The sequence below is a fragment of the Rutidosis leptorrhynchoides genome, chromosome 9 (genome assembly GCF_046630445.1).
Source record: "Rutidosis leptorrhynchoides isolate AG116_Rl617_1_P2 chromosome 9, CSIRO_AGI_Rlap_v1, whole genome shotgun sequence".
NCBI classification, from domain to species: Eukaryota; Viridiplantae; Streptophyta; class Magnoliopsida; order Asterales; family Asteraceae; genus Rutidosis; species Rutidosis leptorrhynchoides.
The window spans coordinates 81,488,690-81,560,778 of record NC_092341.1 but is presented as its reverse complement, the minus strand read 5'-3'; the positions used below and the strand labels follow the sequence as shown (position 1 = coordinate 81,560,778).

The window sequence follows — 72,089 nt, the reverse complement described above, 5'->3', positions numbered from 1 at the left end:
TATGTGGTCTCATCCCCCTAACCATAGCTGATAAATAGTAACCCACACAATAAGGTATACTTATAGCGCTTTGTGGGTCTCGAATACACATATGGTAAAACAAATCCTGTTCATTTACCTTTTCCTTGTTCTTACCTCTTTGTGTAATCGAATTAGCTAAAAACCTATGAATCACTCTTAATTCAGCTCTATCTATATCCAAATAAGAGTAATTTCCCCCTTTGAATCGGTGATGGCTTGTCATTTGACTCCATACACCGTGTGTATCAAAATTTTCATCTATCTTTCTACCATTTAGTATCAACCCTCTACAATCGGCAGATGCTAACTCCTCAGGCGTATATATTACGTAAAGCCTGAGCCATGTCTAGTAAAGACATGTGGTGCATCGAACCTCCTAACAAAAATCTAATAAAAGATCGGTCGGTTAAACTAGCTACCCGATCATTTAATTCTATACTACATAACAATTCTTCACACCATACTTTATATACAGGTCTACGCATGGTGAATAAACGTACCCAGTCATTAAAAGTAGAATTACCATACCTCTGTACAAGTAATTCCCTAATTGGCCCGACCAATTCTACAGCTTCTAAGGGTCCCCATTCTATGACCCTAGGTACCTCAACAACTTTGGAATGAAGAGTATGCAAACCCCTTTGATATTTTGGATAATCAATCCAAAGTCTGTCAAATCTCAGGTTCGGGTGCAACTCTTCCAAGTGCATATCAGAAAATGTCATGACTGGATGAGGTATATCCTGCTTGTAGTAGTTATCCACCTCCTGTTGTTCCGCATTCTCAGCAGGAGCATTGCGGGCTTGGGATGAAGATTCACCCCTTTCAGTCTGCAAAACACATCAAACACAATTTTTGTGCATCCAAATATGCATTAGTGTCAGTAAAATCATCAATCAAAATAATTACAATGACATGATCAATTTATATCAAACTTAAGCTCATTTTCATATTTTCATCAAATCTACACTTTTTCAAATAAGCATATACGAAAATGTTCGCCAAGTTCATAAGCATTCAACTCAAATAACATGTCAAAATAATCATTACTAGCAATTAAACAAGTTTCAAATGGCATTATCTCTCAAAAATCAAGTTCATGAATTTTAGACTTGAAAAAGTCCACTTTAATTCTCAAAATCATGTTTAGGCTCAAAGTTTGGATCATTTAACTACCTAAACATGTTACACTACTTAATTTAGCAACAATTCATGACAAAAATCGGCCATAACCTGTTTATATCAAAAAGCCCCAAATTTGCTCAAGAACACAAACCCTAGATTACTCAAAATTTGAAGTTTAAGGCTTCTAATCATGTTAAATAGCATCAATCTAGGTTATACAAGCATAATACATAAACAATTTAAGCATAATTACACTAAAAAGCATCAAAATCAAATTGGAGAAAAAATTTGCTCAAGAACACAAATTTCGGATTAAATGGTGTTTAGGTGTAGAAATTTACCGTTTTTCTTGAGTAATTCCTTGATAGCATCCTTCTCAACATGATTTTAGTAAAAGATTTGATGATTAACGGTTAAAAATTGTGATTTTGGGGTGTATTTTTCGGGTTTTTTGCGCAGGTTTTCGCAGTTTTTTTTTTTTGTGGTGTGTTGGGACTGATCAGTTCCAGCTCTTATTTTTTTCTGTAATCCGATATCTCCGCGAGTCGCGGAGATTAAACCTCCAAACTCCGCGAGTCGCGGAGTTTGGTAATTTTTTTTTTTTTTATATAATCTTTAACTTATAAAACAATTAAGTAATTAATTTTTAAAATTTTGTTTCCCTTGTTATTTAGGACGAGGTCGTTTCGGATCGATGTCCTAGTCTGTCCTTCGACAAAATTTTAAAATTTGTCTTTTTGTAGCGATTGTTTTAAAAGCTAAGATTTTTTGGTTTTTTTATTGTTTTTGGCATACTTTAATTCAATAAGATTAAAAATAATGATAATAAAAGTTCTCGTCCCTCCGTTGGGTAAAGCAATTTCGGTTCAAAGACCTAGTCTTCAACTTACGACGAATTTTAAAAATCATATTTTTAACTAAATGAGATAAAGTAAATTTTTGTTTTTAAATTCACACAATTTAAATATAAAAATTCAAAATTAATATTAAAATTCACACCAAACTTAATATTTAAAATGCATAAAATTAAAAATTCATATTTTAATAATTAAAAAATAAATTCACACCAAACTTAATTTAAAAATTCATATTATAAATTCACACCAAACTTATATTAATTTTTCAAATATTTACAATTTTAAATATATTGTTTTTACAAAGTTTACAATATTAATTTAAGATTTAAATATTAATTTTAAAAATATGGTAAAAATAAAATTAAAAATCTTTTTGGCTTTTTATCCTACTTTAATCAATCAAATATTATCAAAAATATACGCCCCTCTTTTCGGTAAAGTAATTTCGGTTCCAAGACCTAATTTAACTCATGACGAATTTTTGAAATATTTTGGGTTGATTGATTAAAGATATTTATACCTTAAGAATAAACGTTAAATTTCGTAGTGATGTAATAAATTTTTTGAATGATATCAATAATTTTGGTCGCCAAACCTAATTTTATTCAATACCAATTTAATACTTTATAGCGAACAAATTAGCGTTTATTATCAAAAGGTTAAAAATAAAAAAAAAAAATAAAAACTGTACAAACATACCTGTGAAATAGATTTCTTAGTTATATGATCTATCCCATTCATAAGATAGTCGGTTTAATTGGTTTTCCATGGCTACATAGGCGTAACCTCGAGCATTCAGTGTCTTTTCTTCTAAACATATGAACGGTCCGTCTCTGCATAAAGTAACAAATTCGGTATTTGAATAGGTTTGATTATTTGAACATTTACCTCCATGTGACCATTTTCCGCATTTGTGACATATTTCTAGGTGTCGTGCTCTTCTTTTCGCTGCGGATTTTGATTTTCCTTTACCAAATTGTAACTTATTATCTTCGCATCTGGATTCTTTTCTAACTCCGTCCATTCTTTCTCTGATTACTGATACTATTTCACTCGGAAGTGTGTCATTATTACGTTTAGTGATCAAAGCGTGTAGCATTAGACCATGGTTAAGTTCACAGGCAGTCTTCATTTTGTAAAAACCTAAAAAAATTAAAAATTCAGAATGGGGGGAGAAGACTAGTTCTTTAGGGTCTGCTAGGGAAAGACCATTCGGGTTCCATTTTCGAGAACTACACGAAAACAGACAATCCAACTCTAACAGAAATACATATTATCCTTTAAAGACTTGATTCTCCCCACACTTAGTTAGCTGTGGTGTCGAAATTGTGATTAACTTCGTTGTCGACTTCCATCGGACCATGTATGTAATGTTTAACTCTGTGACCATTAACTTTAAATTCAATCCCATTTGAATTTATTAATTCTATCATTCCGTATGGGAAAACTCTTTTGACTATGAATGGTCCAGACCATCTTGATTTCAATTTTCCAGGAAATAGCTTGAATCGTGAATTGAAAAGAAGAACTCTGTCTCCTTCTTTCAATTCTTTTGAACTTCTGATTCTTTTATCATGCCATTTCTTCGTTCTTTCTTTATAGATTAACGAATTTTCGTATGCTTCATGTCTTAATTCTTCTAATTCGTTTAGTTGACTTAATCGTAGACGTCCGGCTTCATGTAAATCAAGATTACATGTCTTCAAAGCCCAAAATGCTTTGTGTTCAATTTCTACTGGAAGATGACATGCTTTTCCATAAACAAGTCTAAAAGGTGTGGTTCCAATTGGAGTTTTGTAGGCTGTTCTAAAAGCCCAGAGTGCATCCTCCAATTTAATGGACCATTCCTTCGGATTTGATCCTACGGTTTTCTCTAGAATACGTTTTAAAGCTCGGTTGGTATTTTCAACTTGTCCACTTGTTTGTGGATGATATGCGGTGGAGATTTTTTGAGTTACTCCATATCTTTTAAGAACTTTCTCAAGTTGATTATTACAGAAATGGGTACCCCGATCACTTATTAAAGCTTTCGGTGTTCCAAACCTTGCAAAAAGACGTTTTAAAAAGTTGACTACAACTCGTGCATCGTTAGTTGGGAGAGCTTGTGCTTCCGCCCATTTAGATACATAATCAATGGCTACGAGTATATATAGATTATTATGAGATTTTGGAAATGGACCCATAAAGTCAATACCCCAAATGTCAAATACTTCACATACTTGGATAACATTTTGTGGCATTTCATCACGTTGACTTATTTTTCCGGCCCTTTGACAAGCATCACAGGATTTGCAAAGAAGGTGTGCGTCTTTGTAAATTGTAGGCCAATAGAATCCAGCATCATAAACTTTTCTTGCTGTTAGTTGAGGCCCATAATGCCCTCCTGTTGGTCCTGTGTGACAATGGTTTAATATTTTACTAGCTTCATCTCTAAATACACATCGGCGTATTATTCCATCTGGACAACTTTTAAACAGATGTGGATCTTCCCAAAAATAGTGTTTTATATCACTGAAGAATTTCTTTCGTCTTTGGTACGATAATCCTTTTTCAAGGAATCCACATACTAAGTAGTTTGCATAGTCTGCAAACCATGGAATTTCTTTATAATCTATCTTCAATAGACATTAATCAGGAAAGTTGTCTTGTATGGCCGATTCATTTAGAACTTCTAATTCGGGATTTTCAAGACGAGAAAGATGATCAGCGGCGAGATTTTCTACTCCTCTTTTATCTCGGATTTCAATATCAAACTCTTGTAAGGGTAAGATCCAACGGATTAATCTTGGTTTAGCATCTTGTTTTGAAAATAGGTATCTAAGAGCAGAATGGTCGGTATAGACCATCGATTTTGCTAGAACGAGATATGATCGAAATTTGTCAAAAGCAAAGACAATAGCAAGGAGTTCTTTTTCAGTAGTTGTATAGTTCGTTTGTGCTCCTTGTAACGTCTTACTAGCATAATATATAGGTTGAAATCGTTTTTCAATCCTTTGTCCTAAAACGGCTCCCATTGCAAAATCACTTGCATCGCACATTAGTTCAAATGGTAGATTCCAATTTGGTGTTATCATGATCGACGCATTAGTGAGTTTTTCTTTAAGAATATTAAAAGATTTGATACACTCATCTGAAAAGATGAATGGAGCATCCTTTTCTAGGAGTTTATTCATAGGAGTGGCAATTTTAGAAAAATCTTTTATGAAACGTCGGTAAAAACCGGCATGCCCTAGAAAACTCCTAACTCCTCTAACATTGGTGGGATGTAGAAGTTTAGCAATTACATCTACTTTAGCTCTATCCACTTCAATTCCTTCTTTTGAAATTTTATGTCCAAGAACGATGCCTTCTTTAACCATAAAATGGCATTTCTCCCAATTAAGAACTAGATTTGATTGTTCGCATCTAATAAGCATTCGTTCAAGATTAACTAGACATGATTCAAATGTATCACCGAAGACTGAAAAGTCATCCATGAAAACTTCCATGCATTCTTCTATCATGTCGTGAAAAATCGCCATCATACACCTTTGAAAGGTTGCAGGGGCGTTGCAAAGTCCAAATGGCATGCGTTTGTAAGCAAAAGTACCATAAGGGCACGTGAATGTGGTTTTCTCTTGGTCCTCGGGTGCTATTGGAATTTGAAAATATCCGAAAAATCCATCTAGAAAACAATAGTAACTATTTCCGGCTAATCTTTCCAACATTTGATCAATGAAAGGTAAGGGAAAGTGATCTTTTCTGGTGGCGTCATTTAATTTTCTATAATCAATACACACACGCCATCCTGTTACAGTCCTAGTAGGAATAAGCTCATTTTTCTCATTTGTAATGATAGTCATGCCACCCTTCTTAGGCACGCATTGAACTGGGCTTACCCATGGACTATCAGAGATTGGATAAATTAAACCTGCATCTAACAGTTTAATAATCTCTTTCTTAACTACATCTTGCATATTAGGATTTAGTCTTCGTTGGCGTTGCACATACGTTTTATGACCTTCTTCCATAAGGATTTTATGTGTGCAATACGAAGGACTTATTCCTTTAATATCATGAATCTTCCATGCAATGGCTGGTTTATGAGCTTTCAACACAGAAATGAGTTGTGATTTCTCATTTTCAGTAAGAGAAGACGATATTATTACAGGTAATTCAGATTCACCATGTAAATAAGCGTATTCCAAATGGTTTGGAAGTGGCTTTAACTCTAGTTTCGGAGGTTCTTCTATCGATGATTAATATCGATATCTGTCTTCTTCTTTTAGCATTTGAATTTCTTCTGTTGTTGGTTCATATCCATTAGCTATAAGTGTAGCTAACATTTCAGCTTCGTCAATTGGTTCATTACCTTCTCCTAAAGAACATTCTCCTGTTCCTTGTAATTCTGGGAATTCTTCTAATAATTCTGCATGTGCATCTATAGTTTGAATATAATAACATGTATCATCTGCAGATTGTGGTTGTTGCATTGCTCTATCAACTGAAAAGGTAACACTCTCATCCTCTATACTTAGGGTCAATTTCTTACCGAACACGTCTATCATTGCTTTAGCCGTGTTTAAGAATGGTCTTCCTAATATGAGAGGAACTTGAGAATCTTCTTCCATGTCCAGAACAACAAAATCTACTGGAAATACTAAAGTACCAACTTTAACTAGCATGTTCTCCATTATCCCTCTAGGATATTTTATTGATCTATCGGCTAGTTGTATGCTTATTCTGGTTGGTTTCAATTCTCCAAGGTCTAGTTTAGCGTATAGTGAATACGGCATTAAATTTATACTAGCACCTAAGTCTGCTAATGCTTCTATTGAACTAAGACTACCCAGAAAACATGGAATTGTGAAACTTCCTGGATCAGATAATTTTTCTGGTATCTTATTCAATAGCACTGCTGAACAATTAGCATTCATGGTAACGGCCGAGAGTTCTTCCATTTTCTTTCTATTTGAGATTAGATCTTTCAAGAATTTAGCATATCTAGGCATTCCTGAAATCACATCAATGAAAGGAAGATTTACATTTATCTGTTTAAACATATCCAAGAATTTGGATTGCTCGGCTTCAAGTTTCTCTTTCTTCATTTTACTCGGGTAAGGAAGTGGTGGTTGGTATGGTTTAACATAAGGTTTAGCCTTAGCTGTGTTATCTTCATTAACCTTTTCAACTACCGGTTCATTTTCCTTATCTTGATCAGGTTGTGGTTCTTGTGGAGTAGGAATAGCTTCATCAGAAGTTACAGGTATTTCAGGTGGTTTAAGTGTTGTACCACTTCTTGTGGTAATAGCTTTAGCTGTTTCATTCCGGGAGTTAGCATTTGTATCACTAGGTAGACTTCCCGGTTTTCTTTCACCTATTAACCTTGCTAGGTTACTTACTTCTTGTTCCAGATTTTGAATAGAAGCTTGTTGATTTCTAAATGCTTGAGCATTTTGTTCATTGGTTTGTTTCTGAGATGTAAAAAACTGCGTTTGAGTTTCAACTAGCTTCGTCATCATATCTTCTAAATTCGGCTTTTTATCATCGGTTTGTTGTGGTGGTTTGTTTTGAAAATTAGGTCTTTGCTGATTATAAGTATTATTGGATACTTGTTGATTGCTAGGACCTTGTTGGTTGTTGTATGGAATATTTCTGTTATAATTCTGGTTTTGATTGTAAATTGGTCTTGGCGGTTGATAATTATTCTGATAATTATTTCCAGGCCTTTGGTTTATGTATGAAATATTCTCTCTTTGTTCCATTGTTAATTCAATACTGAGACAATCTTTTGTCAAATGTGGTCCTCCACACTGCTCACAACTAATTCGTATTGAGTGAATATCTTTAGTCATCTTTTCCATTCGTCTCTCCACAGCATCTATCTTTGCGGAAATGGAATCTAAGTCATGGCTAGAATCGGCTCTAGCTGCTTTAGATGATCTAACGATATCTTTTTCTTGGTGCCACTCATGTGAGTGGGAAGCAGTGTTATCAATAATTTTGTAAGCATCAGTTTCGGTTTTCTTCATAATAGAACCACCAGCTGCTATATCTATGTCTTTCCTTGTAGTGATGTCGCATCCTTGGTAGAATATTTGTACTATTTGACAGGTGTCTAAACCATATTGCGGACATCCTCTTAACAACTTTCCATATCTTGTCCACGCCTCATATAGAGTTTCATTCGGCTTCTGTGTAAACGTAACAATTTCTGCTTGAAGTCTTACGGCTTTAGATGCCGGAAAGAATTGTTTAAGAAATTTTTCAACTAAAACGTCCCATGTATCGATCGCCCCTTCAGGTAACGATTCCAACCAATCTTTGGCTTCTCCCTTTAAAGTCCAGGGAAATAACATGAGATATATCTGTTCATCCTCCACTTCTCGGATTTTAAATAGTGTGCAGATCCTATTAAAGGTACGTAAATGTTCATTTGGATCTTCCTTCGGCGCACCACTAAATTGGCATTGATTAGTCACCATGTGTAGAATTTGTCCTTTGATTTCATAATCTGGCGCATTAATGTCTGGATGAGTAATTGCGTGACCTTGGCCAGTGCGTTTAGCTCTCATTCGGTCTTCCATACTTAAAGGTTCCAGATTCTCCATAATTGAATTTGTTGAATCGGAATCACTAGAGGATTCTGATTTAATGGTTCGTTCCTCAGCAATCTCTGTTTGAATGATTGGTGGTTCCGGAGGAAAGTTTAGTGGTTCAGGATCTACGAATCGTTCCTGAATATTCTCCGGATTCTCAATTGTGAGGTCGGGTTCAAAAAATGGATTATCGGAAATTTGAACTGGAGTACTTGGTCGACTGGATGACGATTCTAAAGAAAAATCAACGGTGGTAATATTTGCTAAATGTCTTGATCTAGTTACAGGTGGTGAACGTACAAAAGGTGGTGAACGTCTTGCTCGGTGCATTCACTGAATATCCTATTAGTTTTTAAAAGGAAAGAAAAATTATAATAAGTTATCCAATCAATAGACTTTTCTGATTTTGCCCACGTTTCGAATAGCCAAAAGATGCAGCAGAGGGGCAGGATTCGTTTGGTCTCAATATAATTGAGGACTGTTTGGCTCCAATAACCCGGTCCACGTACAAATCCAACTATTACTACGAACCAGAAAATTTTGATGTCTATCAATTTAACCACTTAAAATAAATTTTCGTAATTTTAAGAAATTTAGATAAGAAGTAGAATAAAAATCTATATCCTAAAAACTAGAATAGCGAGAAATAAGAAAGAAAAAGAGTTCGTCGGAAAAAGGTCGAAAAATAAAAGGTGACGGAAAAATAAAAGAAACTTATAAAACTTAAAAATACTTGACTAACCTAACCTTATTACTACAACTAACTTAAAATTATAATCGCAAATTGAGATTACTAATTGGAATGATAATTGATACATAGGTAAAAGTCGTCTAAAATATTAAAGCTTACAGGAAAAACTAAATCCCAAATGGAAATATCTTAAAAAGAAACTAAAATCTAAAAACTGCGTCGCAAAATTCTAAAGCACTTAAATCTTAGTCTAAAGAAAAAACACTTAAGAAATTCTACGGCAAAGCCTAAAAATCTAGAAGTAAAAATAACTATGGCAAAGACTATGAATTAAAACTAAATATGAGCGAAAAATACAAAAGTTACGCTAAAACGATTAAAAAGGGATAAAATATAAAAATATACTAAAAGTTGTAAAAAGTACAATTTTTATAAAAATATTATTTTTATATTATTTTATAAAAGTATTAATTTAAATATATAAATAAAACTAATTAAAACTTAATATAACTAAATGATTAAAATTAAATATTAATTTAATTAAAACCTAAATCTTAATTAATTAATAATAATAATTATTACTCCGTATTAATTGCAGTTAGGGTTTCTGGCAGGCGTGTCAGAAAAAGCTCCGCGAGTTGCGGTATTCAATGCAGCAAACCCCGCGAGTCGCGGGGTTCCAAAAATCAACTCAGGTACGTTTTTTTATTCGACTTTTTTTTTTTATGTTTTCTAATTTTCTATTTTTATATAAATAAAAGATATTTAAATAAAACTTATACTAAAATAAAAATAAAGAAACTTATAAAACTTTTAACAAACTCTTAAAAATATATAAATTTTTGTTTTTCTTTTTATATTTTCGAATATTTAAAACGTACTTTTATAAAAATGAATTTTAATAAAAGTAAAATAAAAATCTTTTTTTTTTAATGTAGCGTTGCGCTTTCGGCTTTTAAGAGGTCCCCGGCAGCGGCGCCAAAAATACTTGGTGTCAAAGCTAAGGGGTATAAAATACTATTAAATTTTACAAGGAAATACTATTAAATACGATACAATTTTACACAAGATATTTATTTATTTAGAGAATGGATATACTTAAACCTTGCTACAACACTTATAGGCAGTGTACCTAATCGTACAGTAGTGTAGTTTTTAGTAAGTCCGGTTCGTTCCACATGGAAATCTTTAAACAAAGCTTAACGCTATATTAGTTTACTTTTACAAAAATACAAATATATATATAAGTAATATTATTATTATAAAGGGGGGTTTTTACCGTTTAATGACCGGTTTGTCGATTTTAAAACTTTAGTCGCAGTTAAAACCAAATGTAAAATAATAAATAAATACAAGACTTAATTTAAAGCGTAAAGTAAATAACGATAATGAAATTGCGAATAATAAAAGTGCGATAAAATAAACTTGCGATAATTAAAAAATGCGATAATTAGAAGTGCAATTAAATATAAAATAAAGGAAATTAAATATGAAATAAAATAATTATGCTTATTTAAACTTCCGTAATCATGATGTTCGACGTGTTGATTTTAGTTTTATGCCCATGGGTTAATTGTCCTTTGTCCTGGATTATTTAATATGTCCATACAGATTTGTCCATAATAGTCCATCAGTCATAAATATAAAGAGCGAAAGCCTTCGTCAAATTATTCTTATTCCCGAAGTCAAATATTCCAACTAATTGGGGATTCGAATTGTAACAAGGTTTTAATACTTTGTTTAATGAATACACCAGGTTATCGACTGCGTGTAAACCAAGGTTTTACTACTTTGTTAACAATTACACCAATTACCCTTGAATGTAATTCACCCCTGTTTCAACAAGTCTATTAACTATTAATCCAGTTCCGTATCCGGTAAAATGAATAATTATTGGTATTTATAGATATCCTGCCCACCGTACCCAGTCAAGCGTATGTGGTTATATATAAATACGTCGAATTATAAGTTTGTATATTAAATTAACAAGGTATTGTTGAATTAATATAAAATCCATTAATAACCCATAGTCTAATTTCCACAAGTGTCGTTCTTTTATCCAAACCCCAATTATGGTACAAAGCCCAATTACCCAATTTTAGTAATTAGTCCAACATCATGATTACTTCGGATTAAATAAGCATAATAATAACTTAGCTACGAGACATTAATGTAAAAAGGTTGAACATAACTTACAATGATTAAAAATAGCGTAGCGTTACACGGACAGAATTTTGACTTACACCCTTACAACATTCGCTAACATACCCTTATTATTAGAATTAAAATTAAAATTAAAATTAAAATTAAAATTAAAATTAAAATTATAATATAAATATAAATATATACGTTTAGATAGATGGATGGATATATTGGTGATTTTTGCGATCAGAATTCGTTTGCTTTTATAGGGATTTTGAAAACTTGGGGCTCCGCGACTCGCGGCATTTTTGGCCTTCAAACTCCGCGAGTCGCGGAGTTTGCTTTTACAGCTCACACGAGTTTGGCTCTTTGTTTACCGACGGTTTTATAAATAAATATAATATATTAAATAATTATAAGAATTATTTAAATATTATATTATATTTATGTGCATAGTTGACTTGTAATTTTTAGTCCGTTGCGTCGAGCGTTGAGAGTTGACTCTGGTCCCGGTTCCGGATTTTCGAACGTCCTTGCGTACAATTTAATATTTTGTACTTTGCGTTTTGAATCTTGTACTCTTGTAATTTCGAGACGTTTCTTATCAATAATTGGAACCTCTTTGATTGTATTTTATACTTTTGAGCTTTTTGGTCGTTTGCGTCTTCAATTCGTCGAATCTGTCTTTTGTCTTCACCTTTTATTATTTAAACGAATATCACTTGTAAATAGAACAATTGCAACTAAAAGCTTGTCTTTCTTGAGGAATAATGCTATGAAATATATGTTCGTTTTTAGCATTATCAATTATTAATATTATCTTTATTAATCTCAAAAACTATCATTTTAAAGCAAATAAATACTTTGTACATAAAATATATTTATTATATATACTACACTTATATTAAAACTTCACATAACTATATATAAAAAACCTACTAAAATTATTTATATATAAACACTTACAAACAACATATTATCGATTTTTTTTAAATATAATATTAAACAAGTATGTATATCAATATATTAATATAACTATAAAATATTAACCATTTAAATGAACACACAAATTTAAAATATATGTTATTAATATAAAAGTAATGTAATTAATAAAATTATATATATATTCATTCGAATACGATTATATGTATTAATGAATATACAAATGATTTAGGTTCGTGAATCTGAGGCCAACCCTGCATTGTTCAGTTTATTTAATGTCGCCATATGTATTTTTACTACAAAATACATTAGGTGAGTTTCATTATTCCCGTTTTATATACATTTTTGGGCTGAGAATATATGCAAATGTTTTATTAACTGTTTTACAATATGTATATGCGTGAGTTTCATTATTCCCTTTTTATATACATTTTTGGGCTGAGAATACATGCAAATATTTTATTAACTGTTTTACAATATGTATATGCGTGAGTTTCATTATTCCCTTTTTATATATATTTTTGAGCTGAGAATACATGCAAATGTTTTATTAACTGTTTTACAATATTTATATGCGTGAGTTTCATTATTCCCTTTTTATATACATTTTTGGGCTGAGAATACATGCAAATATTTTATTAACTATTTTACAATATTTATATGCGTGAGTTTTATTATTCCCTTTTTATATACATTTTTGGGCTGAGAATACATGCAAATATTTTATTAACTGTTTTACAATATTTATATGCGTGAGTTTCATTATTCCCTTTTTATATATATTTTTGAGCTGAGAATACATGCAAATGTTTTATTAACTGTTTTACAATATTTATATGCGTGAGTTTCATTATTCCCTTTTTATATACATTTTTGGGCTGAGAATACATGCAAATATTTTATTAACTATTTTACAATATTTATATGCGTGAGTTTTATTATTCCCTTTTTATATACATTTTTGGGCTGAGAATACATGCAAATATTTTATTAACTGTTTTACAATATGTATATGCGTGAGTTTCATTATTCCCTTTTTATATATATTTTTGAGCTGAGAATACATGCAAATATTTTATTAACTGTTTTACAATATTTATATGCGTGAGTTTCATTATTCCCTTTTTATATACATTTTTGGGCTGAGAATACATGCAAATATTTTATTAACTATTTTACAATATTTATATGCGTGAGTTTTATTATTCCCTTTTTATATACATTTTTGGGCTGAGAATACATGCAAATATTTTATTAACTGTTTTACAATATTTATATGCGTGAGTTTCATTATTCCCTTTTTATATACATTTTTGGGCTGAGAATACATGCAAATGTTTTATTAACTGTTTTACAATATTTATATGCGTGAGTTTCATTTACCCTTTTTACTCTTTACGTTTTTGGGCTGAGAATACATGCAATGTTTTAATAACTGTTTTGCAATATTTATATGCGTAAGTTTCATTAATCCCTTTTTAAATGCTTTTGCAATATATATTTTTGGGACTGAGAATACATGCGTTGTTTTTATAAATGTTTTACGGAATAGACACAAGTAATCGAAACTACATTATATGGTTGAATTATCGAGATCGAATATGCCCCTTTTATTAAGTCTGGTAATCTAAGAATTAGGGAACAGACACCCTAATTGACGCGAATCCTAAAGATAGATCTATCGGGCCCAACAAGCCCCATCCAAAGTACCGGATGCTTTAGTGCTTCGAAATTTATATCATGTCCGAAGGAGGATCCCGAAATGATGGGGATATTCTTATATGCATATTTTGAATGTCAGTTACCAGGTGTTCAATCCATATGAATGATATTTTTGTCTCTATGCATGGGACGTATGTTTATGAGAATTGGAAATATGAAATCTTGTGGTCTATTAAAATTATGAAATGTTTATTTATGATAAACTAATGAAATCACCAACCTTTTTGGTTGACACTTTAAAGCATGTTTATTATCAGGTATGAAAGAAGTCTTCCGCTGTGCAATTGCTCATTTTAAAGATATTACTTGGAGTCATTCATGACATATTTCAAAAGACGTTGCATTCGAATCGTTGAGTTCATCAAGATTATTATTAAGTCAATTATAGTTAGATATATTATAAAATGGTATGCACGCCATCAACTGTCGATGTAATGAAAGATTGTCTTTTCAAAAACGAATGCAATGTTTGTAAAATATATCATAAAGAGGTCAAGCACCTCGCGATGTAATCAACTGTTATGAATTGTTTATAATCGATATGGACTTTGTACGGATGGATTAGTACGGGTCTTCACAGTTGGTATCAGAGCGGTGCTCTTAGCGAACCAGATCTTGCATTAGTGAGTCTAACTGATAGTCGTTAGGATGCATTAGTGAGTCTGGACTTCGACCGTGTCTGCATGTCAAAAGTTTTGCTTATCATTTTGTCGGAAATCATCTGCTTATCATCCTTAGGAAATTACCTGCTCATAATTCTTAGTCTAGACACGTTTTACTGCATTGACTGCATGAATAGTGTATAGACAAAATTCATATCTTAGCGTATCTGACAATTCATATCTTAGTGTATCTGTTACTGTAGACCTTGCCTAATATCTCTCGTAAATTTCTCCTTAATTTAAGGGATCCTGGTACTATATATATCTATGCAAATTATGCATTGAGAATACCATCTAACTATCAATTGCTATCACTAAACTCTTCATACCAAAAATCTTTCCTGAGATCGCGTAAGATGGCCTCTACGAATCGACCAAGTTCCTCTGACTCCGAAGACAGCGTGACAGGAGCACACCAACCAATCAACTATCGTGATTACTGGAGAAAATTGGGTGGGTTCATGACATACTCACCCTATGGAGAAAGGAAGAAGGTACTCCATATCATGAATCAAATCTACCACCTAACTTTGGAGTACTTGACCCGCTCACCGGCGAACCCGTTCGCAATACCGTTTATACCCTATTTGCAAGAATTTTTCGTCTTGAAACTACCATTAATGGAACTAGAGAAGATATCCGACCTCTACCTCACATTGATAAACAACCAGGGTTAGCAGAAGAAGTTAGAGAACTTCGAGCTCGAGTATTAACTTTAGAGAGCACGGTATACAATTTGCAATCATCAACAGTATCACCAACACCAGTAACATCACCAGCCTCAGCACCAATGGCACCATTACCACCAACAACCCAAGTTTCAACAATCCATGCCTCAACATCTCATTCTGCACCTCGAGTATAATTATCGTTCCACGAATCATTCTACATCATTTATCTTCGTTCGACATGACGATTATGTAAACTCTAATGTTTTAGAGATTATGTATCATAGTTCTAATCGTAAATCTGATGAGTTTAATATCACATTGACTCATTAAATCCATAATTACATCTGAAGAAAATATATATGTAAATATATTTTCATAAAGATTGTGATTAAAAATTCTTTCGTACAAACTGTTAATGGTAAAAATATTTTAACGGGTAGGTAATACCCGAGAAATATTTAAGATTTCACATTAATAAGTTACATTGTACATTCTTCGAATCTGATTCAACGGTCGATTACCATCCTACCTACATTTATCGCTATACGAATCCGTTCACCACAGAATAAACATTTTCATTCAAATTCAATTTCATGTTTGGATTTTTACTTACCAGAATCCAACAAGTGGCATAATGAAGAAATAATGGACACAATAAAAATTGATTAGAAACAGACTAATTAACAATATGGAATTTTGTTAAGAAACCACGCTAACTGTTCCTAGCTAACTAATTACATTCTATTTATCGCATTTTATTTATCGCAATTTAATTATCGCAATTTACATTCCCGCAACTTTATTTATTTTCATCTAATTTCTGTTATTTACTTTACGCACTTTATTTATCAATATTTAATTTCTGTTATTTATTTTACGCACTTTAAATATCGGGACACGTATACAAGGTTTTGACATATCATATCGACGCATTTATATATATTATTTGGAATCACCATAGACACTCTATATGCAGTAATGATCGAGTTCTCTATACAGGGTTGAGGTTGATTCTATAATAATATATATACTTTGAGTTGTGATCGAGTCTGAGACATGTACACGGGTCCCGATAATTAATTAATTCGAATATTATATATTAAGCTATATATGTATTATCGGACTGTTAATTGTGGACTATCAAATATGGACTGTCGACATTGGACAATTAAAATGAATTAAAATATTGATTATAACATATGAAACTGAACATTTCTTCAAGTTTGCCACTTGATCTCATCTTAAACTTCATTTGTATCTTGACGATTACAGTCTGCGTTCAAACCTTTCATGATTCTTGAAAACACCTCAATCGATAGGATGAATCAACCGCACTTCATCTACGGAAGGAAAGATTTATGCATATAGTTATGCACCTGAGAAACTCTCGGCAACTGAGTAAAAATTTAACACGTAGCAGCGTCAAATCCTTTGGCATATATTAGCAAAAATAACTTTGCGATCCCTTTTCAAAGTAGCCAATTTTGTCACAGCTCCAGCAAGTCAACTTCGACTTTTCATTCGAAGTAGCCTTACTATAATCATGATATATACAATTACCCTTTTGATAACGGAGAATTCTTTTATATTCCACTATATTACCAGAAGACGTACCAACAACCTCGTTGTTTTTGACTTAAATCTCTTTGACAAATCACTATATTTATTCATTGAAACCCTATCATATACTCATCCGCATCTTGTAACGAGAACTGCCATAACAGTTACCGAGAATCAGCAATCAGTACTTTGAAAACTCACAGCATATCTACATCAACAGTTATATGTATGACATTTATCTCTTAGAATTATGATCTTTTATTCTGAAATTCTGAAAAGCACTCAGTCACAAATCAATACTCTGAATGTTGAAAAAGTTGAATGAAGCAGCAGAAACCATAGACAACCGTAAAACGACCTTAATCATCGAAAGTTTGATGATAAAGAATAGTATGTTGGAAAAGCTCAGAAAAGTTGGAACTGGAAAACGGAATGAGCTAACCACGAAGAAGACCAAGGACAAATACAAGGACCATACCATGTATTCAAAGAATCCAGATAATTCTGGATCCGCTGAAATCTTTAGAGAATATCTTGCTCCGAAGTCATGTTAAAATCTTGCGGAAAATCTTTCTCCATCAACCATCGAACTTAGAAATTCTAAAATATCATCATCAATATCTTCGATATTTCTGAGGATATTTTCATAAATATTCTCGTCCGAAATTATATACCTCCTCGTGCTTCCTGTGTATCATTATGTTGGAAACATTCAATAGAAAATTTAGTACCTAAAAGCAGATTATGCGAAACTAGGAAGAAAGCCATGGACAAATAACAAAGAATAAGTTTGACTTAAAAGAATCCAAATGATTCAATGTCTGCTAAAGTCTTTAGTGAATATCTTGCTCCTTACTCTAAACCCTTGCAGACAATAGTTTCTATCATCCTCTGATCTTAGATATTTCGAGATATTATCGTATCTTTCATTATAAATATCCTCCATATTTCTGGAGATATTTTTATAACTATTCTTACCTAAAATCATTAATCTCTTCTTACTATCAGTGTTACATCATATAGAAACTGTTAGTTTCTATATTCTGTAAACTTTCGAGCTTAAAATATGAAAGTTATTGAAGTAATGTTGGGAACTGATGCATGAGTTAGTATAATATAATGACACTTGATCAACGTGATTATATTACAGTAATTCATGCTGAGTTTCTAATGGAATGTGATGATTCACAGTACCATCATCATGTGCCATTTACACGACTCTTACATTCTACCCAATCTCCAAACATATTAATAATATATCTTCTTGATAGTTCTATTTTTCCGGATATTCTGGTAATTTACCAAATTAAGATCGTGCCATTACGATTTCCTTCTTAGGACATTAACTATGTTCATTCCAAAATCGATACCTACGAATTCCGGACCATTATTCGCTTGACTCGCAGACGGGAAGAGAAAACGAAAGCATGAAGCTCCGAAATATAATGGAGAATATAAAGCCCAATAACAACCCCGAAACTACAAACCGTGTATACCAATGCGTATAACAATATAAAGACACGGGAGAATGAAAAACACTATAACCCCCAGGTAATGGTAGAAGAAAATAACTTCCTCCGATGGTAGATGAAAAAGAAGAATGACATATATGAAAGTTAAGAGTATATTAAGGATCAGAATGGGATGGAGCATATCGACGAATGCTTTAAGGTATGAATTAAGGAGGAAGAATAGAAGGTGTGAGTTTTAAGGAAACGACGGGGGTGGAATTATAGTAAAATATCCGACAGAACAATTAAAACAGATGATCACATTTAAAGCGGATCCTAATTCCCTTGATTACCGAAGAATCAAATCTTTTTACGAAGATTTTCTCCAGATCTCTTGAACTTGGAAATCAATCCTATCTACGTCAAAAGATATGACGAATCTATACCTACTCATTTCACTCTTTGGTGATAGCTTCACTCGTACTATTCACAATATCAAATGGTTTTATCCATATTACTCAATGATGATAAAACTATATTAATCAACTCATATTTGTCATAAAAATGTTCTTATTGTTATCCATGACAACCTCTATCAAATTTTGGGACGAAATTTCTTTAACGGGTAGGTACTGTAGTGACCCGGAAATTTCCGATCAAATTTAAACCTTAATCTTTATATGTTTCCGACACGATAAGCAAAAATCTGTAGTGTTAAGTCTTGAAAGTTTTGAAATCTATATTCATGTAATCAATTACCCTTCGACTCTATCCAACGATTCACGAACAATTGCGTGTAAGTAAAAGTATATATATATATATATATATATATATATATATATATATATATATATATATATATATATATATATATATATATATATATATAGGTATATGTGTATATGTAGATAAATATTTATAAACAAAAGCATATATAATGAATTGAAATAATAAAATATACTTAATCATTAGAACTGAATGTGTAAAATAATATACAAGGTAACAAAGTGATTAGTAAAGAAAAACTATATATAAGTGTATATGAACTCTATAAATAATTATTATGTTATGTATATGGGAATATACATAAAATGTTTAACTATTATATGTTATATATATCATTAAAATATATATAACTTATAATATGTGATGGTAATATATTAAATGCAAGTCGAAAATATAGTTGTTATATTATTAGTACTTTTGTTACTACTATTACTTTTAATATCAATATTAGTATTATTAACGTTAATATCATTATCATTGTTATAAGTGTAACTAAAAAGTTATGATTATCAAAAATAAAGATGATAAAAATAAATATTATTATAAAAATGAATGAAACTATAATTTTAATTATTCTTATTATTATTTTTTATCGATATTATTATTATTGTTATTAATATCATTAATATTATTATAGTTATTATTATTAGAAATAAATACAATTTATTATCATTAATAATATGATTATCATTTTTATGATTATTAGGATTATTACTAATATTATCATTATTATTAATTTATGTATATTAGTTCCATTATTATTAAAAATTAAGATTAAATATAAAAGTTGTATAATTAGTATTATGATTTAAGATACAGATATAGCTAAAAATCGATGTGCTGATATATGAATACAGAAATATCTAACTACATAAATATATGGATACATATACAGATATATATATATGTATATACATATATAAATACGACTGCTCATATATATATAAAAAAATAGATAAAATACGTATTTAAGGATAAAGGAATTTAATACAGTTTCAAGTCACCATCGATTCTGTTCTAATTTTTGTTTCTGTCTATTAAAGGGTATGACCTCGACCTCAATTTCTATAATGCAGACAAATGCTGTTAAATTGGAATCTGCTTTTTATATTTATTTATCTCCCATTCCATCTGATCAAGTATTGATCAATGTTCATTAATTTAGCTATAAAATCAAATGTTTACTACGTGTTCTGAAAAACCCATTCAACCTTCCACTATCATCATCAATTACATAATCCATTTTACAGCTTATATTTGATTTAAATTAATCAGAAGAGTCACGAGTCTGTTATGAACACTTTTTAATCAAAACTCGATTCTTTAAAGCATTTCGAAATCCTTTAATGCAGTTCTGTTATAAATAATTCATTTAATCTATCTGCAAGTTTTCAAGACCCAATTATTCCTATCGTGTTCCAATTCGGGAGTCAAACTTTTGAAAATAAAAAGTCAACCGAACATTCATCACAAAATTCGGAATCGTTTTGATATCTTCAGTCAAATTGATGATTGATAAAGTTTATAGGCACGATTTAGAAACTTTTTCATATAGAGATTATTACCTAAAACGTTTTTGAATTCTTAATCAATATTTTTTTTTTTGTAATTGACGAACAGCAGACTGCTGTGTTTATATGTTTTTTTTTCTGTTAAATAAATTTTGCAAATACAAATTAGTGATCTGTTATCTTTATTGTTACTAAAACAAACGAAATATAATTTGTTACCAAATTATGAATCACTGGTCGTTTGATTTGGGTGAAGGAGAAGAAAATGGGAACAGAAAATGTGGGATTAAATCAAAACGAATCTGTATATAATCAGAAAAACAAAGTAGACTGAATGGGTTATGAGTGTTGTTGGGTATCGAGAGGTCTCGGGTTCGAGACCCGGCAGGGACATTTCATTTTTAGCTATTACAAGGTAGTCATTTTATCTTCTTTAAAGTTATTATTATTAATATTATTATTAATATTTATGTTATTATTAGAAGTATAATTATTATTATTATGATCAATTTCATTATTATTATTATTGTTATTATTATTATTGTTATTGTTAATATTAGTATTACAATTATTGTTATGAGTATTATAATTGTTATTATTATTACTATTATCATAAAAAAAAAATATTATATCTATTATTATTATTACTATAAGTATTATTTATGATATTATTATAAATTTAAAAAAAAAACTTTAATATTATTATCATTATGATGAAAAGGTTTATTATTAGTATTTGATAAGTATTATTATTAATATTATCATCATAATTATTATTATTGTTACTACCACTAATATAAGTAGTAGTTACCAAATATTATTATCGTTAACATAACCCTAGTTACAATTATAATTATTATTATTAATGTTATTACTAATAATATTATTATCAAAATAAGTATTGATATTAAATAATATGATTATTAATATTATCTTTATTAATCTCAAAAACTATCATTTTAAAGCAAATAAATACTTTGTACATAAAATATATTTATTATATATACTACACTTATATTAAAACTTCACATAACTATATATAAAAAACCTACTAAAATTATTTATATATAAACACTTACAAACAACATATTATCGATTTTTTTTAAATATAATATTAAACAAGTACGTATATCAATATATTAATATAACTATAAAATATTAACCATTTGAATGAACACACAAATTTAAAATATATATTATTAATATAAAAGTAATGTAATTAATAAAGTTATATATATATATATATATATATATATATATATATATATATATATTCATTCGAATACGATTATATGTATTAATGAATATACAAATGATTTAGGTTCGTGAATCTGAGGCCAACCCTGCATTGTTCAGTTTGTTTAATGTCGCCATATGTATTTTAACTACAAAATACATTAGGTGAGTTTCATTATTCCCTTTTTATATACATTTTTAGGCTGAGAATACATGCAAATGTTTTATTAACTGTTTTACAATATTTATATGCGTGAGTTTCATTATTCCCTTTTTATATACATTTTTGGGCTGAGAATACATGCAAATATTTTATTAACTATTTTACAATATTTATATGCGTGAGTTTTATTATTCCCTTTTTATATACATTTTTGGGCTGAGAATACATGCAAATATTTTATTAACTGTTTTACAATATTTATATGCGTGAGTTTCATTATTCCCTTTTTATATACATTTTTGGGCTGAGAATACATGCAAATATTTTATTAACTGTTTTACAATATTTATATGCGTGAGTTTCATTTGCCCTTTTTACTCTTTACATTTTTGGGCTGAGAATACATGCAATGTTTTAATAACTGTTTTGCAATATTTATATGCGTAAGTTTCATTAATCCCTTTTTAAATGCTTTTTCAATATATATTTTTGGGACTGAGAATACATGCGTTGTTTTTATAAATGTTTTACTAAATAGACACAAGTAATCGAAACTACATTATATGGTTGAATTATCGAAATCGAATATGCCCCTTTTATTAAGTCTGGTAATCTAAGAATTAGGGAACAGACACCCTAATTGACGCGAATCCTAAAGATAGATCTATCGGGCCCAACAAGCCCCATCCAAAGTACCGGATGCTTTAGTGCTTCGAAATTTATATCATGTCCGAAGGAGGATCCCGGAATGATGGGGATATTCTTATATGCATATTGTGAATGTCGGTTACCAGGTGTTCAATCCATATGAATGATATTTTTGTCTCTATGCATGGGACGTATGTTTATGAGAATTGGAAATATGAAATCTTGTGGTCTATTAAAATTATGAAATGTTTATTTATGATAAACTAATGAACTCACCAACCTTTTTGGTTGACACTTTAAAGCATGTTTATTATCAGGTATGAAAGAAGTCTTTCGCTGTGCAATTGCTCATTTTAAAGATATTACTTGGAGTCATTCATGACATATTTCAAAAGACGTTGCATTCGAGTCGTTGAGTTCATCAAGATTATTATTAAGTCAATTATAGTTAGATATATTATAAAATGGTATGCACGCCGTCAACTGTCGATGTAATGAAAGATTGTCTTTTCAAAAACGAATGCAATGTTTGTAAAATATATCATAAAGAGGTCAAGCACCTCGCGATGTAATCAACTGTTGTGAATCATTTATAATCGATATGGACTTCGTCTGGATGGATTAGTACGGGTCTTCACATACTTTATATACCCATATGATATAAAAATATCATAATTAAAATAATCTGGATTCAAAAATCTCAAAGTCTAACCCGTTGGTTTGAAAACCGAAATGATTTGCCGGATAGAAATTCACGCCACGTAGAAACGTACAATTTTAAATACGAATACAAATATTCATATAACACATAATAAGGAATATATTATTATTACTAAAATAATAATATAAGTCATAGAAATGACGTGGCGCGAATATCAACTAACGGATGTTAAATACAGACGGTAAAAGATAACGGAAAAAGTAGGGTCGTGACATTATCTAACTAAAGTGGCGGCTAACAGGAACCTATTTTCGGGCGTATACATCGGTAAAGACAAAGTTCATTTTACTCATCTTCAATACGCTGATGATACCATGTTCTTCGTGGAAAGGAATAAAAGAAACGCAAAAAACTTAATGAAGATTCTCAAATGCTTCGAAGAAACATCGGGGCTAAAGGTTAATTTCAACAAAAGTAGCATTTTTGGGGTGGGTGTAACGCAAACTGAAACGGAAATTATGGCTTCATGGCTTGGATGTTCTGTTGGTTCGTTACTTATCACATATCTAGGACTACCAATAGGGGCTAATATGAACAAAATTAAAGAGTGGGATCCGGTATTCTCAAAATTTGGGAAACGACTCGCAGATTGGAAGGCGAAATCCATCTCCTTCGGAGGAAGACTAACTCTAATAAAATTGGTGCTAAATTCCTTACCTTTATATTTTTTTTCATTATTCAAGGCCCCTGTTTCTGTTATTAATAATCTTTAGGGCCTACGTCATAGGTTCTTTTGGGGAGCGCGGGTGACTCATCCAAAATCTCTTGGATAAAGTGGGAAACGGCCTTATTGCCTTTCGATATGGGGGGTTAAATATTGGTTCTCTGCTAAACAAAAATCGAGCATTACTTGGCAAATGGTGGTGGCGTTTTAAAGTTGAACAAAAGTCACTTTGGGTGGTAAAAAGTGTATATGGTGCTGATGGGGGTCTAAACGATAACTCTTTAATCAACGTAAAATGTTCAACTTCCACATGGGCAACTATAATTAAAAAGAAAAACATCTTGATTCGTTAAATATTCCATTTTCAACCTCCTTTACGAAAGTAGTTGCTGATGGTAAATTGACAAGTTTTTGGCATGAAAAATGGCTTGGTGACACCCCTTTAAATGATAAATTTAACCGTTTGTTTAGACTCGATACGAATCAAAACGCCTCCATTCATGACCGGGTACGGTGGAAAAATAGCAACCTTATCACTAATTGGTGTTGGTCCCGCGAAATCTCCGGGAGACTTCAAGGGGACCTCATCAATCTCACTAACGTTTTATCAAGTTTTGTACCGTGCAACAGGATCGAGGACGGATGGAGATGTGATCTTACAACTCACGGTGGATTCTCGGTAAAGGAATTAACGAGCATAATCGACCAGAATGCACTGCTTACTGAAAATGTTGCTTGTGAAACTTTGACCAACAAGCTGGTTCCATTAAAGATTGTTATATTCATATGGGGGGCTAGGAGAAATTGAATACCTGTCCGCACTGAACTTGACAAATGGGGTATTGACCTTGACTCCACTCGATGCCCGGTGTGTGACAACGACCTGGAATGTGTAGAACATATTCTTTTCAAGTGTTCTTTTGCCAAGGAAATATGGAGTATGGTTTTCAAATGGTGGAATTTCGATCCACCCTCTAATTTAACCCTCGAACTTATCCTTTCGGGTGCGATCCGTCCTTTCTGCTCTACAATCTTCTCATATACATGGCAAGCTACTATTTGGGTGACTTGCTATTACATATGGCAAAACATAAACAACACTGTGTTTTCCAAAAATACTAAGGGTGCGGCTGTTTTGACTACTGAGATACAACTGAAAAGTTACGATTGGATCTCGAACCGCACAAGTAAACTGAATATGGCTTGGTCTCGTTGGCTAAATGATCCACTCTCTTTAAACGGTCCAAGTGGAAGCAGGAGTAGTATCGGCTAAATCAACTCATGTTTAAGTCAACATATATCGAGTTTAGGACTACCAATATGTAGATTTATGTCCTTGTCATATCTGTTCATTTTTTCGAGCTGCTATCTGAATGCGTGTTAACCCCATGCCTTCGAATTTAAATGGGTGGTTAAAGAAAACTTTGTCGTTGTGAATTTCCAGCACTGTTTTCATTTAACTCCCCAACTTGTATTCGCAAGTGAGATTTGAGGGTGTGGTGATTCTCATGGTATTCGATGCCTATAAAAATATTGTATATCTCTTGTATGTACATTCTAAAATAATAATAATAAGATTTCTGCTTTAAAAAAAAAATAGTATCATAGCTACAAGTGGGCTAAAAATAAATATTTGGTAGAATTCAATGTCAATTCTAATATAAACGATTTTAATGTGTAGAATCTCTAGTACTTATGTCCATATGCATTTGACAACTTTTTTAAGGAATCAACATTCACATTTTGTGTTTATGTTATCAATAAAAGGTATTGTTGGTAATCACACCGTAAACTGCAGTCAAGTCATGGTCACGACCATCGGTAATTGTAAGAAGTTTTACCTTTTCCGGCAATATTTCGCATTGAATTTGTGTGCCTACTTATGGACCCACCCTTTTTTACTTGACTCGATTCACCAAACCTTTTTACTCCATACGCTACGAGTATGGTTTTCATACCCATCCCTCTCACTATTTGAATTTTCAACGTTACCCCTTTTAATTTATTAAGTGTTGCATATATAGTTTGTATATATTGTACGGACTATATGTTTAAAATCACTATGAGACAACTTAATAGTTATCACTTTATATATATATATATATATATATATATATATATATATATATATATATATATATATATATATATATATATATATATATATTTTGAAAGGCTAACCAAACTTTTATTAAAAGAGCACAAAGAAAACATTACAGGAAGAACAACTCGACAACAATACAAAATGACACGCAAGTTGCAAGGGCGCAACTATGCTAAACTAAGAATACAATCTAGCCAACGAAGCAATACAAAAACAAGCCAACAACGCGAAACATAAACAACCGAAACTGAATTTGACAAGCTTCACTAACTATTAAGGTAAAAAGAAGGATTTGTTAACCATATTATTAAAAGATAAAGGTAACATATATGTTCCAAGCTTTCTTGATCATAATGTGATTCTAACTTAAAATGTTTAAGTGCAGATTTGTAAATGTATTTGAGAAAAGGATACTGGATTAAAAGCTCAAGGACTGAACCTGTAGATTATGAAAGTTTATTTTGGAGCTTATTGCTGGATAAAGAGTTTGAAGGGCCAGATTGTATTTTGATGATTCTTCAAGGGCTTTGATGTTTATTTGGCCAAATACGCGTATATAAGGCAGCTAGGGTTTACTGTTTCAATTATTCTATTTTTTCATTCTCATATTCTGGAAAGCTGCTCTTATTTTCGATCTGTATACCCAAAATTAGGGTTTCTTATTCATCTGTTCATATTATTCATCTTTTTGGTGAATAATAGTTATTGTGTATTGCAAGTGAGAGATTGAGATTTAATAGTTCTGTATTTGGTTATTGATTCGATTTATTGAAGAAGCATTTCTTTGTTTTCTGTGTTCTTGAGTATACAATCTTTGTGTACTTTATTGCTGTTGGATTGAAGTTTTTTCATGGTATCAGAGCAGTAAAGATCTCTGATCATCTTCTTTGTTGATTGTGTACAACAGTTTCTCTGGTGACGAATTGATTTAGGGTTTCTCTAATCGATTTGGGGTTTTTTCAAGATCTACTCTTATAATCTTCGATTCTGTTCTTCTGGTGGTGTTCGAAGGTTGATCTAAGTGTTTTTGGGTAACTACAGTTGTTAATCTGAAGATTAATTGCTGTTGTCTCTGTATTTGAAAAATTAGGGTTTCTTCAAACCCTAATCGCTGAAGTTGTTCTTCCGCTGCTTATTATCTTGTTTCTTCTGTTATCTTGTGAATCTATTGCTCCCACTGTGAGGCTTCTTCTCTCCTTTATAAGTCTTGTTCTGACTTGTTTTTTTGCAGGGCTTTGAAAAGAATTGGTAGTATTTCTTTTATCTTTATTTTTATTCTCTTATCATATCTGTTTATCTGTTTATTTGGATCTTATCTGCTTGCTTGTCTCTGTGATTTTTTGACTGTTTGATTTTTTTGTATTTGATCTGTTATAATGGGGGATACTAGTGATACTCTTATTAGTAAGCTAGATTTTGGGGATCCACTTTATCTGCATCCTAGTGATATTAGTAGCACTCCTTTGATTGCTATTAAATTGGTGGGAACTGAAAATTACAGAGTCTGGTCATGTGCTATGACTTTAGCACTTGAAACTAAGAATAAAATTGGATTTATAGATAATACATGTATAAAATCTACAGATGATGATATTCTTGCAAAACAATGGGACAGATGCAACTCAGTTGTATTGTCCTGGATTTTAAATTCTGTTTCTGAAGAACTTTATCTTGGTCAAATTTTTTCAAAAATTGCTTCAGAAGTTTGGATAGATCTAAAAGAAACTTATGATAAAGTTGATGGCTCTGTAGTTTTCAATTTACATCAAAAAATCAATTCATTGACCCAAAATGGTTCACCATTGTCTGACTATTATCATAAACTCAATGGGTTATGGAAGCAATATGAGTCTATTGTGCATATTCCACAGTGTACATGTAAAACTGCTAAAGAGTTACAAGACCATAATGATATGACCAAATTGTGGCAATTTTTAATGGGACTTGATGATAAATATCAACAAATAAGGAGTATTATTTTAACCACTGATCCATTACCTTCTATAAAAACTGCTTATGCAACTCTTTCAAGAGAAGAATCACATAGATCTTCATCTGTTTCTAATCATAAAAGTCAGAATTCTGCTTTTGTTTCTAAAACTGTATCTAATTCTACAAATTTTAACAACAGTTTTCAAAGAAACAACAACAGAGGTCCAAATATGAATCTTAAATGTACTAAATGTCTAAAATTTGGTCATACAGTGGATAGATGTTATGAAGTTGTTGGATATCCTCCCAATTTTAAGGGAAGAATGTCTAACAATAGAAATAACATGAATTCCACTAATTCTTGGTCTAGTAATTCTGCTAATAATTCTGCTAATACTTCTGCTTCTGCTAATAAGGCTTTTTCTGGAAATACTTGTACTTCTGATGATTCCTGTTCTCAGTATCTTTCACAGGATCAAATTTCTCAATTACTTAGTCTGCTGAATAAGCAGAATTTGTGTGATGTACCCAAAGCCAACATGGCAGGTACTGGTTCATTATTTCCCAGTTCTGGTTGGGTAATTGATTCAGGAGCTAATCAACATTATGTTTTAAATGATAAAGGTTTAAAAAATGTGGTTGATGTTTCTGATTTAAATCTTGCTGTGTGTCATCCTAATGGAACCACAGCTAAAATTTCTAAAATTGGAGATATTGTTTTAACATCTAATGTTACACTTTTTGATGCACTTGTGATTCCTGAATACAGTGTTAATCTGCTGTCTGTAAGTAAACTTGCTAGGGATAGCAAGATGTTTGTTGGGTTTGATGAATATAATTGTTATATTCAGGACTTACCCCAAGGCAGATTAATGGGGAAGACTCTGGGGACTGGTAGTGAACTTGGTGGACTTTATTTTTTTGATGACTATGGTAAGAACTTGAGTTGCAATTCTGTTAATGTTTGTCTGTTGTCTAAACATACTTGGCATAATAGATTGGGTCATCCTGCTGATCCTGTGTTGCAAGTTTTAAAATCTAAACTTGGTTATGGCAATGAAGGGTTAAAACCCTGTGAAATTTGTCATAAAGCCAAACAAACTAGGGAACCCTTTCCCTTAAGTGATCATAAAACTCTACATATTGGTGAACTTATACATTTAGACTTATGGGGTCCATATAGGGTGACTAGTAGAGATGGTTACAAGTTTTTCTTAACTATTGTTGATGATCATTCAAGAGCTGTTTGGGTTTACTTGCTAAAATCTAAAAGTGATTGTTCTGAAAATGTCATTGATTTTATCAACATGTTTCAAAATCAATTTAATAAAACTATTAAAGTTGTAAGAAGTGATAATGGGACTGAATTTCTTAATAATCATTTAAGTTCTTTTTTAAAACAAAAAGGTGTTGTTCATCAAACATCTTGTGCTTACACACCACAACAAAATGGTGTGGTTGAAAGAAAACATAGACATCTCTTGAATGTTGCTAGGTCACTTTTGTTTCAAGGGGGAATACCACTCAACATTTGGACTGAATGTGTACTTACTGCCACATACCTTATTAACAGAACTCCTGCTTCTGTTTTGGGTGGTAAATCTCCTTATGAGATTGTGTATGGTAGAGAACCAAATTTAAACCATTTGAGAGTTTTTGGATGTTTATGTTTTGCTAAAGTTTTGAATAATACTGATAAGTTTGCTAGTAGGTCTGAAAAATGTGTGTTTATGGGGTATAGTAATACTCAAAAAGGATATAAACTATATGGTCTGGATTCTAAACTTATGACTGTGTCTAGGGATGTTAAATTTTATGAACATGTTTTTCCTTTCAGAATGACTATTAAAACTGAAAAATGTTTCTATCCAGGTGTGGATCATCTGAACTTCTTCAATGACAACTTATTTTCTGACACATCTCTGCAGCCCAATGATGACACTATTACTGATCATAGTGATGGTAGTGGAAGTTCTATTTCAGGCAGCAGAGCACATTCTCCTACTAATAAGTCTAATAATGGTAATGAGACTATTAATATTAGTAGTGATAGTGAAGGCACAGCTACCAGAATAGAACAAGAAACAGCTACACATGATGATAATCAGTCTGAGACTGATAATCAACTTAGTGTTGATGACAATTCTGAGGGGAATGTGTTCTTTGAACCTCCTGCATTTTCTTTAAGAAGATCTACCAGAGATGTGTCAATCCCTAAAAGATTTGATGATTTTATACTTAATGCTTCTCACAAATATAGTTTACATAATTATATTGATTATTCTTCTCTAAATAAACAAAATTTATGCTTTACCTCTTCTTTAAACAAAACTTTTGAACCAAAAAATTATTTTCAAGCTTCTACTAATCCCAAATGGGTTGATGCTATGAATGCTGAAATGGAAGCTCTTCATAGAAATAATACTTGGGTTCTTACAGATTTACCCCCTGATAGGGTTCCTATAGGCAACAAATGGGTATATAAAATTAAGTATAAAGCATCTGGAGAGATTGAAAGGTACAAAGCCAGGCTTGTTGCCAAAGGCTATAGTCAGAAAGAGGGGATTGATTATGGTGAGACATTCTCACCAGTTGTCAAAATGACAACTGTTAGATGCATTCTGTGCATGGCTATTAATTATGGTTGGTCTCTTTACCAACTTGATATTAATAATGCCTTTTTATATGGTGATTTAGTTGAGGATGTTTACATGACCTTACCTCAAGGTTATCATGATAAGAATGAAACAAAAGTTTGTAAACTCATTAAATCTTTATATGGGCTTAAACAAGCTCCTAGAAAATGGAATGAGAAACTTTCTAATTGTTTGCTTCAAAATGGTTTTGTTCAAAATAAATGTGATTATTCTTTATATACCAAGAATAAAGATAACAAAATTGTTATCTTATTGGTGTATGTTGATGATATTGTTCTTACTGGAAATGATTTTTTTGAAATTAATAGTGTTAAAAAGTACTTGAGCAATATGTTTAAGATTAAAGATCTTGGTAATCTTAAATATTTCTTAGGCATTGAGGTACTTGATACTGATCAAGGGCTCTGTCTAAGTCAAAGAAAATATTGTCTTGAGTTGATAAATGATTTTGGATTGTTGGGTTGCAAACCTGTTAAAACTCCTATAGAAGTAAATGTTACTTCTTATAAGGATTGTTCAAAAGATTCTCTCATTAAGAATATTACTGTATATCAGCAGTTAGTGGGAAAATTGATTTATATTACTGTTACCAGACCTGATATCAGTTATGCTGTTCACATTTTGAGTCAATATATGCATTCTCCTGCACCTGTGCATCTTAAACTTGCTTTTAGGGTTTTAAGGTATCTTAAAAGTTGTTCAGGAATGGGTATTCATATTATTAGAAGTGCATCTTTGAAGCTTAATGCTTTTGTTGATGCTGATTGGGGCAAAAATTTATTAGAAAGGAAATCTATTACTGGTTTCTGTATTTTTCTTGGTGAAAGTTTGATCTCTTGGAAAAGTAAAAAACAGCCTACCATCTCTAGATCTTCTGCTGAAGCAGAATATAGAGCAATGGCAGCTGTTACTTGTGAGTTGGTTTGGATTGTTAATCTTTTGACTAGTCTGAATGTGAAAGATTTGATTCCTGTCAAAGTGTGTTGTGATAATGAACCAGCTATTCAAATTGCTGGTAATCCTGTTCTACATGAGAGAACTAAGCATTTTGATATTGATTGGCATATTGTGAGAGAGAAAGTTGAAAGTGGTTTGATCAGAGTTGTGAAAGTTAATTCTGCTGCTAACATTGCTGATATATTCACCAAAGGGTTGACTACTAGTCAACATTACAATTTATGCAGAGAATTGAAGATGTTTGATGTGTTCTCAAGAAAAGCTTGTGGGGGAGTATTAAAAGATAAAGGTAACATATCTGTTCCAAGCTTTCTTGATCATAATGTGATTCTAACTTAAAATGTTTAAGTGCAGATTTGTAAATGTATTTGAGAAAAGGATACTGGATTAAAAGCTCAAGGACTGAACCTGTAGATTATGAAAGTTTATTTTGGAGCTTATTGCTGGATAAAGAGTTTGAAGGGCCAGATTGTATTTTGATGATTCTTCAAGGGCTTTGATGTTTATTTGGCCAAATACGCGTATATAAGGCAGCTAGGGTTTACTGTTTCAATTATTCTATTTTTTCATTCTCATATTCTGGAAAGCTGCTCTTATTTTCGATCTGTATACCCAAAATTAGGGTTTCTTATTCATCTGTTCATATTATTCATCTTTTTGGTGAATAATAGTTATTGTGTATTGCAAGTGAGAGATTGAGATTTAATAGTTCTGTATTTGGTTATTGATTCGATTTATTGAAGAAGCATTTCTTTGTTTTCTGTGTTCTTGAGTATACAATCTTTGTGTACTTTATTGCTGTTGGATTGAAGTTTTTTCACATATCAACCAATCGAAGTTTCTTCTCTTGTCTCTTGAATTGATCCACTCGAAGGATTTTATTTGTATCTCATTTAGAACCATCGGGATACTCCAAGAGTTACCTTGAAATACCATTTTATTCCGATTTTTCCAAATAAGGTACAAACTAATCCATTTTGTTGCTTGCCATACGTCTTTAACATTACTCGAACTAGTGCCATTGTTTGCATTACTCGGGTTAGAGTCTTTGATAATATCCATCAAATTCATATTTGTTTGAAAGTTTAATCCCCACCATTTGAAGATACGAATCCAAACCTCCACGACTTTGTTACAATGAGTTAAAGCATGATCTACCGATTCAAGGTCGTCGTCGCAAAGAGGGCATCGTACGCTATGTAAATCGATGCCTCTTTTGTCGAGTTCTAACTTCACCGGTAACTTTTTCCTTTGTGCCCTCCAAATAAAAATTTCAATTTTTTTCGGTACAAGAGCATTGCGAATGGTAGCAGCTTGTGGACTGCTTGGCCTGAGCAGCAGGTCGTCGATAATGGCTGCTAATTTTTTCACAGTGAACAACCCATTGGATGCGAGTTCCCACCTCCATCTGTCGTGATTGTCGCTGGAAATAGGAGCTGATGCGAGTAACCTGCAAAGAAGGATTAATTCGTCTTCCGTTCTGCCTGTAGGCATGCGAATCCAGGACCAGTTGAAAGCTAAATTGCCTGCTGAATTGGAGACTCGATCTTTAACACTAGCATCACATAAGGATTCTAATCTATACAATCTAGGGAAAAGATTGCATAGTTTATCACCCCCAATCCAATGTTCGTGCCAAAAAAGAGTCGAGCCACCATCACCTAAAGTCTTAACGAACGAGTGTTTGAAACCCACTTGAAGATCTTCAATTGATGAAACTGCTAAAAAAATATTTTGCCACAAGGTAGACGTAGAGGAGTGAAATGATTCACCCACATTCATTAATCCGCCACACGAACCATAAATACTTCGGATTATTTTGACCCAAAAAGACTCGGTTTCGGTTTTAAACCTCCACCACCATTTTCCCAAAAGCGCAAGATTTTTACTTTTAAGAGCCCCGATATTCAATCCCCCATTCCCATAATTATTTAAGACATTTTCCCATTTTACCCAAGCAATTTTTTGACCCGAGCCCGACCCACCCCAAAAAAAGGCTCTTCTCACACTCTCAAGTAATTTAATAACACTCGGCGGAGCACGAAAGAGCGAGAAATAATACAATGGAAGACTATTGATGACCGATTTGATTAGGATTAATCTACCTCCAAAAGATAAAGAACGCATTTTCCAACTCGAAAGACGGGACTTGAATTTATCTATTACCGGGTTCCAATTGCTAAGTTTATTCATTTTCGCACCAACCGGGAGTCCAAGATATATAAAAGGCAATTTACCAACTTGACAACCAATATATCTAGCAATCCGACTAACTTCCAAGAATTCAACCCCGATTCCATATAAACAACTTTATGGAAGTTTACTTTCAAACCCGAAGACAATTCAAAACACTTTAGAAGATTTCTCAAGTCAAGTGCATTAGATCTCCCCCACTCCCCGAAAAAATAGTATCATCCGCATTCATTATCAACATATCTTTAAATAAATATTAAAAAGAGCACAAAACGGTGAATAATCTTATTAGATTGTGTATATCAAAGTAAAATATTAAATCATCACAAAACAAAGCAAAAAAAAAAAAAAAAAAAAAAAAAAGTGAAAAGCGAATCAATTAAGTGGATTTTACTTTTGAATTACATCATCACAAAACAAAACTCGAGATTGTAATAAAATAGTATTGCAAATGTAGTAGCTTAAAGGATGTAACTCTATTATCACATTATCCCAAGGCTCTCTTAAGTTTTATTTTGAAAGAAAAAAAAGTGAAAAGCAAATCAAGAGATATAGTGTTTCTAAGATTTTTAGTGAGAGAAAGGAAAAAAGTTCAAGATATTATTCAATGTAATTTTCCTTTCAATATTTTCTACCGAATTGAATGGATCATCTTCCTTCCTTTCGATTCTTTTCTTTCTCAAATAGTCTTCTGAACATAGCCTAACTTGTGTAAGCAGTGCAGTAGTACGATAGATTTCACAAGATCATTAAACCAATAACCAATGAAGTTACAAAAAAGTAAAACGCTTGATATTATATAAATATATACATTCAGATCAAATGACATATGGTAAAATTAACCTGATATTATATGGTAATTATCTATAACATTGTTATAAGTATTTAAAGTTTAAAAACATTATGGTTATAACACTTGCAATTAGAATAGTTTATTACAAATAGTGGCGAAGCTTGAATCAAAGTTTTTGAGAACAAAATATATTTCAATGTAAATTGATAAATAAACGAGATTTTTCTTCGTTAGACTATTCGGATGATTAATACAAGTATTTTTAATTAAATGTACGTTGTATACGTTGAATATTTATTAAAATATTCACTCATTGAGGTTTAAACATGTAAAATTCTTATGAAATAAACTATAAATAATATTAATTTTACAAAACTTCACAATTTTAAACTAACGAAGTTTGGCTTGAGTGGTATGTGGGTGTGATCCAACTTGGGTAATGCCATCTCAGGTTCGATTCTCATTCCAAACAAGGAGTTTCCAACCTTTAATGGTATTGTCAACATCAATGCGATTTGTGAAGGTCTATGGATGGTTTTCTCAACCTTCGATGGTACTGCCAACATCGTCGCGTATTTGGTTTCCTTCTAACACGCGTATGAGTGACAAATGAGAGCATTCGATGTCGATATCGCCGTTTAATTTTTTTTTCTCACTATTTTGAAATTATTCATATAAAGTTTAATATAGTTGATTTATTTAAGTTCTAACTTTTCACTACTTAACTAACTCCCTCGTTACAATTATATTTTTCTATTTTTCTATCTAGGTCCGTTACTCTTTCAAAAAGTACAACTTTGAAGTGTTAATAATACGGAGTATTTTCTTGAAAAACGACATAAACAATAAAATCACACACATCATCACAGAGATTCGATCCCATCTCACTTTCACCTCGAGATCATTTTAATTTCTCGACGACCACGATCTCTTACCCAAACTCCCACACTTTCAAATCACATCATTACTCTCTTTCACACACAACAACAATGCCATACTATTTCACTTGTTAATTACTCCCTATAACAACAACAACAACGTTGTTGTAACTTGTACGTACATCTAATCAAAATGGAAGAAAGACTGGAAACAGAGTTGATATCAATACCGGCAACGCCACGTGTATCATCAACGCCGGAGATACAAACGCTGCCGGGACAAAGGTCGCCGAGAAAAGTAGACGGTGGTGGTGGGAAGTTGTCATGGACGCCGACGTCATTTATATCACCGAGGTTTTTGAGTCCGATTGGTACACCAATGAAAAAAGCGTTGGTGAATATGAAAGGGTATTTAGAAGAAATGGGACATTTAACAAAATTAAACCCACAAGATGCATGGCTTCCAATAACTGAATCAAGAAATGGGAATGCACATTATGCTGCTTTTCATAATTTGAATGCTGGTGTTGGTTTTCAAGCTCTTGTTTTGCCTGTTGCCTTCTCTTTCCTTGGCTGGTAATTTTCCAATTTTTATTTACCATCATGCATTTTGTTAATTAATTAATTGATTATTGTTTTTAGTTATTGTGAGTGAATTATTATTATTATTTTTTTAATATAATTTTTGCTATATAAAGTATGATTATTTTTGTGTTAACTAACTGAAATTTATCGAATTATTGAAACATAAGTTTATTTTTGAGATATTAAAATTAAATGTTCTGTTTGCATTAATTCTGTATTTGTCTAAAGGGGGTGTTGGGTTAGTTTATAATTTTAATTTAATAATTTTTATTTTGAGGATTATGAACTTGGTATACTATAATAATACAGTTTGTTACCAAGTTTCATTTATTAAGCTGGTAACTGAAAAGCCTTCATGGATAGCAAACTTTAGAACCAACAAAAAATATATATACGGAGTATGTTGTAAGCGTATTGTCGTTTTGATGAAAGTGATGAAAGTAACGATTTTTATGTCATTTTTGGTCAAATAAAGTGATCAAACTCTTTTTCTTTATCAATACCATCATGATAAAGGGTTTTTGTGTCCCCATTTCTAAAAATTTGATCTTCTCTAATATCATATTCAGCCCCATATTTATATTGTATGTTTACTTTTTTGACATATAAAAATTAATTGTTTAATTCAGAAATAAGCGATATTCTTATTTTAAGTATATTTCTATTTCCATGTCATAAAATAAAAAGCTGTTTAAAATTAAGAGTTCAATTCCCTTCTTACATAAAAAAAATAATTTTTTAAGCTATAGTTTTTTATTTTTTTTATAGTGAGACCGAATAAATCTATATTTCATTGAATATGATTTACTAATTTTGTTTTAATATCCGAATTCCATGCAATATGATTTACATTATTAAGAAATAAAGTGTACTACAAGGTAACTTTAGCACATTTGTTTAAAAACCCTAAATTTACAAAATCAATTTATCTTGGTACGGAGAAACTTCCAAAGGTACTCTGGGACTGGTGACATCAATATCAGTTCTATACATGTACAATTATTATTGTTTTACCACTTTTATTTATTTATTTTATTATTATTATTATTATTATTATTATTATTATTATTATTATTTTATTATTATTATTATTATTATTATTATTATTATTATTATTATTATTATTATTATTGTATTATGAAGTCAGGCAATATATACAGTTATTTTAAAAGTTACCGAGTACTACGTAAATAATTTGCTTAAACTTACCTATTTATCTACTTGTACTACGGAGTATATAGCACATCCAACATTTATATTTATAATAAAAATATTTTTGTAGGTAATGTAAAATATATTTCTGCAGTAGTCATAAATTTTCTTTTCCTGTAGTCCAGTCAATACGCTGACACACACTATGGTTATGTCAGGTCACCAGTGCCTCCCTAATTGCAATATATTCTTCCCAAAACAGAAACAAACAAATCTCCATTTGCCTTTATTAAGCGTGTTATGTACGGAGTATTTGCATTTTAATAACTGTTTATGCATTTTAAACAGTATATACCTCCGTAATTTAATGATTAGCTGCAGCTAAATTTACCGTGTTTGTTTATAGTTTTACTGTTTTCTAACGTAATAAAGATAAAATATTAAGTTTAGATATTCTTTTATCCAAGTCTTTTATAATGAGGATGTGTTATGTGTTATACTTGTATTTAGGAAACAATAAAAGGAAAATGAAAATTCAATAACTGTGTTTTGCTCTGGTAAAAAAGTGGTTACTTCTTCAATTCCGTGTTTTGATCATTCTAAATTGTGTTATAATTTTGTAGGCTTATAACTTCCTTTAGTGGCCTGGTTCTTGACTGTAGACTACTAATAAGTATATAGAGGGAATATGAGAGAAGTAGGTGTTTTATATATGTTTTTGGTGTACACCTTATGTGTTCATAACACATATATATACTAAAAAAAAACTACTATACAATGTTTATAATAATAATAAAATTAGCATCCATGACTTTTATAACACTCCCCCTTGGATGACAATTTTATTATAGAATAACTAGTACTACCTCGTTAAAAACCTTGCTAAAGAAAACCCATTGGGATAAAACTTTAGCTAAGGGAAAAAGAGTGCAGCATAGAGTTAACTCCCCCTCAAGTAGGCAACTCCTGAATTGTTACATCTTCTGGACATGTCTCATGCCAATATTATGAACGTATGTTCTGAAAATAGCAGTTGGAAGTGCTTTGATGAAAATGTCGGCAGAGTTTTTGCTGGACTGAACATATCTCATTTCAATCACGTTGTCCTTAATGAGATTTTGAGTGTATGAGAAGAATCTAGGATGTATGTGTTTTGTTCGGTCACTTTTGATATACCCTTCTTTCATCTTTGCTATGCAAGCTGCATTATCTTCATATATAGTTGTTGGACTTTTATCGCGTTCTAGTCCACAAGAATCAGTAATGAGTTGTGTCATTGATCTCAACCAAAAACATTCCCGAGTAGCTTCATGTAATGCAATCACTTCAGCATGATTTGATGATGTTGCAACAAGTGTTTGTTTTTTAGAACGCCATGATATTGCAGTACCTCCATTTAGGAATACATATCCATTTTGAGATTTAGCTTTATGTGGATCAGATAAATAACCTGCATCTGCATAACCAACCAAATCTTGTTTTGATTCGTTAGAATAAAATAATCCTAAATCAGTAGTTCCTCGAAGGTATCGAAATATGTGTTTGATCCCATTCCAGTGTCTTTTGGTAGGAGCTGAGCTGAACCTTGCCAACAAATTAACTGCAAAAGAAATGTCAGGTCTTGTACAATTTGTAAGATACATAAGAGCTCCAATTGCACTAAGATATGGTACTTCTGGTCCCAGGATATCTTCATTATCTTCACAGGGACGAAATGGATCAGTGTCAACATTAAGTGATCTAACAACCATAGGAGTACTTAATGGTTTTGCCTTGTCCATATTGAAACGTTTTAAAATCTTTTCAGTATATGTTGTTTGATGTATAAGTAAACCATTAGGCATATGCTCAATTTGTAAACCAAGGCAATACTTGGTTTTTCCGAGATCTTTCATTTCAAATTCTTTCTTTAGAAGTTGAATGGCTTCATGGATCTCTTTATTTGTTCCTATGATGTTAAGATCATCAACATAAACAGCTATGATCACATATCCGGATGTTGTTTTCTTAATGAAAACATATGGGCAAATAAGATTATTGGTATGCCCTTTGCTTATCAAGTAATCACTTAATCGTTTATACCACATGCGACCCGATTGTTTCAACCCATATAAAGACCTTTGTAACTTGATTGAGTACATTTCTTTGGGTTTTGCATTGGTTGCTTCTGATACCTTAAATCCTTCAGGTATCTTCATATATATATATCACTATCAAGTGATCCATAAAGATAAGCAGTCACAACATCCATGAGATGCATTTCTAAATTTTTAGAAACTGCCAGGCTGATTAAGTATCTAAAAGTAATTGCATCCATAACAGGAGAATAAGTTTCCTCATAATCAATTCCTGGTCTTTGAGAAAAACCTTGAGCTACAAGTCTAGCTTTATACCTTGTAACTTCATTTTTCTCATTTCTTTTTCGTACAAAAACCCATCTATATCCCACAGGTTTCACATCTTTAGGTGTGAGAATGATAGATCCGATAACTTTTCTTTTATTGAGCGATTCAAATTCAGCTCGTATTGCTCCTTTCCAATGATCCCAATCATGTCTATTTTGACATTCCATGACAGATTTTGGTTCTGGATCATCATCATCATTCATGATGTCATATGCAACATTATATGAAAATATCTCATCAAGATTTTTCATTTCATTTCGGTTCCATAATATTTTTGAATGTGCATAATTGATTGAAAATTCCGTATCGACATCATCAATCTCCTCTGCAGAAGGAGTATTGATTTGTAGTTCTTCTTGAACACTTTCTTTTACCTCATTATCAGCTGATTTTCTTTTTCGATGTTTTTTATCTTTGGAACCAATTGGTCTCCCACGTTTCTGCCGTGGCAAAGACTCAAGAATGACATTATTGCCAGTTTTTGGAATTTCAATTCGAGCTGGAGCATTTGCTGCTGGTATATATGATTTAGTCACTCTTTTTGTATCTGTAAATGCATCAGGCAATTTATTCGCAAGTTCTTGCATATGCATTATTTTTTGAACTTCGGTCTCGCATTCTTTTGTGCGAGGATCAAGATACATTAATTGAGGTTCACACCATGAAACATCATTTTCTTTATTTTTTATTTCTCCCCCTAATCTAGGGAATAATGTTTCATTAAAGTGACAATCAGCAAAACGTGCTGTAAAAACATCACCCGTCATGGGTTCAATATATCTTATTATTGAAGATGTTTCATATCCAACATATATTCTCATCCTTCTTTGAGGACCCATTTTAGTGCGTTGTGGTGGTGCGATAGGGACATAAACCGCACAACCAAATGTTCTAAGGTGGGAAATATTTGGCTGATGGCCAAAAGCAAGTTGCAAGGGAGAATATGTATGACTTGCGCTTGGTCTAATGCGAATCAATGATGCAGCATGCAAAATTGCATGGCTCCATACAGATACTGGGAGTTTTGTTCGCATTATCAATGGTCTAGCTATTAGCTGCAATCGTTTAATTAATGATTCAGCTAAACCATTTTGTGTATGCACATGGGCAACGGGATGTTCAACAATAATCCCAATAGACATGCAAAAGTTATTAAATGCTTGAGACGTAAACTCACCGGCATTATCTAGTCTCACCCTTTTAATAGTATAATCAGGGAAATGTGCTCTCAATTTAATAATTTGAGCAAGAAATTTTGCAAATGCCATATTTCGACTTGATAATAGACAAACATGAGACCATCTACTAGATGCGTCTATTAGAACCATACAATATCTAAATGGTCCACATGGTGGATGAATTGGTCCACATATATCACCTTGAATTCTTTCAAGAAACATTGGTGATTCTTTTTCAACCTTAAGAGGTGATGGTCTTATTATCAACTTTTCAAGTGAGCATGATGTACATGGGATAAGTGCATCATGAGGGATCCTTTGATCCGCCAATGGATGTCCATGTGTATTTTGTATTATTCTTTTCATCATTGTTGATCCTGGGTGGCCTAATCTCTCATGCCACAAACTGATCATTACAGGATCACATGATTTTTCTTTAACTACCACATTTACTTCAGATACATTTATATGTGTATAATGTAATCCAGAATGAAGTCTTGGTAGTTTTTCAATTACACGATTCTTATTAGTGATACTTAAATATTTTTCATTTTCTGTTGTTACTGACTGTTAATCATATCCATTTTGGTATATGTCAGAGAAACTTAACAAATTTCTCTTTGACATGGGAGAAAATAAGGCATTATTTATCAGAAAATTCGTACCATTTAGTAACATGAATTTTGCCTTTCCCATTCCTTTTATTAAGTCCACAGGACCTGATATAGTATGTATAGTTCCTTCCGTTGCTTTCAAGTCTGTGAAATATTTTTTAGATTTGAGTATGGTGTGAGTGGCACCACTGTCTGCAATACAAATATCTCCACCATTTGACTGATTTTTTACTCCAGCAGTATACATCATGAACTTCAAAAAAAAATATGAGAAACAAATAATGAGTACATAATTCATCAATATATTACATTCAAAACATGTTACAAACGATAGCACATAATAAGGAAATATGTAGTAAACTAGATATGGTGTAGATTGAAAATCTACAACCATTTATTTAACGGAAACATATAATAGGATATCTATATATATAGATATTAGAAATTTATTCATTAAAGTAGTCACAAGTTGGCTCAGTGATTTTTGTATCAAGGTCATCCACAAGATTTGCTTCTTTTCGTTTTCCCTTTAGGGATTCTTGATACCGATTAACAGAATGCTGATTTGTTCGGCAGTTTTTAGACCAGTGGCCAATTTTACCACATCGGTAACAAGAATCTTCAACATTCTTTGAAGACCCTTCTTCAACATTGTGATTTGTGGGATTGTATGGTGTTTGAATTTTATAATTTTGTGGATTATTATTTCTTTGTCCACGACCACGACCACCACGACCACGACCACCACCACGACCATTACCATAAGGGTGATTTCGAACATAGTTATGATTTTTATTATTGTTATGGTAATTTCCATGATGATGGTTTTGGCCAATATGGCCACGACCTTGTCCACGCCCTCGTCCATGTGCATTTCTTCTTTTATTATTATTATTGTTAATAGCATTAGCTTCAGGAAATGCTAGCGCACCGGCAGGACGAGATTCTTGATTTTTCATCAGTAATTCTTTATTAACTTCTGCAACTAAGAGATAAGTTTGAAGTTTGGAAAAAGTTTTATAATTCTGCAATCTTAAATTTTCTTGCACAGTTATGTTTGCAGAATGCATTGTGGAGAAAGTTTTCTCCATCATATCAGCATCACTTATTTCTTGACCACAGAATTGAAGCTTTGAACGGATCTTGAACATGGCCGAGCTGTATTCACTTACCTTTTTGAAATCTTGGAACCTTAGATTTCTCCATTCTTCCCTCGCAGCTGGGAGTAATATTTCCTTTTGATTATCGAATCTACTCTTGATACTTTCCCATAAAACATGTGGATCTTTAATAGTGAGAAACATATGTTTTAAAGTGGTATCAATATGTTTGCGAATAAAAGCAATTGATTTTAATTTATCTTGATCGGAACAAGTATTATTTTCTTTTAAAGTTTCTAGAATACCCAATGATCCAAGATTTATTTCTACGTCCATAACCCATGATGTGTAGTTTGTTCCCGATACGTCTAAGGCATCAAACTCAAGCTTTGATAAGTTTGACATTTTCTATCTTCAGAAAGATGAACAACATAAATCATAATCATAATCATAATCATTTTTTTTTATAGACAAATAACAACATGAAATTAGAATTAGATTAGATTCATAAGTAGCAAACAAAGGAATAAGGGTATGATTACAAATAATAAAACCATAAGGGAAGGATAGAATATATGTTCATATTATATTATTAATAATATTATTATAATATATATTAAGTTATAATATATATTATTATAATATATTTTTCTTAATTTAACTTTTAAGATTTACTTTTAATAAAAATACAAACTACTTTTTTTATTTTAACTTTTAAGATTATAAATTTAAGAATAAAAATTAGTATGCATGAAATAAATAATGATTAATTGCATAAGTAATCATAAATGTTAGATAACATATAAAGACCCCATCGTATTCGTATTGATCGGAATTAATCTCGACCCATGGTACCATGTTGTCAAATGACTTGTTGCGTACATAAAGTACCGTGTTGTCAAATGACGTGTTGCGTACAATCACGAGGTCTTATTAACATAAATATAAATGTTAGTGAAGTTATTAAGAGTTAGATTACAGAAAATATAATTCAGGCGGTATAACCGACCATATATAACTTAAATAACATAAATATAAATGTTAGTGAAGTTAATAAGAGTTAGATTACAGAAAATATAATTCAGGCGGTATAACCGACCATATATAACTTAACATAAATATAAATGTTAGTGAAGTTAATAAAAGTTAGATTACAGAAATATAATTCAGGTGGTAGAACCGACCATATATAACTTAAATAACATAAATATAAATGTTAGTGGAGTTAATAAAAGTTAGATTACAGAAATATAATTCAGGTGGTAGAACCGACCATATATAACTTAAATAACATAAATATAAATGTTAGTGGAGTTAATAAAAGTTAAACAATTTCTTACCTAGATTAGTGACGTGTGCTTGCTTAGATAAACCTTGATTATACAGAGCACTTCGTGCTGATAACGTGTTATAATTTTGTAGGCTTATAACTTCCTTTAGTGGCCTGGTTCTTGACTGTAGACTACTAATAAGTATATAGAGGGAATATGAGAGAAGTAGGTGTTTTATATATGTTTTTGGTGTACATCTTATGTGCTCATAACACACATATATATACTAAAAAAAACTACTATACAATGTTTATAATAATAATAAAATTAGCATCCATGACTTTTATAACAAATTGTAGTTAATTGACTTTTATGTTTAATTTTTCAGATACTACTAAATAGTTATTTATTATTTGAATTTGAATATACATAATAACGAAACACAAATCCAAACACCCCATATCCAAACACCACATTACTATGTGAATGTAAATATTAATTACATTATAAGGATAAAATAGTGATAAAGTTAAATAATCAAATTAATATTATTTTATTATATAAAATATATAGAATAAGGTAATAACAATCTCATAATTACATGTACATGTAAACAATATTAATAAATAAAACTTAGATTAAGAATTTTTAAAAAGGTTAAATAAAATTAGTAAATAAAATTAAGATTAAAAATATTAATTTTTTTATATAAATATAGAAAATAATAATAATAATAATAATAATAATAATAATAATAATAATAATAATGATAATAGTAATAATAATAATAATAATAATTATTATTATTATAATAATAATAAATAAATAAATAAATACAGTATATGTGCATGTACTAACACTAAAACAATTAATCATCTATATCGAAAAAATCACTTTTATGACGGGAAAACGGGTAAATTGTTAAAGCACGCCATATAAACTATTTTCCATCTAGCTGCAGACTCGGTAATGTTGCGATCATGACAGTAAAGCGTAATCGGAGGCACTGAGTAATCTCCTTTTAATTCCACCTAGACATAATGATTCTCACGATTTACTAGGACAATTGTAAGAGCTCTGTGATGTTGAAACTCTTCTAGACCCTTTCAAAACGCGGAAACAATCGAACTAATTTTCGACATGTTTAATTAGTGGACGATTACACCAAACTTATTGGCTATCAGGCAATATTTCATCCAGTATTTTGCTGGACAGAGAGATCCAACGAAACACAGAGATTGAAACAAGGACTCTGTATCACAGTCAAACATGCTTTCGTAGAATTCGAGATGGTTCGGTAGCTCTTCCTTCATTTCATACTGAATATTCTCATAATATTGTTCATTTCCTCCGAGCAAAACGAAAAATTCCCGATTTCCACAATTTCCATCATCGACAACATTGTATATATTCGTTATGTACCGGTGAATTAATTTTTTAATATCGTCAAACATATTAGAACTCTGCATTCTTGGCAGTTCATCCAAATCAAAGATGTATGAACTCGTGAACTCAAATGGAGCATCGTTTAAGTCTGTCTCTGGTTCCTCATTTAAGTCTATCTCTGGTTCCCCGTTCAAGTCTATATCGTATGAAATGTGTCTTGCTGGATCCTTAGTCGAATCTTGCCCAACAAAATTGGGCATGTCTGAACAACTATATCTACGAGATTCTTGATGAACATGATTGGCACGCCTCTTTTGCTGCTTTTTCTTCGTAATTGGCCGCCCAAGTGTATTTTTTTAAGTCGAGGATCTTGAGTGTCTGTTGTACCTGGATTGAATATATCCGTTAGCTCTTTTCAACCAAGTATTTTCTTACAACTTTTGATTGCTTGTTAAAGTTTGCAGTATAATGTTGGAGGTCACTATCATAGCTAACATCGTCTTCTTGTGCACATATTGACGGTGAAATATTTAGCTTCCTCCAAAATATATCAACCGAACATAAGGGAATATATTAGTCTATTTTCAAATACAAATAACCATTATTTTATTAGTAGTTTTACAATAAGTAGTTTAACTAGGTGTATTGAGTGCCAAACAATATACTCACGTGAAGTTATATACAATGAAAGTTTGCAAGCACATGGTAGTCCACTAGAGGTCCAAAATTGACAATCAAAGTCATCTTTTTGACCCTTAAATCGTTCAGGTTCTTCAAACATTTTTTTTCGAGAGTTTCATTTGAAATATTACTGTGCAAGTGTGTCAGGACCGTAGAGTATGTTGATGAATGCTAAAAGTTATGCTCTTTTCCAAACTTTCTTTGATATTTGTATGTTGCGAACACACAATTTGGTCAATAGAACTTACAAATCTATCTAGACCAGAATTCGAACTCTCCAAATATATTTTAGTTTGGCGTGTTGACTCTTTACTCTTTTGTTATTAGTTTTTCGAAAGTGGAGACGTTGATCAATCTAGACAGATATAAATATTTTTTTGTATTTGTCTTGCCAGTTTTTATTTACACATTCTAAAACATCCGAAAATCATGATAAACTTCTATGAGAGATACATAAAAAATAACGTAGTGAAATAGTTTTAGTATATAAAATACTTTGTTGTAAGATTTGAGTATTATAGAAATGACTCAAGTTGATTGTAATATTAGATGTAAGATTTTGGCGTTAAAGAATTCTCGAATGACTTTCGTAACTAAAGAAATTCATTCCAATCATGTCATGATTTAAAAGATCGCTTAAATCTCCCAGTTATATTATATTGAATGTGCCATCTACAAAGTAATCGAGCAACATCTCGAAAAACTTCTCTGCATGATTTATTTCATTTCTCTATTTGTAACTATAACACGTGGGAGCTTGCACTTATATAGTGTCCCTAAATCCCTATCTTCAATACAAACCCTAAATCCCATCAATTGATGATTCAAGTTCGATTATTTGGTCCAAAATCTAAATCCCGTGCAAATCCCAACCATTAAATCGGTAAATCGAACCTAATAAACTGAATGAGGCGTTCATCATCAATAAATCTCCAATTCCAAATAGGGAAGTACATGTTCCCTATTGATCGATCAAATTCAGTTTCGATTTGGAAGAAGATGAAGTCGATTCGTAATCGGTTCAATTCAAACAAACAATCATCCAATTCAAACTTCTTCAGTACACGTCGAACGATTGATTATTCAATTCAAACACTTTAGACAGTTCAAGACTCATTTTTAGTTAATTATCGTTTCATCATGAATGAAGACAAAAGCTATAAAAAAAGTTTTGCTGATTGAAGTCACACTAGCAAGTTGCAACCTCAACGAAAGGCACCTTATAGCGGTTTATTTCGTATGTGGCATCTATAATCAACTCGTGGAAATGCACTTAAAATATAAATTGATATAGGATGAACGAAGAATAGATTTTCTAACTCATTTGAAGTAGTTGTGATAAATTATAAATATAAATATAACCATTATAATAGAAAAAAGACATAAGAACCTGCATGGGAGATTTTCCTTTTGTCTCCATCATGCGAATTTTATTAAGTGCTATTAAGTGCGATGTAAATAGCACTTAACGAAGACACATTATTTGGATACTCCTCCTTAAGTACTTTAAGTACTGATAAAATATCTCATGGCGCCATATTTTTCCTAAATAAATCTGCAAACAAACTAAATTCATAATCGGAAAGGCTCTTCGCGTATGGATGACCTTTCCATATACCGAATTGGTTGATGGTTATATTCATCAAATATCACCCTTAAGCTCCATGAAATATATTGTTTAAAATTTTCCTTCTAAATTGAAGGGACAACTAATTCTTTTTTTCCCGGTAGCTTTACTAATTTAACCCTATATATTATCTACCATAATCACACTTCAGTAAAGCCTTATACAAGAAAATCTATATAGGAGTAAATTCAAGTAGAGCTACCAGGATGAAAGAATTAATTGTCCACTTAGAATAAAAAGGAAAATATTCTAAAAATATCATTCATGGAGCGTAAGGGTTATATGTGATGAACATAACCATGAACCAATACGGTATATGGAAGGTCATCCATATACAAAGAGACTTTCCGATAATGAATTTAGTTTGATTGCAGATTTATTTATGAAAAATATTCCAAATAATGTTTCTTTGTTGAGTACTATTTACAACACACTTAATAAAACTCGAATGTTGGAGAAAGAAGGCAAATCCCTCATGCCGATTCTTATGTCTCATTTCCATTCCAATGGTTATATTTATGAATTTACCACAACTGCTCCAAATGAGTCCAAATGAGTTAGAAAATTTATTTCATTCATCTGATATCATTTTATATTTGGTTAGACATATACAAGGAAATGTTTGTATCTGTCTGGATTGACCAACGTCTCCGCTTTGATAATACTAAAACCAACAGAGTAGAGTGTCAGCACGGCAAACTAAAATGTATTTGGAGAGTTCGAATTTTAGTCAAAATAGATTTATAAGTTGTATTGACCAAATTGTGCGGTCACAACATACAAATTCCATAGAAAGTTTGGAAAAGAACATAATTTTTCGCATTCATCAACATAAATTACAGTGCTTCACACACTTGCACAACAATATTTCAAATTAAGCTTTAAAAGAAAAAATTGAAGACCATGAACAATTTAAGGGTGATAAAGATGACTACGGTTGTCAACTTCAGACCTCTTGTGGACTACCATGTGTTTGTGAACTTTCAATGTATATAAAATTCACATGAGTATATTCTTTAGCACTCAATACGTCGAGTTAAACAATTCAATCTAGAATATCGAATAAAGTTATGCTTATTTATATTTGAATGCAGACAAATATATTCCCTTAGGTTCGATTGATATGTTTTGTAGGAAGCTAAATATTTTACCGTCAATATGAGATTAAGATGACGATGTTACATGTGATAGTGAACTCCAACATTTTACTGAAAACTTTAACAAGCAATCAAAAATTGTAAAAAACGTTGGTTAAAAAAGCTAAATGATATATTCAATCCAGGTATAATTGCCTCTCAGGAGCCTCAAGTTAAAATAAATATTCGTGGCTGACCAACTACAAAGAAAAAACAACAAAGAGGTGTCCCCATCACGTTCTTCAAGAATCTCGTAGATATAGTTGTTCAGACATGCCCAATTTTGTTGGGCAAAATTCGACAAAGAATCCAACAAGACACAGTTCATTTGATATAGACTTGAACGAGGATCCCAAGATAGACTTAAACTAGGAACCATACATAGACTTAAACGATGTTGCATTTGAGTTCATAAGTTGATACATCTTTGATTTGAACGAACTGCCAAGAATGCGAAGTTCTAATATGTTTGATGATATTCAAAATTATTTCACCGTACATAGCGAATATATATAATGTTTCCGGTGATGGAAATTGTGGATATCGGCTATTCGTTGTTTCCCCCCGTAGGAAATGACAAATATTATTGAGAATATTCGGTATGAAATGAAAGAAGAGCTACTAAAGCATCTTGATTTCCATAAAAGCATGTTTGACTGTGATATAGAGTCCTTGTTTCAATATATGTGTTTCGTTGGATAGACGTTGGTCTAATTAAATAAACCCAAAAAGATTGAAAAGTAGACAAAAGAAAATCGATGAAAATATAAATATATTTGACATCAAAGTAGACTAGAGTGACATAAATTGCAAATTTTGTTAAAAATTTAAGAAAAACTTTGATCTTTTATACCTATGTTGGTTCAAAGGACATGACCCTCCATTTAGGGTGTTATGTATTCACAATTTGAAAATTGTGTATGTATTTTACATATTTGTAATCAAATAATCAATTCTAACTAAATACTAAACGTATTAGATTATCGTCTTTTGCTTGGCTTCAGGCAAGGTCTAAATTTGCCCCCACGTGGACTACATGGCTTTGTAATCCTTTGTTGTTCTGTTTTGGTTTTGGTTTTTGTTTCTTTTTGGCTTTAGCGTCTTGCTAGCCTTTTATAATATTACAGCCGTTCCAAAAAAAAAAAAAAAAAAAAACTAAACGTATTATATATTACTCCGTAATGCAGGAGTTGGGGCATAGTGTCGTTAACAATAGCTTATTTTTGGCAATTATACACTTTGTGGATTTTGGTACAACTTCATGAAGCAGTTCCAGGAAAGAGATACAACCGATATGTGGAGCTTGCTCAAGCAGCTTTCGGTAAATTTTATTAAATTTAGGATATTTTTGTTAAATGTCAGCTTTGCATTTATAATTAAAGTAAGCATAACTATATTAGTAAAAGATAAATGGTTAAAAGTAATAAATAAGGTAAATTAGAGAGTATACTAATATTTAGTAGTTACTCCGTATTTTTTTTGTAAATAGATAAACAGTAATGTGAAATTTTCCTTGAGACTTTAAGACGGATGGAGTACTTCAACGTGTGTAATAGTTCCTGTTTCTATACTTAAAATTCATATCCTGTTTTTTTAAAGGAAATTTTGTTAAAACACAAGGCCCTAGAAAGGAGATAGGATGTCAAAAAAAATCACAACGGCTTTATAACTCAATCGTTATTAATAAATCAAGTAAAGTTTAAATAAATGATTATACTGTATCCACACCTTCCCTTTACAATTACATATATATTACATTACATATATACATTGTGAGTTAGTGACTCCAAAAACTCCTTATCTATAATTGTTACCAGTAACAACTAAATGTCTTACATTTTTTACATAAAAATGTACACTCAATATCTTCCTAAAAGTATGATTAATTCATTTGATAATTGATACATGCTTTAGTCATTTCTTCCTTACTTATATTAACCTTTATATGAACAATTTTCAGTCTTCTTTTTAGGCACACTTATAGATATGCATTTTACTCATAATGCTATTTCTTGTTTTGTTGAGGTGAACGGCTTGGACTGTGGTTAGCCCTGTTCCCGACGGTTTACTTGTCAGCAGGGACTGCAACAGCCTTGATTCTTATAGGAGGAGAGACAATGAAACTCTTCTTTGAGATCGTTTGTGGGCCACTCTGTAGTTCAAACCCGTTAACCACGGTTGAATGGTATCTGGTTTTTACTTCGTTATGTATAGTGCTGTCTCAGCTCCCGAATCTCAACTCGATTGCTGGACTTTCGCTTATAGGGGCAATAACCGCAATCTTTTACTCAACCATGGTTTGGGTTCTTTCTGTTAGCCAACCACGCCCGCCTAATATTTCATACGATCCCATCTCAGTGCCTTCTTTTTCGGAGTCCCTTTTCTCGTTTCTAAACGCACTTGGTATCATTGCGTTTGCATTTAGAGGACACAATCTAGTCCTCGAGATTCAGGTATGTCACTTGAACTTTTAAGATATAACAAGACACCGTTTGATATTAAAAGGGACTTTTCTAATGATAGCCCTAAGGGTTGTCATTAAAAAATTCAGACACACATCATTTATTTGTACATTGACAATAACTACTCACTTGTTGAAATTAACTACCATCCACCAACTTAATGTACCACTACTTTATGCTTAAATATTGTCTTTAGAAAAATCCTAAGTCCCCATTTCGCTCACGGAATCCAATTGGATTCTGATGGAACGCGTGTCTAAATTCAGTTATAATTCCGCCGGAATCCCATTGGATTCCGTGAGCCAACGGGGCCTAAAAGTTAATTTAGCACGGAAGTTTTTGTTAACTTTTTCAGTCCACGATGCCTTCAACGTTCAAGCATCCAGCACATGTGCCAATGTGGAAAGGAGCGAAAGTTGCGTACTTTTTCATTGCAATGTGTCTGTTTCCGGTTGCAATTGGAGGTTTTTGGGCATATGGAAACCTTGTAAGTGTTATAAATGGGCATTCATATATCCACCATCTTTTTAATATATTCGCTATAACTATGCATTAATCGGTTGTAGAGGACAACATATTATTGCATTCTAATGGTTGATATATTAAAAAAAGATGGTACCCCCATTACATATTTGAGATTACAGGGATCCTTCGACGAGTAGCAAACTGATCATTTTATTTTTATTTTTGTTAATTAGATGCCATCGGGAGGGATGTTGAACGCGTTATTTGCGTTCCACAGTCATGATATTTCAAGAGGTCTGCTTGCGATGACGTTTCTACTAGTCGTTTTCAGCTGTTTAAGTAGCTTTCAAATATACTCAATGCCAGTTTTTGATAGTTTTGAAGCGAGCTACACGAGCCGCACAAACCGACCGTGCTCAGTGTGGGTTCGGTCAGGTTTCCGTGTGGTTTACGGGTTTATCAACTTCTTTATAGGGGTAGCACTCCCTTTTCTCGCTAGCCTTGCTGGTTTGTTAGGAGGGTTAACCCTTCCTGTTACATTTGCGTACCCGTGTTTCATGTGGGTCCTTATCAAGAAACCTGCTAAACATAGCTTCAACTGGTACTTCAATTGGACTCTTGGTTGGCTTGGAATCGCGTTCAGTTTAGCGTTTTCATTTGGCGGCATTTGGAGCATGGTTAACAGCGGACTTAAGCTGAAATTCTTCAAACCTAACTAATGACGGATTATGTTTATTCGAATAAGTTGTCGAATGTTATTTGTATACGTAATCTGGTATATGTCGTTTTTCATAACGCTCGAATGTTTCTGATTTAAATTTTGCTTCAGTAAATTTGAATGTGAAAGTAAGTATTTTGCGGCGTCCTTTGTCGTAACTCCTAACAATCGTATGGGCGTGGGCTAACTACTTTATACTTCTTCAACCGTCTTCAACCGCTGTTCTTGCTAATTGTTCATTATATTGTTTCTGTATATAGATTTAAGCATATATTTCGTTGTGAAGGAATGACTTCAGGTTAATATTCGCATGTAATAGTGTAACATTCGTGGTTGGCTGTTAATGAAATTTTGCTTTTCAAAAAAAAAAAAAAATAAAAAGTCGTCATAATCACTCAGAGGTTCGGCCCTGACTTTATTGATGCCCTATGCGAAATAAAGAAGTATGCCCTAAGAAGTCAATCGACTACTTTTTATGAGTTTAAAAGCTAATAACTATACACGTCTCAAAATAGGAATATTTAATTATGCTTTATAAGCAAATCTAAGTTCTCCACACAAAATTACATTTACTAATACATACATATACATATACATATACATAAATACATATTACATATATAACACATATAAGTATCCCTTAACCCATTTGCAAGATTTGTTTATTGATAATTAGTTTCTTGGCTTGATTATAGCAAGCATCGGGTTAAGTTTCTGAGTAGTTAGCGTAAGCGTGTTCTCTTCTCCAACATCATCTTTTAGTCTCCACTCGAACTCCTGCACCATTCTTCCGATACCAATGCAAGCAAGCAACATTGCCTGCATTGCACCAGCACACACTCGTTTCCCTCCGCCAAACGCCATTGTTCTTTGAAGATCAATTGGCCCGTTTTCTGCAAGAAATCTATCCGGGTTCCACTCTTCTGGGTCCTCCCACACTTCCCTCTCCATGTTACACCCGTAAATGTTAATAGCAAGCTGCAAAAATAAATAAATAAACACCATTAGTGAATGACATAGAATATGGGAAATTGATCTGTGTTGATATTTGTTATATGTTGGATCTAAGAATGATATGGTTGGTATCACTGGTTAAAACTCAATAGAATTCTACTAGTTGCCTTATTTAAGTGGTATTACTCAAAAAAGTTTACACTGTCCACTTGTATCACTAGTTATAAAAGTCTAAAAAAATTCCACCGGATCACGTATTTTACTGGAAGCCCGTGCTATGAGTGATTACATGGTAAATCCTCCCCTGATCAAGGTTGGAAAAGTCGAGAGACGGGGACTTTAACACAACTAGTCGCTCAAGTTGGGGACGTTGACTAACATTGACTTCTAATAATACACACACACACACACACACACACACACATATATATATATATATATATATATATATATATATATATATATATATATATATATATATATGTGTGTGTGTGTGTGTTACAAAAATATTTCAGATAAAAATATTTCAAACGTAAGGATAAGGCACAATATATGAGTATAAAATATACTACTAAAAATTTTTTGACCTAACTTCGACCAACCTTGACTTTGACCAAGTTTGACAAACTCAGACCCGACTTATACGAGACGGGCTGTCACCAAACCGACTAGTCGGTCGAAACGGCTGTAGTTTACAATGCTGCCCATGACACATGAACTCGGGGACATGCATTGCGCGCAGAGTGTAGCCCTTAGCGATATGGATACAGCATGTTACTAAGGGGACAAACCTCGGTTCCAGCAGGAAGATGATACCCTCCAAGCTCTGTGTTCTCGTGCACGTATCTTAATGGGATTATGGAAACCGGACTATGCCGTCTCAATGTTTCATGAAAAACAGCTGCTAAGTACGGCATCTTGCACAATTTTTCCTCTGTGATCATCTCTGACCCACAAACAGTTTTTATTTCTTCGTATAAACAAGCCTGCTTCTGTGGGTTTTTTGCAAGTTCGTACATTGCCCATTCTGTGGTGATCATTGTAGTATCTGATGTTTCGATAATTGGTTCCCACAATGACATCACCAATTGTGTCTCTGTCAATGGTTGTGCCTCCGATAGTAAGTAATCAATGAAGCTGTTCAGATTCTGTTTTTTTTTTTTAAGTGAAAAAGAAATCAAAAGTTAAAATCAAGGTCAGTGACGAATCCAAGATTAAAACTCAACGGTGTCTTGAAATTTTTTTTCACAACTAAATATAATACTTAAAAGGTTTTTTACCTCTACAAAACTAAAACTGTAAATCCTAAAAATATATGGGGTCATTTAGTAAAATTTAGCGGTGTCAAGTACAATTTGAGGAGTATTTTGTAAAAAAAATCCAAACTAAAAGGGTCGCGGGACCCGCTCCTCATTAACTAGCCTCGCCACTGATCAAGGTTGGAAAACTTGCGAGACGGAGATGAGTCAGTCGAGACTTTATAAGTACTAGTCGGTCGAGTTGGAGTCGAGTCAGGGTCAAGTCGTACGTTGACTAACGTTGACTTTTTAGTGTAGTAATAAATATATCTAACATTATTACACATAAATATAATATTTTAAACATATGTATAGGGCACAAAATTTCAGTAAAAAAAATATTAAAATTTTGACTGGCTTTGACGTGACTTTTTAGTGTTGACCAACTAAATAAACGTTTTTGAGCAAGACGGGACAGGCTAGTCACCATTCACCAAACCAACTAGTCGGCCTAGACGACTACCGTTTACAATACTGGTTAATTAGAATAAAGATTTGATTCATAGTTATGTGAATTCTGAACTAGTACACATGCTTTACCTCCCCGGATTCTATGCGCTTTTTGTGCTGTTGAATCAATGCCTTCATCACAGCCTCTCTTCTGATATACATTTGTCTAATTTTGTTTTCGAAGCCGTTGTTAGGGATCCATTGCAGATACGGAAAAAAGTCTCTCCAGTCAAATTCAATGGCACCCATCATCGGGTCAATAACTAAAACTTGAAACACCTCATCTCGTGTCATGGTGATTCCTAGATCACCCACGTAAATACTCTCGATATCCTTCCCGAACGTCTGAAAAATCATGAAATTTGTTTGTTAATTCATTCATGCAACCAAAGGGCTTTTGGCCCAGCGGTATCAAGGAAACTCATCAACCTTGACTCCTTGAGGTTGTGAGTTCGAGTCAGTGGCGAAGCCAGGATTTAAAATGAATGGTGTCATAATATCAATGTATCAAGTCTCAAAATTTTGATTCGCAAAATACGATTCGGTAAAGACAAAATTGCACCATTGGTTATTCATCTTTGTATTAAACGACACATGTAACCTTTATCTATTTTTTTTCCTCGTTAACCCTCATTATCAACTTTCTACACAAATGACCCCGTCACTAACTTCTGTTAGTTTACTAAATGTTTAGTTTCTTCACTAGCTAGGCACATATATATCTATGTTGTTGAAAGCGCCCATAATTGCTTCATCCTCAACATTAGCTAATGCCTCTCTTTCTATAGCACCAACAATACAACCGTTCAAGAATATATCATTCATTTTATTACAGTAAATATGATTTTATAAGCTTCATTGTCAAAAAATAGTTATGGAATATGACATTATATATTATTAATCTTAGTGAGGCGCTTATTTAAGTAATAAATAATTGAGCCTTATATATTAAGCAAATTTAGTTGTATGTTTCACCTACTTGATTAGCAATCCATTTTTCACTTTTAATTAACCTCTGAATGAAATACGGAGTATGACATTATATATTTCTTATTACTCTTATTATTATTTTAGTGGGGTTTATCGAATGGATAAGGGGGATTAAGCGGAACAGAACCAATACTTCTACCCTATTAATTCTATATACTATATGCTCTCTCATGAAATTCATTGGTGTCAACTGACACCACTCTAATACATGTGGCTCCGCCACTGGTTCGAGTCCCGTATGGACAAAAAGGGTGCGTGTGTGTTTGTTGTTCAAAAAATATATTTATAATAATAAAAAAATCATGCACAATTGTGGTTTGCATATAGGCTAACAAGAACTCACTTGTTTAAATGCTAATGAAAATAGTTCAGAAACAAAAATCTTTCTAAGGTTTACTGCTTCTTGAGAAGAATTAGGTGCCAAGGCATGCAGTTGGTTCGATACATTATCCGCCATTGCGTCTCTAAGGGCACGATGTTTCTTCTGTTAACATTATTTATTAGTTAAAATAAATACCCGAACGGGCTAAATAAAGGTTTTTTTTTTATTTTTTTTTTTTGGGTCGTAATGAAGACTAACCTGAGCTCCTGGTCCGAGGATACTAGTGATTATGTTTTTTTTAACAGTCTTGTGATAGTCGTTATAATCACTCATTGCGACCATGGTTTTATCAGCAGTAAGGATCTTTAACGCCTTTGAAAGGTTTCTTGTTGAAATAGAGTCGAATCTGGTCACAAAAGCCTATGATATCGCATGATCGATGTCATTACAACAATGATTAAGGAATGAACTAAAAATAAATAAATTTAACTTGTTATAAATACAGATTTATTAAAAAAGATACCTCTTTAGCAAGTTGATTGGAGTTAACTACAACCATTGAGGTAGCTCCAGTTTTAATGGAGTAAATAGGGCCATAAGTTTCTGCCCAGTTTGCAAAAGTCTTGTATGGTTTCTTCTCCTTCAGTTGATGCAAATTTCCCAATATTGGCAACCCTGGTACCTCTGCAATTTACATAAATACTCATCATCATAGTTGAATTTATTTAGTCGAAAGCCACATGTCATTTCTATGAGATTACGTTATGTTTTCCTAACATATGATGTGCCACAAGCAAACGAAAGAACATTATCTTTATAATTTTACTTACTGATGTGTCTGGTAGTATTCAAGATACCGATCACACGATTCGAGCATTGCCAATGGCATTGTCTAGCCAAAGGCTAACCAATCTTTGGCTTCCCCATCATTTTCTTTGGTGAGGGTGTTATGTTTTATAGATTGTACATTGTGTATCATTAATTGTAAATTGATAATTTACAATTAAGTGCTGTTGTACGTTGTAGTATGATTTATAACTTGATACTTTTTGGTAGTTACATATGATTATTTTCGTTAGGTTGCTTTTGTTTTTTCGTTTCGTTTGTTTTTGAGCCTTGATGCCTTTGTGTTGTATCTGTTCGAGTTTTTTTATATAGTAATTGTTTTTCGGCTAAAAAAACCTATGATTATTTTCTAATTTTGTTTCTGCATATTGACACATGCCGTGTTATAAAACTATATAAAAGTTCCCGTGGCCGTCGTCTAAACCTAGAAGACGTAATAGAATTCTGGGAAAATATTCTATATTTTTTTGACACTTGGTTCCTTCATCTTAAGTAAAGTTCAGTTGACTTTTTTATTCGAAAGTGATGACTAGATTTTTTTTTTTTTTTTTTTCCTCCGAGTTCTACAGGTCTACAATCATGTGTATGGATCATTTATTTGGGTGTAAAAATCAATTCTCAAATTATTAAACAAGCCATAATTATGTTAACAATTTCATATTAAACTAAAATTACTCATTAAAAAAAATGCACATAGTACATACCAGGTACAGTAGGAAGATTATTAGGATTACCACCACCACCACGTTGTTGTTGAGAAAGAAAACTTTTTAGAAACAAAAGAGAAATGCCGCCGGCAACTACTACTGCCGGACCACCCATTGCTACCGCTGCCGATCCTACCGGTGCCACATCCATCCTTTTCTTATATTAAATTTATACTCCGTATTTTATATATGGAAGATGACAAATGAGATTGTATCTATGTTGAAAGATTGGTTGTATAAATAGAGAATATTGGCAGATACTTAATGAGAGTGTTAGTGATTGATTCTTTTATTAACTCTTGTCCGTTTGCTTTTTGGCATCTTACATAGACATATACTTTGGTGAGTTTTTATCTTATTTCTCCCTAATAATCTCTAATAAAACGTATTTCCCCATTTAAATAAGAAAATATCACATATACCCAAGGTTGTAAAAGTCGCGAGTCGGGGACGCAACGGTCGAGACCTAAAAAGGACGCGTCGGCCGAGTCGGGGGACGCGTCGGGGACGCATCGGTCGTTGACCAACGTTGACTTTATTAATAATTTCTTAAATATATATTTATATATGTATAAAATAGTTGATTTTGTACCATAAATTTCTTAAATAAGAACTTGAATTTAAATACAATCAAACTTCAAACTCAATGAATGTTACGGAGTGCATAATTAGTAAGGACACAGAGAAAAGAGCGGCCCTAAAAATGAAAATAAACCCTAATTTTAAAACATATCACATCTGGACGAAAATTTGACTGATTTTGGCCGTTTTTGACCAACTTTGACCGTCTTTGACCGAACTTTTAGCTTTGACCGTCTTTTGAGTCGTTTTCAGAAAAAACGGGACGGAGAACCCAAAAAAACGACGCATCGGCCGACGCCTCGGCCAAGTCGGCAGACTTTTACAACACTGCATATACCCTATTTAAACCCTTAAACTTATCACTTATATCCATCAGTATCAAATCAAACCTAAAAAACTCTAATAATGACCATCAAGCCCTCTCGCCCTCTCCGATCGTCAATCATTCCCGCCCTTTTTCTTTTCAACAACCCACGATTGCCTCCAGCAAGAAACTACATATGGTGGATAACTTCCAAAATCAATCATATTCATCCGATTTTATCTTCTATATCAAAGGCTTTTCAAGGTTAGAATCCCTATTTTTTATATAAAACTTGTTGATTTGTGTTGGAGTGATTACTAATTGATAAGGCTATTGTTTTGTATATATCCTGTATGGATTATGCAGCTTCCATAAAGTGGATTTAGTAGCAATTGGTCACATACTGTATAATTAGGGCTTTTGATATATTGTTGTTGTAGATAACTACGTGAATGAAATAAGTGCTCTAGCATTTAAATAATTAAATGATCAACATAAAGAAGCTATATATGATTTTGTTTTTAGTGCATCTTATTTATTATTTTTGATAACATAAAGTGACGAGTAAGAATATAATTTTGATCTAATTTAGACTTTTAATTAATTAAATAGACCATGAGAAACCTCATCTAATCTGTCTTGTTTAAAATTTATGCTGACTAAGTGTGTTCTTATGTTTAAGATGTATCAAGGTGATGTTGATGATTATTTGGAACCAAGATGGGAGACCATGACAGAATCACCTTTGATTGAGTATGTTTGTGCAACTTTTAAGAGCAACTATATATATATATATATATATATATATTTCTTTTGTAGAATTGTAATGCTATATGTCCATTTAAATTTCATTTATAGGTGTTAACGATAAGCTACCAACATAATAGCTTAGTTGTTGTAGTTAGTTAAATATTGTATTTATCCACTTATTGTAATCCTATGTATTATTATAAATACCAATCAATACACAAAACCACTGTGTGGATTCTTTATTCTCTCATGGTATCAGCCGCTATTACGATCCCATAACCCTAAATTCGACTCATTCTTCTCTAAACACTATCTTGATCTCTCTGCAATCATGGTGGCTAGTTCCTCAACATCCTCCGATGCAAATCTCTCCCTTAATACTATTCTTCACATGTTGACAATCAAATTGTCATCGACTAATTACCTCCTGTGGAAGCATCAAATTCTTCCATTGTTATCCTATCAAAAATTAAATGGGTACATTGATGGAACTAAACCGGTTCCTCCTTCTACTGTTACAACTGATAGTACCACTTCTGCTAATCCAGAATACCTTCAATGGCAGGAAGGTGATCATCGTACTCGCATAATCCTCCAGTCGTCTTTATCAGAAGAGTCAATGGCCGTTATTCTCGGTCTTACCACTGCTCGCGAAGTCTGGACTGCTCTCGATGAGTATTATAGTCATGATTTTGTAGAACAAATGCATACACTCCGGGATTCTTTACGCCAACTCCAAAAGGGTACACAATCTGTCTCGGCTTATGGTCAGAAATTCAACTCCATTTGTGATCAACTTGCAGCCATTGGGCATCCGATCAGCGATATTGACAAGAATCATTGGTTTTTGTGTGGTCTTGGTGGCTCCTTTGAAACCTTTTCCACCACTCAACGTGCTCTTACGCCTCGTCCTACGTTTCGTTAATTGTTTTCTCGTGCTGAAGGACACGAGCTTTTTTTGGCATCTGTCCAGAATGCTGTTCCACTTACTGCTGCTTTCATTACGCAGTCTTCATCTCCTGTTACTCGCGGAAATTCTCCTAGTTCTCGCGGTCGTGGACGTGGCAGAAATAATTACTCTCAAGGGCGTGGACGTGGTCGTGGCCAATCACGCTGTCAACTTTGTCGAAATAACGGTCACTATGCAAATCAATGTCCTGACTTAGCTACTTTTGCCCAACGCACTTCTTCCATTGATGCAAACTTAGCATGTGCGTTTCAAACAAGCTGCCACGTGACCAACAATGCTCCTGATTGGTATGTTGATTCTGGTGCCTCTGCTCACATGACATCTTCTTCATCTCATCTGGATTCTGCTACTCCGTATTCAGGTAATGAGCGTGTTACAGTGGGTAATGGTAACACTATACCTATTACTCATGTGGGCTCTTCTTCCCTTTCTAAGGATATTCATCTCCTTGATGTACTAGTTGTGCCTTATATTACTAAAAATTTATTGTCTATCAGTAAACTAACGTCGGATAATCCCGTTGATATTTTGATCTCTGACAAACAGTTTACGATTCAGAATCGCTACACAAAGGCATTACTAGCAACGGGTCGGCGTCTGGATGATCTTTATGTGCTTGAACGCGGTCAAAGGGCATTTATTTCCTGCCTTCATTCTCGCAAGTTAACCGGGTCTTATGAGCTTTGGCACAAACGTTTAGGACATCTTTCATTTGATATTATTTCTCGTTTAAATAAATTAGGCCAGTTATCGGTTACTTCTATATTACCGAAACCAGGCATTTGTTCGTCTTGTCAGCTTTCTAAAAGCAAACATTTATCTTTTAGTAATAATGAAAAACGTTCGTTGAATGTATTGGATTTGATTCATTGTGATTTGTGGGGTCCTGCACCCGTTACTTCAATATCTGGTTTTCGTTATTATGTTATATTCATTGATGATTTTTACAGGTTCACATGGTTCTACCCGCTCAAAGCAAAATCCGATTTCATAGTCGTGTTTTCTGCTTTCACGAGCTTTGTTCAAACTCAGTTTTCGACTAAAATCAAAGTGTTTCAGAGTGATGGTGGGACTGAATTTCTTAATGATCGTGTTCGTACCTTACTCACTCAAAATGGTACCCACCATCGTATCTCTTGTGCCTACACACCACAGCAAAATGGTCGGGCTGAACGAAAGCACCGCCATATTACTGAAACCGGGCTTGCTATCCTTAACAAATGGTCTCTCCATCAATTAGACGTGAAAAATGCTTTCTTAAACGGGAAACTTACTGAGAATGTCTTTATGGAGCAACCTCCGGGCTTTATTGACCCGCGTTTTCCGTCTCATGTTTGTAAACTACAGAAAGCGCTTTATGGATTGAAACAAGCACCTCGTGCTTGGTTTCAACGACTTAGTAGTTTCCTCACTCATCTTGGTTTTGTGTGCAGTCGTGCCGATCCTTCACTTTTTGTGTTTAAAAACGGGTCTTGTCTTCTCTACTTGCTCGTTTATGTCGACGATCTAATCTTAACGGGAAATGACAACATCGCTATTCGCAAATTTATTTCCCGATTCCACTCTGAATTTGCGATTAAGGACCTTGGGGCTCTCAATTACTTTCTCGGACTTGAAGTCACTTACACGGATACCGGGCTCTTCCTAAGTCAAGCCAAATATACACATGATGTGCTTACTCGTGCAAAATTGCTTGAGGTGAAACCTATTGCTACACCGATGGCTACTGCTCAGGTCTTTACTACGCATGGCACACCCTTCTCTGACCGCACTCTTTATCGCTCACTTGTTGGTGCCTTGCAGTATCTGACTATAACGCGTCCTAATATTTCGTATGCAGTAAATCAGGTTAGCCAGTTTCTTCAAGCACCTACAATTGATCATTTTCAGGCTGTTAAGCGCATTCTGAGATATGTAAAAGGCACTATTTCGTATGGTTTATCTTTTCATCATTCTCTTACGCCATCCGTACTTGGTTATTCGGATGCAGATTGGGCACGTTGCCTTGAGACACGTCGTTCCACTTACGGTTACTCAATATTTCTCGGTGGCAATCTTGTATCTTGGAGCGCTAAGAAGTAACCGACTGTTGCTCGTTCAAGTTGTGAATCAGAATACCGTGCCTTGGCACATACAGCTGCCGAGGTCATATGGATTACCTATCTTCTTCGAGAATTGTATGTTCTTCCTCCTGATCGTCCGACAATTCTTTGTGACAATAAAAGTGCTCTCTTTTTAACACAAAATCTGGTCTCTAATAAACGCTCCAAGCATATTGAAATTGATTACCATTTTGTTCGTGAACTTGTCGCTCCGGGAAAGCTATATACGAAGTTTGTGCCCACAACGCTTCAGCTCGCTGACATTTTCACTAAGAGCCTTCCTCGACCTTTATTCGAGTCATTCCGTACCAAGCTTCGAGTCAGTCCACCACCTGTCAGCTTGAGGGGGGTTGTTAACGATAAGCTACCAACATAATAGCTTAGTTGTTGTAGTTAGTTAAATATTGTATTTATCCACTTATTGTAATCCTATGTATTATTATAAATACCAATCAATACACAAAACCACTGTGTGGATTCTTTATTCTCTCAATAGGCAAGTAACATCCAAGTACAAATTGAAATTAAAATATGGAGGCTTTTTTCGATTGGCCAAAAACTCATCTAAGAGAAGATACTGTTTTGGATCTCAAAGAAGATAATTAGTTTTAGAAGAATAAAACTCATCTAAAAGAAGATACTTCTTTACCATCTAAAAGAAGATACTTCTTTACCATCAACTTGTGGGGTGCTGCACGAACCTATTGTCCTAATGAGCATGACAAACTACTAAAGGAAATCTTTGATGCACGAGAAGCAGCAATTACATATCTTAATCAGAACTATAAAAAGATATGGAGTCGGAGCAAGTTTGGCACAATATCTAAGTGTGACTACATTACTAATAATGTCTCCGAAGTTTTTAATTCTTGGATAGGTGACTTGCGTTCTCAACCAGTACTTCATCTACTAGATGCCATTAGAGAAAAATTCATGGTACGGTTTCATAAGAAAAGGAAACTAGTGGAAAAGTGGAATGACACGTTAGTTCCGATGGCTAGAAGTTATATTAACAATATCTCCAAAAAGTATATTGAGTTATAAAAATGTGTAAATGGAAATTTTTATGTATCTTGCTTAATTTGCCATTTTTTTTTGTAGAACTTGGGTGAATATGAGGTTCTTAGAAGTAGCGATAATCGAGCTCAAGTAAAATTCAAGGGCAGACGATGGGAGGTTGTATATATAGAGAAAGAATACAACAACTAGTGAAAGCGGGCGTGAATGAAGCAATAGCACTTCGAACATGTCACTCATTCAATAGTTGGTAATTCTTTCTCTATATATATTTGTCTTGGTGTCAGTTATGGTAACTTAATTAGTTGGTATAGGCCTAATTACTAAACCCTTACATGTACATGTAGAACTTTTGAAGAATTATCTATTCATTCATGTACTGTAGCAGTCATTGTGCATTGTACATTATGTCCCACTAAGTCTTTTGTATTATTGGTTTGGTAATAAGTGAAATCATTTGTTGCCAAAAAAGTTTTCTAATTTTTATCTTTTGTCATATACAGGAAGGAGAGGAGGATTTATTTTTATGCTCAAATAAAAGGAAAGAAAGGATGAATTCGTGCAGCACATGGAAATGGAATGAAAAGGATTTTTATTTTTGGTCTAAAATAATTTAGTTGTTAACTTTTGTTTGGAAATCGTGATGCACAATTTCATTAGTTTGTTATCTGCCAAAATATATGAAGGGCAAGATTGGAATTTTAATTATGATGAATTTGTTTTTATTGTTTTATTAATAAAATGGGAATATTTGAAATTTTACTCTTTACATGGATATATATGTAATTTTAACTCTTAACAGGGGGATATATGTTATTGACTCTACTTTGGTAAGAAAAAAAAACAAGTACGGAGTTTGTATCTTAAAAACATCCTAAGACAACTTCAAGTGCTCCCGTGATTACACCTCGTTGTCACCTCCAACGGGCCACTAATCGGCATCCGAGTACCAGTCAAAAATAACTTAAATAGCTTTAACTAGTAAGATTATGTAATGTTCGTATTCACGGTGAGTTTGTGGTCACAGTCAAACAGTTTCAGAGTTTTGTTTGGTTGATTTAACTAATTTCAAAATAATTTAAAAACTTAAATAAACAATTTTTTTAACGACGATACCGGTATTGATCATATACATGGCATTGTATGTGTGTTTTTATTTGCTAAAGGCTAAAAGCAGAATTATGCAGACTCTAAAGCTAAGATATGCAATATTCGCTGAAAATAAAGTGCAGCAGTTATGTTTCCGCGTTAATAAGGGACTGCGGTTTAATCCGCTGAGTTTCCGCAGATGGTTAGGTAATTCGCAGACCGCGGATATCTCGAATACTATAAATAGGGAGCTTGGCCTCTCATTTATGGGTGGTTGATTCTTTGTCATTTTTCCTAAGCCTTTGTGATTTCCACTTGTGATCTTGCCCAAGGGATTTTTACATCGTGCAAAGGTGAATTATGCTAATTAACAATCAAGACCGGGTCGGGGAGGTTGATCACTTGATAGTTAAAGTGAAAGACGATCATCAGGGTCCAAAATAATTATCAAACACTCCATCCTCCATCATAATCTTATTGCACTCAATCCGTAATTAAGCAACATCATTAATTAAGGATTGATCAGGCATCACCCAGAGGACTTAACCATCTTCACGATCATATGCCACCCACACACATGAAGAGGAAACTCAAATTACAACGATTAAATTAGCAATTGTAAATTAACAATCGTAATTAGCAATCAAAATGAAGTTTATGATTACAACGTGAATCCAATGTTGAAATTACAAAATATATTGAAAATAAAAATCACACAATTTATTAAAATTCAAAATTACACAATTTATTAAATTTCAAAATACAACAATTTATTAAACATACTACATACTGAAAATAAATTAAGCGTTTAAACTTCTAAATTTGGTGGAAGGCCCCAAATGTGTTCAGTGAGATCATTTCGAAGTTGGTTATGAATGTTTCTATCTCGTATTTCATGTTCTCTTACATCACGACTTCTAGATCGATTTCTTACATATTTAGGATTAGCTTCATTAGTCCTAAGTAATTCTTCCTCTAGCCATGAAATGTTGAAGCCATTATCCTCGACTATCATGTTGTGTAAGAGCACAAAACAATACAATATCCGCCTCAACTTGTTGACGGTGTGTGGTCGACCAGCCATTTGTAAAATATGGAATCTACCTTGAAGAATATCGAATGTTCTTTCGACATCTTTACATGCACTTTCTTGAAATCTTTTAAATTTTGTACGTGGCTCGTCGGTTGGGGTCGAATATGCCTTCATCAACGTTGACCAATATGGATAAATACAGTCCGCTAAATAATAACCATTTGTGTATTCATTTCCATTTATAGTAAATGGAGCAAATGGTGCATTTCCATTCTTAATGTCATCAAACAGCGAATATTGATTCAAAACATTAACATCGTTGTTTGCACATGCGACACCGAAGAATGCATGCCAAATCCATGTATCATATGAAGCAACTGCTTCAAAAACTATGGTCGGGTGTCCTTGATGACCAATAGTATATTGCCCTTTCCAAGCATTTGGACAATTCTTCCACTTCCAAAGCATGCAGTCAATGCTTCCAAGCATTCCCCTACACCCATGTTTTTCTTCGTGCGTGCTATACAAACGAGCTCTATCGCTACTCGTTGGTTTACTCAAATATTCATTAACATACAATTCTAAAACACATTTACAAAAGCTATTGAGACAGAGAATTGATGTACCTTCAACCATTTGTAAGTATTCGTCAAACATGTCCGCTATTGTACCGTAAGCCAATTGACGCATCGCGGATGTACATTTCTGTATCGTAGTAAAACCTTGTCGACCAAGAGCATCACTTTTTTGTTTAAAATATTTAAAATGAAGTGGTAATGGATCGACATCGTAATTGATTATATCATTCACGATACGCTTAAATAATCTACTACTCATTCTAAAACGTCTCTTGAATCTATTTTCAGGATAAACTGGATTCTCTTGGAAGTAGTGTTTGTATAGTTTTCACCTGCAAGTTCACGATCTCTATGAATGTAAATTCGAGATCGTGGAACACGTACATTGTTTTGCAGCCTCTTCAGCATCTAATTCTTCGGTCATTTCTCATAAAATCATCAATTCATCTTCATCATCCGAATCCCATATATCAAAAAGTTTAAACAAAGCTTTTGCCATTAAATTTTTTGTTAAGTATATAAGTGATATATTGAAGAAAGTGTATGAATAATTAAAATGGGAAGAGTGGTATATATATATATATATATATATATATATATATATATATATATATATATATATATATATATATATATATATATATATATATATATATATATATATATATATATATATATATATGATATGATATGATATGGCCGAAACGGACGGTTTTTATTTGCGCGGTATCGTCAGGCCGCGGCTCGCCAGGATCAGCCACTCGTGGGAGGAAGGTACTATTTTAAATTTATATTTAGCGGGGCCTAAATCTTACTACTCCTTATAAGTAAGGGAAGTATGACCTAGAGTCGTATTTTTGAGATATCAGTAGAATCGAACCTATATTTAAGCCTAAGATAGTTAGGGAGTAGTGAATATTTATTTTTGGACTTTCTAATTAATAAGGCAGATAAAGTAAATGCGATAAAATTCATAATTCAGATAAGGTTAAAGTGAGTGCATACTATGACTTCATCAGTTATTTTGCTGGGTTTATGGAATGCTGGCTCATGAATAGGCAGAGGCCTTGTATTCATTACACTGGTCCTAAACGCCCCTGTCATAAGACATGTCACTGGGTACTGCGTTAGGCTTGAAGATTCTGAATATACAGCAACGTCCCTTACCCCCGATGCCCGTGCAGTCTAACTACAGGCATACACGTTCAGACGGCTCATCCAATTGAGCGACTCGGTTGGGTGACGTATTAACATTCCGAAATGGTCTAAACTTTCTTAAGCATAATAGAATACATGGTTTACCATATCTGAGAGACGTGATGCGTTTCAATGCTTTCGTTAATGATTGGTAAAAGATAGTTAGGCCCTTAAAAAGAGTTCAACCATAAAGAACACCATGGCCAAGTCAAGCTGACTTCCATAAACATGTTCGGTTATCCTGACGGTCCAATCCTTTATGTGTCTAAACAAAACAGTTCCTTAATTAACTAAGAATCCCTCAAGCGGGGTGCAATGCTTGAGACCGCGTTATGGTGCAGTGTACTGGTCAACACTAACCGGGTTCCATTGTGATGACCTGGGAATTTCCGATCAAATTTAAACTTAATCTTTATATGTTTCGACACGATAAGCAAAGTCTGTAATGTTGAGACTCAAAATTTTTAGAACTGTGTTCATGTATTCTGTTACCCTTCGACTATTCCCGACGATTCACGAACAACGTTGTATATATATATATATATATATATATATATATATATATATATATATAGTATAAGGTATATAAATGGATCAATTATAATTTGCCAATGTTATCAAAATATTAAAGGTATAGTGTATACTTTGTGGTTAATTGTTTAATATATATAAGTAATTATCTGCTTAACATTTAAAACATAATTGTATATATATATATACGTGTATATAAATATGAATCTATATATGGTTTGTAGTAAAAATTATACTGTAATATATAAAATATATAAACATTAAACATTCAATGAAAGATATCACATAATATAATTATTAAATATTACACAATTAATGATATGTATTATCAATATATTAAATAATTGCAAGATAAGAATATAGTAGTTATAGTAACATTATTATTACATTCATTATTATTATTAATACTAATACTAATGTTAATGTTAATATAAATAATAATATCAATATTAAATGTAACATTATAAATAATATATAGATATGAAATTAAAAATAATTAATTTGTTATGTCATTATGACCAAGTTATTATTGTTATCATTCGTAATATTATTAATATAATATTAATATCATTATTATGATTATTACTTATTATTATCATTAATATAATTATTAATATTATCATTAAAATTACTATATTATCATTATGACAAAAAAGTATTGAAGCTAATATTGATATGGAACAACTTATTATTACTATTATTAATAATAATATTATTATTAAATATTATTAAAATTAATATTACTCTTATTATTAGGTATTAATTGAATATTATTATTATTAATATTATTATTATTATCTCTATTATTATTACTAAATTATTAATTGTACATTATTTACGAATCTATATTGGAACTGATATAATCAGATAGGAACAAAGAGTTGTTATCTATCAAAATCATCTAATTGTACGAATCCATTTAATCACTGTCTGTATTTTTTTATCTATTTTTTTATCGGAATAAATCCTCCTGAGTGGATTTCACGTCCTTATTGTCTGATTTCTGTTATCAATCGACCTCAAGTAATCACTTCATGTTTCTACATCAATTATCTATCACTTTATGTATAAACACACACTGCAAGGCGAATTAAAAAGAAGAAAATATTTAAAATAATTAAATCGTTCTCTGTTCTTCATACTTTTGGGTCAAAATTCGAATTCAAGTGTTATTTCAAAATTCACAAATGTAGAGTTGTTCTAAAACATGTCGTGAATGTTTATGTACAATCTCAGTTTCTAATTCTTCAAAACGAGAACGAATTTGGCGAGTCAAAGTTTGGGTTAAAAAAGTCAACTAATGTTCTTTGATTAAATTCAAATTTTCTGTTAAAACTCAAGGGAAATTGAAGATTGAGAAAGCTTAAAGGAGTGATTTAGAACACCTTTTATTTTATAACCATCTTCTAAACATGTCCAGATTTCGAAATCACCATTTGAGTTACTTGTTTTAATTTCAATCGAACAGATGCTGCTGTTCTTAAAATTTGTATCGTATCTGTTAATTTAAAAATCAACAATACACTTGTTTAGGTTTCAAATCCAGGTCGTAATTCAAACCTGTAAGCAATGTATGAATTTGTTTTGGTCTTTGTCGATTTGAGGTTGAAGAAGAAGAATTGCACAGAAAATAGTTTAAATATAAATGGGTGTCGAAATAATTCAGAGAAGCAGAATGGTTGGGATGGTTGGAGGGTGATGTTGGTGTTCGAGATGTCGGGGGTTCGAGTCCCTCATGGGGCAGTGTATTTTTTTTAGCCGAATTACTTGAAGGTAGCTTCACTTTATTTATTTATTTATTTATTATTATTATTATTATTATTATTATTATTATTATTATTATTATTATTATTATTATTATTATTATTATTATTATGTGTATTAATGAGTATTGTTATTTTTATGATTATTAATATTATGAATGTTAGAACTAAAATTATTATTACTAAAATTATAATTATAATTATAAGTATTAAAGACATTATTAGCATTAGTATATTTTTTTTATCATTTAAGTATTATTATTATTATTATTATTATCATTATTGATTAAGTATTATGGTATTATTCAATATTACCAATATTATTATTATTAACATGGTTACTAAAAGTTAGTATCACTAATATAGTTTATGAAAAATATCACTACTAATATTATTTTTAAGAAGTATTATTCTATAAGGAGTATTATTATAAATTATTAGTATTTTCGTAAATATTAACATTATTATCATTTTTAGAACCATTATTAGTAACATAAGTATATTAGTAATATTACTATCATTATTTTTATAACTTCTAGTATTAACTTAGTATAAATAGAATTACGATTTTTATAAACAAATATATATATATAGATAAAAAAGGTATTTAATACATATAACATCACAGAATTTATATTTTTTGTATACACAATGAATATATGAAACCTACATATATGATATTAATATAAAAAAATGATATAACTAATAAAGTTATAGTTCGATTACAATTATGTGTGTTAATACCTATATGAATGATACAGGTTCGTGAATCCGAGGCCAACCCTGCATTGTTCGATATAGTCATATGTATTTTTACTATAAAATACATTAGGTGAGTTTCATTTGCATTTTCACCCTTTACATTTTTGGGCTGAGAATACATGCACAATTTTTTATAAATGTTTTACGAAATAAATACAAGTACGTGAAACTGCATTCTATGGTTGAATTATCGAAATCGAATATGCCCTTATTATTAAGTCTGGTAATCTAAGAATTAGGGAACAGACACCCTAATTGACGCGAACTCTAAAGATAGATCTATCGGGACCAACAAGCCCCATCCAAAGTACCGGATGCTTTAGTACTTCGAAATTTATATCATGTCCGAAGGAGGATCCCGGAATGATGGGGATATTCTTATATGCATATTGTGAATGTCGGTTGCCAGGTGTTCAATCCATATGAATGATATTTTTGTCTCTATACATGGGACGTATGTTTATGAGAAATGGAAATATGAAATCTTGTGGTCTATTAAAATTATGAAATGATTATTTATGTTAAACTAATGAACTCACCAACCTTTTGGTTGACACTTGAAAGCATGTTTATTCTCAGGTATGAAAGAAATCTTCCGCTGTGCATTTGCTCATTTTAGAGATATTACTTGGAGTCATTCATGACATATTTCAAAAGACGTTGCATTCGAGTCATCGCGTTCATCAAGATTATTATTAAGTCAATTATAGTTAGATATATTATGAAATGGTATGCCTGTCGGCAACCTTTGATGTAATGAAAGATTGTCTTTTCAAAAACGAATGCAATGTTTGTAAAATGTATCATATAGAGGTCAAGTACCTCGCGATGTAATCAACTGTTGTGAATCCTTTATAATCGATATTGACTTCGTCCGGATGGATTAGGACGGGTCCTTTCAGTTGGTATCAAAGCGGTGGTATTAGCGAACCAGGTCTGCATTAGTGTGTCAAACTGATAAGTCATTAGGATGCTTTAGTGAGTCTGGACTTCGACCGTGTCTGCATGTCAAAAGTTTTGCTTATCATTTCGTGTCGAAAATTACCTACTTATCATCCTTAGGAAATTACCTGCTTATCATTCCTAGTCTAGACACGTTTTACTGCATTGACTGCATGAATAGTGTATAGACAAAATTCATATCTTAGCGTATCTGTTATTGTTACCTTTGCATGACAGCTTCCGTAGATTCCTCCGTAACTTATGGGATTTTAGTATTATATATGCATATATAAATTATGTATTGCAGGGTACTAATCTACATCATATAATCTATTTCTTATTGAAAATCCTTCATCTGATCGTACGAGATGAATCCCTTAACCAATTCGAGTCCCTCAGATTTCGATAGCCATTCTGATAGTTATCCCGACAGTTATTCCAACATGGATATTCACCT

At 32.4% G+C, this 72,089-nt stretch overlaps 3 protein-coding genes across 3 annotated transcripts; 1 reads left to right on the top strand and 2 right to left on the bottom strand.

The window, feature by feature from the left end:
• The first annotated feature begins 35,819 nt into the window (after positions 1 to 35,819).
• LOC139866857 (lysine histidine transporter-like 8) lies at positions 35,820 to 52,587 on the top strand. Its single transcript, XM_071855150.1, has 5 exons — positions 35,820 to 36,241; positions 49,988 to 50,121; positions 50,826 to 51,253; positions 51,618 to 51,749; positions 51,961 to 52,587. Exons 1-5 carry the CDS (start codon positions 35,859 to 35,861, stop codon positions 52,444 to 52,446), a joined length of 1,563 nt encoding a protein of 520 aa, XP_071711251.1. The 5' UTR covers positions 35,820 to 35,858; the 3' UTR covers positions 52,447 to 52,587.
• Positions 52,588 to 53,048: 461 nt separating this feature from the next.
• On the bottom strand, positions 53,049 to 58,192 carry LOC139867024 (ent-kaurene oxidase-like). The gene is made up of 7 exons (XM_071855335.1): positions 58,010 to 58,192; positions 56,983 to 57,143; positions 56,718 to 56,879; positions 56,481 to 56,621; positions 55,238 to 55,492; positions 54,191 to 54,547; positions 53,049 to 53,423 (listed from the first exon to the last, which is right to left on the bottom strand). Exons 1-7 carry the CDS (start codon positions 58,161 to 58,163, stop codon positions 53,118 to 53,120), a joined length of 1,536 nt encoding a protein of 511 aa, XP_071711436.1. The 5' UTR covers positions 58,164 to 58,192; the 3' UTR covers positions 53,049 to 53,117.
• A 7,442-nt stretch (positions 58,193 to 65,634) lies between these two features.
• LOC139868207 (uncharacterized) lies at positions 65,635 to 66,549 on the bottom strand. Its single transcript, XM_071856537.1, has one exon. It carries the CDS (start codon positions 66,547 to 66,549, stop codon positions 65,635 to 65,637), a length of 915 nt encoding a protein of 304 aa, XP_071712638.1.
• Positions 66,550 to 72,089: the final 5,540 nt, after the last annotated feature.

Coding starts and splice junctions, on each gene's coding strand:
- LOC139866857 (XM_071855150.1), top strand. CDS start 35,859: ATGGAAGAAAGACTGGAAACAGAGTTGATATCAATACCGGCAACGCCA. Junction 50,122..50,825: donor GCTTGCTCAAGCAGCTTTCG/GTAAATTTTATT, acceptor TGTTTTGTTGAG/GTGAACGGCTTGGACTGTGG. Junction 51,254..51,617: donor ATCTAGTCCTCGAGATTCAG/GTATGTCACTTG, acceptor TAACTTTTTCAG/TCCACGATGCCTTCAACGTT.
- LOC139867024 (XM_071855335.1), bottom strand. CDS start 58,163: ATGGATGTGGCACCGGTAGGATCGGCAGCGGTAGCAATGGGTGGTCCG. Junction 56,880..56,982: donor CCAATCAACTTGCTAAAGAG/GTATCTTTTTTA, acceptor GCGATATCATAG/GCTTTTGTGACCAGATTCGA. Junction 56,622..56,717: donor TCCTCGGACCAGGAGCTCAG/GTTAGTCTTCAT, acceptor TAATGTTAACAG/AAGAAACATCGTGCCCTTAG.
- LOC139868207 (XM_071856537.1), bottom strand. CDS start 66,549: ATGCGTCAATTGGCTTACGGTACAATAGCGGACATGTTTGACGAATAC.